General features: G+C 38.4%; 1 protein-coding gene and 1 non-coding gene across 2 annotated transcripts; both read left to right on the top strand.

Moving 5' to 3' along the window:
• The first annotated feature begins 47,135 nt into the window (after positions 1-47,135).
• On the top strand, positions 47,136-48,368 carry LOC141649313 (uncharacterized). The gene has a single exon (XM_074458007.1). It carries the CDS (start codon positions 47,136-47,138, stop codon positions 48,366-48,368), a length of 1,233 nt encoding a protein of 410 aa, XP_074314108.1.
• Positions 48,369-55,404: 7,036 nt separating this feature from the next.
• LOC141650548 (small nucleolar RNA R71) lies at positions 55,405-55,511 on the top strand. Its single transcript, XR_012546573.1, has one exon. It is a non-coding gene; the product is annotated as a small nucleolar RNA R71 (small nucleolar RNA).
• Positions 55,512-72,089: the final 16,578 nt, after the last annotated feature.

The raw sequence follows: 72,089 nt of genomic DNA, 5'->3' as shown, positions 1-72,089 counted from the left end.
ACCTCCATGGTGATCCTAAGAGTCGATTCTTTTGACTATCGACTGTCTCTTGAGATTAAGGCAGATTTTGGGTTACTTTGGTTTCTTTCTCACGGTCATCCGTAACAGGGGGCCGAGTAGATTTTTTCTGGGTCATTTCATGCTGTGCTTAGATCGGCAGGGGTCGAGTTGAAGGAAATATTCAGCCTTAATCAGGTACTCGATATTTCTCAGGGCCACTCAAGGAGCTGTAACTGAAATGCATGGCCATGCTCGAATACGGATTCGTTTTATCTGTTAAGTTACTCTCTAGTCGGGGAAACCACTCTTGATACAGATCGATTGTAAAATACGACCTTTGCGGATACGGATCTAAAAATTGTTTTACATTGAGTGGGAGAAATTTTAAATGGATATGAGAATCGGTTATTGCACATACACTTGTACGGACAAGTGGGAGTTTGTTGGAGCCGGTGTCCTCCAGTTAGTGCGGATAACGTTATTGCACGTACACTTGTACGGACAAGTGGGAGTTTGTTGGGGCTGGTGTCCTCCACAGTTAGTGCAATGACATATAAATCTCTAAAAGGATCAAAGGGTATACTTTTGTATTATTATCAATTGGTCCACGTTTATCAATAACGGTTGGCTTGCTAGATAAGTTTGACGTTATTGTCATACTGATGGCGGTGATCAACTGGTCCCTAAAAGTCACACCTATAGGATACGTTTGAGAGATGTGACGGTAAGAAAATACAGTCATGTTGATGCCTTATATGACTAAGCAGTTAGTCGGAGTTATTGACTAATAATTAGTCAAACGCGATGTTGAGATAATTATTTAATACGGATTAAATAATACTGGCTAATGTGAATTAAGCAGTTAATTCGTAAATTGAATATAAACGATTATATTTAATTAATGTATGTTGAATTAATTAATTATACAATATTGTCATTGTCGGACAAGTATTAATATATCGACTGAGTCATGTTACTAGTTGATATTTTAATATCCGATGACGGATGACGATTTATAATTAAAATCCGTCATATACATTTTAGCGAAACGAGTCGGACCACGAGTTAAAATAAGGAGAAAGTGGAAAGCCCACTCCCCCCTTTGAGCTCACGGTTTGGACGAAATGAACAAAAGGAGAGTGCTTCTCTCCTTTTGACCTAATTCATTTCATTTGCACAAAAATTAGGTTTTTGGAGCATTTCTCTCTGAAAACCTAGATCTCACATCAGAAAAACTCACAAAACTCTCTCAATATTGCAAGGCAATTAGAGGGTAATTTCTAGCACAAGGGGCATAGTCTCAGACGGTCTTAGGTGCAACGATTAGGAGGAAATCTATATTGATTTCTGTTCATTAGGCCGAATTGCACAAGGACCCGAGGTTGATTCTTGTTCTTTTATCGTTTCTCTTGTTTTTCGTTTATGACAATTAATCACATGTTAAAATTGCATTATAGTCCTTAATTTTAAGGGGTTTTATACGGATATTACCCTACAATGTTCCATTATATGGCGCAGCAGGTGATCTACTGCGGGAAATGTGGTGCTGCTGAGCACAATGCAGCCTTTTGCATGGCAGAAAATGACGAGGTCTACGAGTTCAAGCAGCATAGACGAGCTAGTCAACCCTCTGTAGTTGTGCCGCCACATCTACCCTATCAGCGAGGCTTTCAAAAGCCTCCATTTATCTGGCCACCGCAACAACAAGTTCCTCCTGATATACGGAAAGAAGAGATTGCGGAGCTGAAATCTTTGTTGAAGACACTTGCATCCAAAAGGTAAGAGTATGATAAACGTATATAAGCTCAACTCATTGAGCTGGAGTCTCAAATAGCTCAGCTAGTCGCTGAGTCGAATAGTAGGCAACCAGAGGAGGTGCACTTTACCGAGAGTAGTCTTTCCCATGAAAGACTCGAGTTGCCTAGCGCTATAAATGATTTGGATGACTCGGATTACGAAGATCTATCCGAAAATGAAGCGAGTTATGAAGATTTCTGCGCTGCACTAGAGAAATCACTCGATCAAGCTAACAATTCTACTCGATCGAGTGAATTACCAGAGAAACCGTTCGATCGAACAGATGTTTCCACTCGATCGAATAGTTTTGTTGAGGAAGTCCTCGATCGAGCAGTTCATTGTACTCGATCGAGTGAATATCATGAGGAAAGCTTTCGATCGAGTAACAATTCTACTCGATCACTGATTTGGCCAGTGAGAGCATTGATTCGTCATGTGGGTTTGTTCTAGATGACGATTTTGATGATGATAATGGATACGGTGAATCCCCCCTTTTCAAGGCCGAGCTGGATGCACTTGAGGCTGCGATTTACGGGACGATATCCACAGAGGAGGGTGACGAGAAGACAGCTGAGTCGGTAATTGCTCCTAGCACGGATGAGGTAATATATTCTTTTGTCAATGATTCCGACATTGAGAGCAACCCACCTGAGGTAGTTAACGATAATTTTATTATTGTTTGTTTGAGTAGTACATTGCCTCATTTGACTTATGCTTCGCATTTTAATGTTATACCTGTTGGGAAATGTGTCCTCAACAATAGTGCGATCACATGATTTAAATATCATTATTAAATCTCATTTTAAGAATACATGTGGGATGTAATATTTTACAGTCAACTGGTCCACACATATCGGTAATGATTGGCTGACTAGAGTTTGACATTACTGTCGTGCGACGGTGGTGATCAGTTGATCCCCTTAGGTCATACCTATAGGGAAATACTCTTAATTGATTATTTAATTAATCGTATACCGATACGAGTTAATTAAATTGCTTAAAATTGACGGATGATTTTGTGAGTATAATTTACGTATCTTATTGTAAATATGATTAAATAAGACACGGTCGAAGTAATTGAATTATTTTATTACTTAGATGAAATCATTGTTTACTGAAACAATTGAAACGGAATGAATAAATTATTATAAATACAGAATGTTGTAATTTATAATTTGGAAACATTTTTGGTACGAGTAATTACGAATTACTAGTCGATTTTGTAAATGACATATTTTATGAGTATGTTGATTTTTAATAAGTTAAAAATGCATTACATTGTGACATGTCATGTAACATGTTACATGTGACAAATTGACAAATGACAAAATAAAATGGACCATCCATTTTATTATGAAAGTGCCGAAATTATGGAGGGAGTTAGTGGAGAAATTGTGTTAATTGTTTAAGTGGAAAACACAATGATGAAAGATAACAAGTAGCCATGCAAACCTAAGCTTTTGAGAAGAGCAAAAATAAAAGGCATTGGGCATACTACCCAAGGCCATTTTTTCGGCCAACCATAGAAGAAAAGAAAAGAGTTTTTCTTTTCAATTATTCATTCATTCTTATAATTTATTTTCTAGTGTAAGAAAATCTATAAAGAAACCTCTCTACAATTTATGATAATTCTAGAGAAATAAACTCACAAAAATACTCCCTCTTGACCGAGATTTTCAAGAGTAAAAACACAATTTATTTTGTGTCAATTTTATAGTAAAACTAATATTATTACTAGATCTAAATAATATTGGTTATTATGAGTTTCCTTGGGTATATGCTTTTGGGAGAGGTTCTAATTTGAACCTTGTTCATACAATATTTGGAAGCTCAAGAACAAGTGAGTAGGTGAACTCACTTGTGCCCATAAATCCGAAAATCACAATGTAAGATGATGGTTTCTTCTTTATATTGTTTATTAGTTTGCATGCATAAGATCCAATCATTAATTTTATGACAAATTAAATTATGACATATATGAATATGTAAGTATATAGATCTACTTTTCCTTCAATCGGTATCAAGAGCCATGGTTGTTTGCATGCAAATCGGTTAAAAGTTTTTCCGAGTTATAAAGATTAACATATAAAACTTGTATAATTTGTGTTATTATGATATATCATGAAATTAATTCATGCATGTTAAAATTTCTGGTCCTAAAATGTTTTAGGATAATTTGGTTAAATTTACGGATTTTTATTGTTCGTATTATACAATAATGGCATTAAAATATGATTTTATGAGTAAAAATGTCATTTTCGGTCTAAAATTAGCTATACTTCGAATTTTCCAGTGATTTTTGGATATGTTGTCACATATATTATTTTGAGATAACCTGTAAATTTGCATAATTTTTGGACTTCTTATGCTCGAAAAATGGATTTTTCATTATTAAATTCGGATTTAGGTGAAAAATAGGTTAATATGAGATAAATTTCGAATATGGTCATAGAAATTTAGTATGTTGTCACATGCAATTTTACAAGATGTGTGTAAAATAATGGGCTATAATGAAGTCTTTTTGCATGATATATGGATTTTTGAAGAAAAATAGCATAAATAGTGACATTATTAGTGAAAAATTAATATAACATAATCTATGACTAAGGAAAAGCGTTATATGTTGCATTTTATTATCTTTTTCAGATCTAAAATTGAAAAGTTGATGAATATAATTTTTCTCATGTTTTTATGATTATTTTGTTAAAAACCGATAAACCGCAACATTGTTTTTCCGGAAAAATTTCGAAATTTTTAACCTAAGTTTTTGAACATTATTAGTGTCATGGTATTTTTACAGAATGTTCATAAGTTTAAATTTTGAATTTTGAATTTATTTGAAATTTTGTGATTTTATTTGAAGTTTATAGCTTATTTTTGTAATTTTTAGTCCATTAATGAACAATTTTAGAAATATGAGTTAATTATGGTCAAATTATTAGTGAAGACTAAATTTTGAGTCCTAAGAGGTTGGGGTAATTAACTTATGCATAAATATGAATTTATGTAATTTTTGTGATTGTAAAATGTTGAAATCACGCAAATCCGTAAAAACCGAGTAATATACGATATTGGCTAATTAAAGGCGATTTAGCATAAAATTGGGCATGTTCATACATATTATAATGCTGCTTTTTCTTTATGATTGTCATAATTTAATTTATGTAATTTTTGAATTATGTAATTTTACTTAGTATGGCCTTAGATTTTAATTGGTATTTCCCGAAATGTATGGGAATATCGATTCGGTTGTAATTTTATTGTGATCTCGTATCACCGTTTTGTAATTTAATAGATTTATTTTATTTTAGTTACAAATGTATAATAGGAAATTATGTAATTTGCTATGTAATTTAATTTATCTCGGAGTTCCCAAAGACGGATTTCTTCAAGATGGCGATACATAAAGACGGTGTTACCTCGAGATGCGTGCCACAACCGAAGTTCAAGGGACCAATGGAGTTGGTTTCCGAATATGTAATAGTTAAATAGTTTTTCTATTCTAGGAGGGCCATACTAGGATTTATTTATTTTATGCTTGCATTTTATTTTATGTCACATGCATTGCTAAATCGCCATAACTAAAACATGCATTGTCATCTTCATCGAGTTTATCGACCGTGTCAATTAGAATTATCGTAGTTCACCGCTTTAGTTCACTTAAAACGTGATAGATAATAAATTGACATGACCTCTCGCTAAAACAATTAATTGAGACATAGCCTTACCAAATAGTAGAAACCATGAAAACCTATTTCGCGAGGGAGTGCACTCGGCCATCCCGTGGTACAAACCTTGTTACGTAGGGGAAGTGGGTGATGAATGTCTATCCACCGAATTCGTGTTGATGAGGGTTTCATCGGCTATCCCGTGCCCAAGTTGATGTGGATTTGGATCATGGACACATTTATTCGAAATTTGGATTGAGCTCAACGGAAGTATTCGCGACCGTAGCCGCATGTGTTCCGGGCTATAGATAAATATTAGAGTAATTTTATCGACCGAGAGTTCTAAAAGTAGAATCGATTAAAGAGTTAGTCCACCGAGTTATATTGATAAGGGTTCCATCGGCTATCCCGTGCCCAAGTTAATATGAATTTGGATCTCGAAATCATTTATCAGAGTTGGGTAGAGGTCACTATGTAAATGCTTCACTTGCTATTTACAAGTATTAATAAAACGATAAATGTTAAGTTTTCCACTATTCCGTTTTTATATTGTTCTATTTCTTTTCCACAATTCATATATGATATCATTTCGATTTTGATACAAATCTCCATTAAAACATCGTAACTAAAGACAAAATTTAATTTGCTTCTAAAACCTCAAACGAACCATTGCTAAGGATCTCTTGTAAAGAGTATAGATTAAAGTTATTCATTATCAAACAGGTTTTTGATTCTTGACTAACACTTCTACTTACAATGGATTATGTTTCATATACTTAATTGAATTAAGTACCTTGAAGCGATAAATTGTTTTGGTGATTAGATTTTCAGAATTCGTAATTGACCAAAATAAACGCAACCACTTCAATGAAAGTTTTAAGACTAAAACGAACAAATGAAGAGTAATCTTCATGAATTCAATTTTGCTTCTCAAAGCAAAGACTCATTGAAATGAGTGGGAGCATTCTCTTAAACCGTTAAGATGAGGACGAGGTTCAAAAAGTAAAGATTATAATGGAATTGATACAAGGTAATGTTGAAAGTAAAGTTGTTGAGAATAGCGATACTAAACCTATCAATCCCGACCGATAAAGTTTCCATTGTCTTAAATGTTGGACACAAGAAAGGAAACTACCCCAAATTATTGAAGAATCAACAAGTTAGTTGTGGGACATCTAATGGGATCTTCTTCTTTAAATGTTTATTTGATTAAACATAAATTTTGCTAGTACCACTTCGTCAATATTAGAAACCAGTGGAGGTTTTCATCATTGTATTCGACACATAAGATGATTAGAATATGACGACTAGCAACAATAATGTCAAGAGATAGAGTAATTGTGTACTCAATCTAGTTTTTGGATTTAAAGTTGTACTTAATTGTGACTATTATGTGCATAAACTCTAAATAAGAATATAAACTTGTTAAGATACAAAAGAGGTTTTCACTTTTGTGACCCTATACACCACGATTTGATGTATGGCTAGCCCATTATCAAGGTGATTATATATTCTAAACCAAACTAGAATGATATATCATGTAGATGATATAAGATTCAAATTGGTAACCCAAGACTAAACCTTAAAATTTTGGAATGATGAACGCAAAGAGTTAACGAGTACTCTTGAAACCATTAGATTGTTAATGGTATATGCGTATCTTGTATTCAAAGCAAGATGTCTCGTACCTTTTGGTTGAAAAGGAGATCGAGGTTGTAAATCATTGATCCAAAATAGGTTGATCATTTTTCTTTTACCAACGATTTAAGTTGATGCTAATGTGTTCACTTAATACGGTAAATAGAGAAAACTTTGAAGAAGTTCAAAGAGTTAAAGAAATCACGATTTAGTCGTGATGGGATTATCAAAGTGAAGACTTTGATATAAGCCAATGGAAATGTGATCTAATATCACAAGTTAATCTCTCTTAGCACGCATTATGAAATAATGTGTGATTGGATAAGAAATCAAACGCTATTCGATATGGTTTGGACTTCAATCAAGTTACTTTGAGTTACTTGATCCTTTTGGGGATTTTATCATTTTTGTCTAAATTATTTTTCCACTAAATCGAATCATATGAGATATGAAATGGTAAGGGTACCATGGTTGTAAGTTTTCACAAGAAACAAATGCTCATTTTTTCCTTTTCAATTATGACGAGCACGACGGGTTTGCGGCTCATGAAGCTGTCTTTCTAAAATACAAGTTTATTTCTAGAAGACAGAGTGGGATTAATTATTCAAAGAGCCACAAAGAACGCCACAGAGAATATTATGTCGCAAGAAACTGGTCTTTCTTGGCTACATGAGACGTTTTGTGTAAGACATTGTTTCTTCAAAACCTAGGAGGTTAAATTCGTCACTTATTAAAAATGATGAATTCATGCTACTTTTAAGAAAGTAAAGAGCTTATAACTTACAAAAGAAATTGTTTGATTCAAGTTGATTACTTCTAGAAAGTAATGAACATATGACTTACATAAGAGTGTTTAAGTCACAACTCAATACAAGGCTTAGAGCCATGAAAATCCGAAACAAAAAGGCTTGATTAGTGACAGAGTGTTTTGCACTAATAAAGAGATATTTCAAAGCAAGATTGGTTGCAAAGGGTTTTGCACTAATTGAAATGCTTAAGTCTATTTGGATCTTCTTAGGGATTGTGTTTCATTATGAGGTTATGAAATACATAGCAAGTGAATCTAAAACCCACTTCTTCAATAGAAGGAATGTATTCAATACATGTCTTGAGTTTAGTAGATTCTTGCAATCCTAAGATAATGTGAAACTTAAGAGAGGGTCTTAAGTAGGACATCAATGAGTTAGAATCAACATTTTGATCATGTGATAAAACATTTCTCGATAAGTCGAGAAGTTGTGTTTATACATGAAGTTTAGTGGGAGTTACGAAAATTTTAATAGTCTTATATGTGGATGACATATTGATCATTGCGAATGATTTAAGACTTTTGGAGTAATATAATACATCTTGAATATCCGAATTTATGAAGATAAATCCACATGATATTAGCGTCAATAAGAAGTCGTATGTTGATAAGATTCATGACTAATTCAATTAAATTGAACATATTTGATTGATTCCATTTGCTTCCGCTGCCGGATCAATTAAATAAGTAATGATGTATAACACTTCATATACTTTGAGTATGATGAATTGTTTTCAAAATCGAATTTAAGTAATCTTTACTAAGTAAGCTATAAAGATTACCCTTAAGTGCTTGCAGAAGCATTAAGGAAGTAAAGCAAAGTGTTTATGATGCAATTTTGTGTAAGGGTGTTACACAAGTGACAATTGACAATTGAGATTGCGCATGGTTTCCGACAAAACCATAATCAAAACACATTAGGATGGTTAAGAAACCATTGTGGCTATGTTTATTAAGAAGTAGATTTTCTAGAATCGTTCTAGGCAATAAAGAACAATGAGAGAAATTTATAACGGAAATTGAGTACACTTGCAATCATGAGATGTGCAAGAGGATGAGTCCCGCACACTGTGAAAACAGTGGGAGCTATTCTTAGGCTAGAGGACCTATGTCTTGATTGGATCTCGACACGTACTCAGAAAGTTTTGTGATGCAAATGTATACATTACAAAGGAAAACAAGTATGTAGTAAGGTTGAGTAAGGTACAAGAAATTGATAAAACCTACTAACCAAAGCCTTCTCAAAGGCTAAACATGATGAGTCATGTCATTTCAATTGAATTGAAATGAACAACTACATACAAGATCAAATTAGATTATAGAACATGAAATAGTAATCAGGAATTGACTATTCATGTGTGATAATCGCATTTGTCGTTCGAGTTTTACTTTAAAACTCTTTTATTATACTTTCTTACATCCAAACGGGTTGTAGAGACAACGTTGAACCCCGTTAAAGTGAACCCGGATTAACATAGTATTAGCCCATAGTCGCTTGTATGAGGTGACGTCTCGAAGTGACTAGAGTGTGATGCGATTGATGGCAAGTTCAAGTGCCATAGAGTCATGTGAGATGACTAGTCGATCACATAGGCAGACTGTTAGGAACACTTTGTCGGGCCTTATGACCGCTTATAGAGTTCTGGCAATTTATATAGCCTGGTCGTGGCGAGAGCTACTATAGTATTCTAATGAGTCGATTCTTTTGACTAAAGACTGTTCGCCTAAGATGGCACAGTTTCAGATTAACTTTGATTTGTGTTACTACGACCTTCGTAAATGAAGTCAAATGGGCATATTTTGGGTTATGATGGCTGTGGCTAGTCGAAGGGAATAAGTGCGATAGGAATTGTCCACCCCCTTGTCAGGGTTAAAACAATATCTCAGGGCCACTCGAGGAGTAATGAACTGGAAATGCGTGGCCACGCTCGGAAGGTATCTATGATAGATAAATCCGGTCAATCAGTTATTCTCCAGATCGAGGAAACCACTCTCGATATGATCACTTGCAAGTACGACCTGAAAGACACCTTGCATTGAGTGGGAGATAGTAATAGGACAAGAGAATTGGTGACGCACACTTGTCGAGGACAAGTGGGAGATTGTTGGGAAATGTGTCCTCAACAATAGTGCGATCACATGATTTAAATATCATTATTAAATCTCATTTTAAGAATACATGTGGGATGTAATATTTTACAGTCAACTGGTCCACACATATCGGTAATGATTGGCTGACTAGAGTTTGACATTACTGTCGTGCGACGGTGGTGATCAGTTGATCCCCTTAGGTCATACCTATAGGGAAATACTCTTAATTGATTATTTAATTAATCGTATACCGATACGAGTTAATTAAATTGCTTAAAATTGACGGATGATTTTGTGAGTATAATTTACGTATCTTATTGTAAATATGATTAAATAAGACACGGTCTAAGTAATCGAATTATTTTATTACTTAGATGAAATCATTGTTTACTGAAACAATTGAAACGGAATGAATAAATTATTATAAATACAGAATGTTGTAATTTATAATTTGGAAACATTTTTGGTACGAGTAATTACGAATTACTAGTCGATTTTGTAAATGACATATTTTATGAGTATGTTGATTTTTAATAAGTTAAAAATACATTACATTGTGACATGTCATGTAACATGTTACATGTGACAAATTGACAAATGAGAAAATAAAATGGACCATCCATTTTATTATGAAAGTGCCGAAATTATGGAGGGAGTTAGTGGAGAAATTGTGTTAATTGTTTAAGTGGAAAACACAATGATGAAAGCTAACAAGTAGCCATGCAAACCTAAGCTTTTGAGAAGAGCAAAAATAAAAGGCATTGGGCATACTACCCAAGGCCATTTTTTCGGCCAACCATAGAAGAAAAGAAAAGAGTTTTTCTTTTCAATTATTCATTCATTCTTATAATTTATTTTCTAGTGTAAGAAAATCTATAAAAAAAACTCTCTACAATTTATGATAATTCTAGAGAAATAAACTCACAAAAATACTCCCTCTTGACCGAGATTTTCAAGAGTAAAAACACAATTTATTTTGTGTCAATTTTTTAGTAAAACTAATATTATTACTAGATCTAAATAATATTGGTTATTATGAGTTTCCTTGGGTATATGCTTTTGGGAGAGGTTCTAATTTGAACCTTGTTCATCCAATATTTGGAAGCTCAAGAACAAGTGAGTAGGTGAACTCACTTGTGCCCATAAATCCGAAAATCACAATGTAAGATGATGGTTTCTTCTTTATATTGTTTATTAGTTTGCATGCATAAGATCCAATCATTAATTTTATGACAAATTAAATTATGACATATATGAATATGTAAGTATATAGATCTACTTTTCCTTCAATACCCCCTCCCAGTTGGTCAATTAATTTAACGATCTTTCACCGTTCTTGTCATCATAATTTTGTTAATCTGAAACGGTACCCTAATTTATTGTTAATTGCTCCTCAGCTCCTTTATTTTGTTGATAAATTTAGGAGCTGTCATAGGAAATTTGTTAGGCTCAAACGTTTATACATTTCATTTTCCTATGCTACTATTCTACCTTGGTGCTACTTACAGTTTGGTGTAGCACATGCGCAACTGTTTGATAGGTTGCTGCGCGCTTTGAGCTGTTTTGACAAGGCTAATTAAATAGAGGCTCGAAGAAAAGAAGGTTGGGCTGGGACCTGTCTGAAACTAGCGCTACCCGGGAGGCAACCCAGAGATTTTATTTTTAGTTGTTTTTCAAACATTTCAGTTTTTATTTTGTTTAATAATCGGTTCTCTCGATCGAGTTTTCTTGCTTTGATTCGCTTTCTATGACGCCAGTATGAAGCTGTTTGCGACCTCCCATGTTGCTGGCTGGTTTGGGGAGGTCCCTTCTTCACGTTATCTTGTAAGTTTTCCGCATCTTCACTCTCCATTTTTTAGTTTGCATTTCCTTTTCCTATTTTTGGGTACAATGAGGGCATTGTACGGTTTGGTTTGGGGAGGTTATGCATCCATATTTGTGTCTGCATTCAGCTTTTATTGCATTCCTGTTATCACGTTTAATTTTCATATTTCATATGCATTGTTCTTAAAAAAAAAACGAAAATCAAAAAAAATCACGTTTATTTTTGGATATAGGTTGAGTCGGAACGGTAGATTTCCGTGATGAAATTGCACTTTTGGTCGGACTCCCTTGGGAGGTTTAGTTTTCGGTACTTGTCGTTAGGAGCACCTAGACCAAAACACAATTTATAACTCTACCAACAACTCTGCAATTAGTAAAGAGGCAAGTAAAGGTCGGATCCCAAGGGACGGGAATTGAGATGAGATTTTCTATTGTAACTAGTGGTGTCTAAGGGTGTCACAATTTGGGGTTTGAAGTAGAAGATCACTAAACTAAATAGCAATACAAGTAAATAAGCAAGATGATTAAAAAGGGATGTAAACAATTGATAAAAAGCACTAGGGTGTCATGTGGTCATAGGGGATTCATGGGAATTGATCATACAAACATATTCTCAAATTATAAGCAAGCAATTATTGTTGTGATGGATCGAGTTGGTTTATATCTTACAATCCTAGGAAAGTTTGGGTCCCGGAGCCGAATCGATTAGATTGTACAACACCTACAAGTCGACTTAATCTTCCCTACTCAACAATATACATGGTCTAATGAGACTCGAGTTGGTTTATGTCTTACAAGTCTCATTGAAAAGATAGGTGATGGGTAAAAAATGCAAGGATTCATAGGCTCACATTTCATCAAACATAACATGTGCATAAGTTGAGATCACAACAAGCAAGCAAATAAACTATGAAAACATATTAAATTAAGCATGAATCATTCCCCATGTTGGTTTTCCTTAATTACCCATTAACCCTGGCTAAGGAAACTACTCACTCATTATCATGTTGAACATGCTAGCAAGGTTGTCAATCATACCAACAAAGTGAAACATGATGAATAAATGAAGATAATTAACAATAATTAAAAAGGGATTAAGAGAATTATACCTACTAATGATTCCAATAATAAAGCAAAGAATAATAGAAGTACTTGATGCTTGATTGGAAGGTTGTCAATCTCCCAATAATAACCCAAATAATCTTCAATTACCCAAAATAAAGGATGAACAAAAGAGAGTTTAAGGAAATGAAACTTGTATTAAAACTTGATTAAATGTTGATTACAAGATTAAAGAGAGATTTGATTGATATTAACTACACTAAAGATTGCTAAGAAGAACATGCTCTTCTAATTAGACTAATGGGGTATTTATAGTGGGGATTAGGTACATAAATTAGGGTTAACTAAGGGCTTAAATGACGATTAAGTCCTTGAGGAATCGCCGGTATCTAGGGAGACTCCGGTCTCCTTTTCGTCGGTCTTATAAAAATATGCGCATCCTTCCATGAAGCTTGTAGAAGACGAAGTGGCTGACTCACAATCCGAGCGTCCAGGGCACGGGACGGGCGGATTCTGGTGATTCTGGACGGGCGTCTAGCTGGGGAAGACGGGCGGATTTGGGGTGTTTTGGACGGGCGTCCAAAGGGGGAAGACGCTCGGATTCTACCTCTTGGACGGGCGTCTTGTAGACAATCCGCTTGGATTGTCTTACAGCTTCTTTCCTTCTTCTTTTCTTCATTTTTCTTCATAGAATCCTTGAGGATTTCCTCGGGGATGCAAGGATCTTTTCTCATCATTGCCCATCTACTATAGTATGTACAAAGGCCTTCTAATCTTGTCTCTCCTTGATGCTTGGTCATTGAATTCAATCAATTTAGCTTCATTTTGCCATGAAAATGCAAGGTTTACATTCCTTTCCTACCAAGGACACAAAACCTCAAAGAATATGCAAAACAAAGGACTAGAGACAATAAATGACCCAAATATGCACTAAAAAGCATGGGAACAAGGCTAATTCGGGGACTAAATGTGCTTAAATTATGGTCACATCAAATATCCCCAAACCGTACCTTTGCTCGTCCCGAGTAAAGAGGTGACAAAGACTAGGACCGTTATTTAAACTAACCTAATAGCATAGCCGATATGAGATAATTAGCGGGTCTCACTCTGCCCCTTCAACTCACAACAAGACAACCATGAGGTAGGATGCCTTCTTGCAAGGCAAGGTGGGTCTTGCCAAAATGGCGACACATCCAAACATTAAGCACATAAAATCAAGTAATGGATGCATCTACAAAAGAATAGCCACTTTCCTCATCTAAGTGGCGGAAATTATCTACAAGGGAAGCAATTCAAGGGTACACACTCCTTCATAGATGCAATTTCTTTAAACTACTAAGCCTAGAAAGATACCAATAAATCACCTCCAAGTTGTGTCAAGCTAGGGTACCTTTGTCCTCAATCGTTAAATGCTTTTGTCAAGAGTAGACTCCCTATGGTGTTAGAAACACTGGAGGATCGCGGAATTCCCCCTCTTGCCTAGACAAGAAGAAGGATCGTCCCCTCTCTACCATGCACAAAAATGGATACGATGGATAAAGGGATCAATAGATATTTGAGTTTCATTTTGGGAGTTTGCTTTGTTGTTGTTTTTCCCCCCAATTTCTTGTGGCATATAACATTTGAGAACACTTTCTTTGCCATTTCTTTTGGTTTTTTGGCTTTTCAACACTTGACAACTTTTTGCATTTCTTTTTGAACATTTTCAAAGTCACCCCATATGTAGTGAGAGTGCCTTATATTTGAAGCTTTAGGAGTTCCATTTTTGCTCCTCTTTTGACTTGATGCAATTTTGCAAACTTTGTTTCACTTTTCATTTCATTGAACTCAAATCAATTTCTTTTTGTGCCCATTCCCTTTGATGACAAAAATGTGGTAGAACATAGATGATGGATGCGTGGTTTTAAGGGTCACCTTGGAATAAACGGTAGCCAAGGAGTTATCACACCACAAGGTACTCTTGACTAGGCCTTAATCCATGGGTCAAAGGATACTAGCATGACACATCCTAGGGTGTATTACAAGTATTCTAACAAGCAAAGTCTTAAGAAGAAAAAGCATCTACTAGGGCTTATATACACTTGTCAAGCTTCCCAAGTAGACGGTTTCACAAAATTTTTCTACCATGCAAACTACATGCCATGATGCAACTAACATATATACATCCTAATGCATATGATTCTACCAACTAATTGTTAGAAATCTATATCTCATTACTTAACATATTCATATATGTGATGATTTAATTTAGTCATAAAATTAAACATTGATCTTATGCATGCAAACAATAATAAAAATAAGGAAGAAATCATCCTTACATTGAAATTTCGGATTTTTGGGCACAAGTGAGTTCTCCTACTCACTTGTTCTTGAGCTCTCCAAATATTGGATGAACAAGGATTCAAGTGTAGAATCCCTCCCAAGGATTAATACCCAAGGTAATCTCTTAATAAAATTAATATTATTATTACAAGAACAATATTAATTTAAATAAAAATGACCCAAAAATATTTATTTGGTTCTCTTTATTTCGGTTAAGAGAAGGGAGAAAGAGGAAGAATTTTATCTCTCTAAAACTCTTATTTTAGATGTGTGTATGAATAAAATAAATACATTAATATTCAAGTAGTGTATATTAGGTAAAAATTAGAGAAAAACCCATGGTTTTTCATTTCACAAAACCGGGTAGAGGGAGGGGTTTTTAGGGCCAATGCATGAGCAAGGTGCTCTTCACAAGAGGCACTAGGTTTGCATGGCTAGGTTTAAGCAAAAATGATTATGTTTACCACTAAGTTAATTAACATAATATTTTCCTAATACTCCCACTAATTTTGGTCCATATTAAGATAAAATGGATTCCATTTTATCTTTGTCAATTTGTCACATGTCACATGTCATGTAAAATTGTTATGTATTTTTAACATATTAAAAATTAACGCATTAATAAAAATACGTCATATACAAAATTGATTTAGTAATTCATAATTACTTGTACCAAAATATTTTACCAATTATAAATCACAACATCTTGTATTTATAATAAATTATTCATTCAAATGCAATTGTTTCCTTAAACAATAATTTCATCTAAGTAATAAAACAATTCGATCACTTAGACCGTATCTTATTTAATCAAATTATAATGAGATACGTAAATATTACTTCCAAAATCGTCCGTCAGTTTTAAGTAATTTAATCAACCCGTATCGTCATACGATCAATTAAATAATTAATTAAGAGTGTTACCTTTAAGGTATGACCTAAGGGGATCAACTGATCACCACCGTCGCACGACAGTAATGTCAAACTCTAGTCAGCCAATCATTACCGATATGTGTGGACCAGTTGACAGTAAAATATTACTTCCCAATTGTATTCTTTAAAATGAGACTTAAACATGTGATCATCATGATCGGCAGTTGTGATCGCATTATTGTCGGAGGACACATATTCCAACAATCTCCCACTTGTCCTCGACAAGTGTGCGTCACCAATTCTCTTGTCCTATTACTATCTCCCACTCAATGCAAGGTGTCTTTCAGGTCGTACTTGCAAGTGATCATATCGAGAGTGGTTTCCTCGATCTGGAGAATAACTGATTGACCGGATTTATCTACCATAGATATCTTTCGAGCGTGGTCATGCATTTCCAGTTCATTACTCCTCGAGTGGCCCTGAGATATTGTTATAACCCTGACTAGGGGTGGACAATTCCTATCGCACTCATTCCCTTCGACTAGCCACAGCCATCATAACCCAAAATATGCCCATTTGACCCCATTTACGAAGGTCGTAGTAACACGATCAAAGTTAATCAAAACTCGTGCCATCTTAGGCGAATAGTCTTTAGTCAAAAGAATCGACTCATTAGAATACTATAGTAGCTCTCGCCACGACCAGGCTATATAAATTTGCCAGAACTCTATAAGCGGTCATAAGGCCCGACAAAGTGTTCCTAACAGTCTGCCTATGTGATCGACTAGTCATTCTGATATGACTCCATGGCACTTGAACTTGCCATCAATCGCATCACATTCTAGTCACTTCGAGACGTCACCTCATGTAAGTATCTGTGGGCGAATACAATGCTAATCCGTGTTCACTTTAACGGGGTTCAATTGTCTCTACAACCCGTTTGGATGTAACAAAGTATAAGGTGAGTTAATAATAACTCAAACGACAAATGTCGACATCACATTCAGGTAGTCAATACCGTATTACAACCTTGTGATGCATATCGTAAGTGTATTAACACTAGTCGATTGCAATAGAAGTTTTAACATACCATTTGTCCATGTGTTCAAACTTCTTTTATCGCATTTTCCTTTACATTCATGTTATCTCTCATAGCATGAACCTTACCAAGCACACATATAGGTTCCCAACCTCGGTTTGGGTTCTTTATCTTGGAATAACTTCCTGGTTGTTTATCACACAACCAATGAATTTTTGTGGTGGATGATTTGACTTGCACTGGTCAAGTACTCCACCCACTCACAATGCACTAGGTATATGTTTTGTAGAGTCTTGCAACAATTGTCAAGATGATTAGCCTAGCACTTCTCACGAGTCCTAGCATATTAGGAGATATTAGTTTTGAGTAACTTCTTACTTCAACTAAGTATCTTTCCAAACTTCTTATTTCTACTTTTAGCTTGAAAAGCTTAGGATTTTCATAAATCCTTACGCGTGTTCGAAATTTAATATGTGCAACCTCTTGACACATATCAGAGTGTTCTGTCCAACACTGAAATCGCTCATCGGTTCTCCTCGAGAATTCATGACGATTCTTCTATAGCTCGCCAATGAATCATCATGCTCTTATGCATATGATTCATTATTGGACTTGTGCATGATTATTCTAATGGCGGAAACATTAGTAACTTTTTAATCATGTCATCAACCATTCTTAGGTTCAATGAATGACCATGACTGCTAATGGCAATTCCATTTTCATTAACATGAATAACCTACGTTTCTCGTTGATTCGATGTGTATATCTCAATACCTATCCAACATCTCATGATGTGATTGGATTCAACATAGTCCATTTTCATCCAGAATTGAAAACTCAAATACTTCTTTGTGAAAGAAGGTATTAGCTCGTCATTCTCAATGAGTAATGAGTTATAAACTTTTACAAGATGATTGCTCCCACTAAATTCCATGTCTTCACATGATAATTTCCAACTCCCACTTAATTCCACATGTTTCGCAATTGACTACTCAATCGAAACATTTCAAGAATTGAGATATATTTTGCTTTGCCAAGTTATTAAGATAAAACCATATATGTTCCCATCATATCCTTTCAAAATACCTATTTTGAAGAGGTTTCATCTTAACCTTATGGAAAGAGATTTTATTCTCTAACTCATTCATTTTATAATGATGCGTAGCAATGTCATTATTTAAATGTGAATTATATCTAATACACGTCTTTCTCGAAATACCCTTTTCGGAAGGAGGTTTAACCATTTCATTTTCGTATTAAGGTTAAGTAATGACATTAGCGTGGTTAATACTTAACTTGGCTCTTGAGGATATCGGCATATCATTCTTTGCAACTTTTAGTCATAAATCTCATTTATTTTCGAGGATGCAACTTTGATTCATTTAGGCTCTTAAGTAAACATCAATATTTAAACTATTGGTCAAATGTTGTTCATAAACTAGTCAAAACTCTTGTTAAGACTTTACATTAGTCATTCTTATTCCAAAACTTTCTTTTGGTCTCCTCGTGTAGTTATCTTTGAGAACATATTCTTTTGATTACTTCACTTGGTCTCTTTTGTCATGTAGATTTTATCTATTCGAGACCATAGATCTCATCTATTCGAGTACACTATATAAATAGGTATACTTTTATTCAAATCATTCTCCCTTGTGTAGATCTCATTTACACAAGTACACAATTTTTTTTTTGGGTGTTCTTTGTGTCTTCATTTTTCTCCCACTCTATCATTAGAATAAATACACTAGAGATTCAAAGATAGTTTATGAGACACAAATAATGATTTTGAAGTATAAGGAGGACTATCTCATAGGTTGACTAATTGTTTTAAATTTGATAAGTGTACTTGGTGATTGACATTCCTTTAGGAGAGTTCATCAACTCAATATCACTTTATAATTGATCATACACAAGCCTTAAGCTTGTGGACATATAATGAATCCCATCATTTATAGTTGTCCATTAGATCACTTTAAGTGAATGATCATATGTTTCTATGAGCAAGCGGATAAAGAAGAATTTTAGAACAAGGATAAAATACGATAAAACGGGTGACTTGGGTTGCAAACCAAGCCACTATTATCCAAAATATAACCATTATCCAAAATACATTTCCATGTCGAACACGGAAATCAAAAGGTTCTAAAATCCGAAACATAAATTAAAATAAGACAATAAAAAACCAAGCTTCATGGAAGCTACTCCTAGCTTCTTGATGGTTTCTCAAGCTTGCTTTTCTTTCCCCTTGTCCTTGCTTGGTGGAGGCCTTATTTACAATAAAAGGGGATACATTATCACAACTTTGTATCACAATACCATAGTTGAATTAGAAACATAAAAGAAAGGATAGTCATTTAGCTACTGGAGTGATCTTTCCAGCTTTAATGTCACCAAGATATTTGGAACAATTTCTTTTCCAATGTCCAACACCATTACAATAATGGCATTTATCAAGAGGACCCTTCTTGATTTTGGAAGTGCTAGCTTCATAAGTCTTAGCTTTGGTGAAAGTGGGAGCTTGCTTCTTACCCTTCTTCCCATTCTTCTTGAACTTCCCCTTGCTTTTGGTGCTTATGTTAAGCACATCCTTAGGTGGGTTAACATTTAACCCCATGTCTCTTTCGGCTTGCACAAGTAACTTGTGCAACTCTTCAAGAGACACGTCCTTGTCTTGCATGTTAAAATTCACCCGGAATTGAACATACGCTTTGACTTTGGATAAGGAGTGTAGAATCCTATCTACAATGAGCTCTTTGGGGATTTCAACCTTTTGAATCTTCAAAGTCTCGACTAGCTCCATTAATTTGAGCACGTGAGGGCTAACCTTTTGGCCCTCATTGAAGTCGAGATCAAAGAATGCCGCGGCCGCCTCATATTGGACGATCCGCGGAGTTTGTGAAAACATTGTCACAAGCTTCGAATAGATTTCATTAGCGGCGCCCATCTTAAAGGCTCTCCTTTGGAGATCCGCCTCCATCGCAAAGATCAACACATTTTTCATTGCGGCGGACTCCTTGTGGTAAGCCTCATATGCTTCCCTAGTAGCGGCGGTCGACCTAGTATTAGGTTCGGGTGGAGAGGCCTCGGTGAGGTAACGAAGCTTGTCGTCACCTTGGGCGGCTAATTTGAGTTGGGCATCCCAATCGGAGAAATTTGACCCATTCTTTTCAAGTTTACAACGATCCATAAAGGATCGGAGCCATGAAGTATTAGTGAGAGGCGTGGCGTTGGTGTTTGGAGTGGCCATTTGTTATGAGAAATAAAAGCGGTCTACAAAACAAAATAGAAGGAATAAAACATATGTCGTTTTCATAATAATACTCGTAAAAATTTAATTTAAACAAGTTTTATTGCATTTATCTAGTGACCTCTACCCAACTTGATAAATGATTCCAAGACCCAAATTCATATTAATTTAGGCATCGGTAAAGCCGAAAAACAACCCTTATCAATATAACTCGGTGGATTAACATTTTAATCGATTCTACTTTTAGAACTCTTGGTCGATAAATTTACATTAAAATTTATCTTTAGCCCGAAACACATCCGGCAACCGTCGAGAATACTTTCGTTGAGTTCAACCCAAATTTCGAATAAATATGTCCATGATCCAAATTTACATCAACTTGGGCATCGGTAAAGCCGAAAACAACCCTCATCTTTATAAACTCGGTGGGTAGACATTTATCACCCACTTCCCCTACGTAACAAGGTTTGTACCCCGGTAAAGCCGAGTGCACTCCCTCGCGAAATAGGTTTTCATGGTTTCTACTATTTGGTAAGGCTATGTCTTAATTGATTATTTTAGCGAGAGGTCATGTGAATTTATTATCTATCACGTTTTAAGTGAACTAAAGCGGTGAACTACGATAATTATAATTGACACGGTCGATAAACTCGATTAAAATGATGATGCATGTTTTAGTTATGGCGATTTAGCGATGCATGCAACATATAAATAAAATGCAAAGCATAAAATAAATCCTAGTATGGCCTTCCTAAAATAGAAAATCTAATTAACTATTACATATTCGGAAACCAACTCCATTGGTCCCTTGAACTTCGGTTTTGGCACGCATCTCGAGGTAACACCGTCTTTATGTATCGCCTTCTTGAGAGACACCGTCTTCAAGGAACTCCGGAATAAATAAATTACATAACAAATTACATAATTTCCTATTATATATTTGTAATTAAAATAAAATAAATCTATTAAATTACAAAACGGTGATACGAGATCACAATAAATTACAACCGAATCGATATTCCCATACATTTCGGGTAATACCAATTAAAAACTAAGGCCATACTAAGTAAAAAATTACATAATTCAAAAATTACATAAAATAAAAGTATGACAATCATAAATAAAATGCAGCATCATAATATGTATAAACATGCCAATTTTATGCTAAATCGCCTTTAAGGAGCCAATATCATATATTAATCGGTTTTTACGGATTTGCGTGATTCAACATTTTAAAATCACAATAAATTACATAAAATCATGTTTATGCACAAGTTAATTACCCTAACCAACTTAGGACTCAAAATTAGTCTCCACTCACTTATGACAATAATTAACTTATATTTCTTAAAATTGTTCATTAATGGACTCAAAATTACAATAAAATGCCATAAACTCCAAATAAATCATAAAAATTCAAATAAATTTGAAATTTGAAATTTAAACTCATGAACATTCTGGAAAAATACCATGACACTCATAATGTTCAAAAACTTAGGTTAAAATTTCGAAAATTTATCGGAAAAACTATGTTGCGGTTTATCGGATTTATCAAATATAATCATAAAACATGAGAAAAATTATATTTATCAACTTTTAAATTTTATATCTGAAAAAGATAATAAAATCCAACATGTGACGTTTTTCCTTAGTCATGAAGTATGTTTTAGCAATTATTCACTAATTAAAGTCACTATTTATGCTATTTTTCATCAAAAATTCATAAATCATGCATAAAGACTTCATTATAGCCTATTATTTTACACACATCTTGTAAAATTTCATGTGACAACATACTAAATTTATATGAACAGATTCGAAATATATCTCATATTAACCCATTTTTCATCTATATCCGATTTTTATCATGAAAAATCCATATTTCGAGCATAAGAACTCCAAAAATTATGAAACTTTACAGGTCATCTAAAAATAATATATGTGAAAACATATCCAAAAACCACTTAAAAATTCGAAGTTTAGCTAATTTTAGTCCGAAAATGACATTTTTATCATAAAATCACATTTTTAATGCCATTATTATATAAGATGAACAATAAAAATCCATAAATTAACCTAAATATCCTAAATACATTTTAGGATCAGAAACTTTAACATGCATAATTGATTTCATGATATATCATAATAAACACAAATTTATAAGTTTTATATGTTAATCGTATAACTCGGAAAAACTATAACCGATTTGCATGCAAACAACCAAAGGCTCTTGATACCGCTTGTTAGAAATCTATATCTCATTACTTAACATATTCATATATGTGATGATTTAATTTAGTCATGAAATTAAACATTGATCTTATGCATGCAAACAATAATAAAAATAAGGAAGAAATCATCAACCCTTACATTGAAATTTCAGATTTTAGGGCACAAGTGAGTTCTCCTACTCACTTGTTCTTGAGCTCTCCAAATATTAGATGAACAAGGATTCAAGTGTAGAATCCCTCCCAAGGATTAATACCCAAGGTAATCTCTTAATAAAATTAATATTATTATTACTAGAACAATATAATTTAAATAAAAATGAGCCAAAAATATTTATTTGGTTCTCTTTATTTCGGTTAAGAGAAGGGATAAAGAGGAAGAATTTTATCTCTCTAAAACTCTTATTTTAGATGTGTGTGTGAATAAAATAAATACACTAATATTCAAGTAGTGTATATTAGGTAAAAATTAGATAAAAACCCATGGTTTTTCATTTCACAAAACCGGGTAGAGGGAGGGGTTTTTAGGGCCAATGCATGAGCAAGGTGCTCTTCACAAGAGGCACTAGGTTTGCTTTGCTAGGTTTAGGCAAAAATGATTATGTTTACCACTAAGTTAATTAACATAATAGTTTCCTAATACTCCCACTAATTTCGGTCCATATTAAGATAAAATGGATTCCATTTTATCTTCGTCAATTTGTCAATTTGTCACATGTCACATGTCATGTAAAATTGTTATGTATTTTTAACATATTAAAAATCAACGCATTAATAAAAATACGTCATATACAAAATTGACTTAGTAATTCATAATTACTTGTACCAAAATATTTTACCAATTATAAATCACAACATCTTGTATTTATAATAAATTATTCATTCAAATGCAATTGTTTCCTTAAACAATAATTTCATCTAAGTAATAAAACAATTCGATCACTTAGACCGTATCTTATTTAATCAAATTATAATGAGATACGTAATATTACTTCCAAAATCATCCGTCAGTTTTAAGTAATTTAATCAACCCGTATCGTCATACGATCAATTAAATAATTAATTAAGAGTGTTACCCTTTAGGTATGACCTAAGGGGATCAACTGATCACCACCGTCGCACGACAGTAATGTCAAACTTTAGTCAGCCAATCATTACCGATATGTGTGGACCAAATTGACAAGAAATATTACTTCCCAATTGTATTCTTTAAAATGAGACTTAAACATGTGATTATCATGATCGGCAGTTGTGATCGCATTATTGTCGGAGGACACATATTCCAACACTAATATGCCATATAAACTAAATACAAGTCCTAAATTCACATTGTTATACCGCATCAATCAAAATAAAGCCACATAGTCATTAACATAGAGAGGAAAAAGGAGATTGGAAAGATCATACCATGCGGTCTTCAATATCCTCATGTCTCGGATGTGGCGTAGTCGATCAATGTGAACAAGGGATAGAACAAATACAATATATACAACAATATATACATGACTACACTACAAAGGAAATGAACATGTTTTTGGATTTTCAATTTTCAATTTTTTTTGGTTTTTCAAAATTTTTTGATTTTGTGGGTTTTTGAATAAAATTTAAGTTAGAATTCCCCATCCCCACACTAATATGGGCATTGTCCTCAATGGCCAAAATGATGGGAAATTATGCAAGCATGATGCATGAATTCTATGCTAAATGCAAGCTATACTATACTAAACTACATGATGCATGGGTTTTTGTTTATGACGGAGAGCGTAATTTAGATTACCTCCCGTTGCGTATGCATGTACTTCCCCAAACCGAGATAGACATTATTTCTAATGTCCTAAAGTTAGGGGTAGTTCATGCACACAAGATGCAATGCATGAAACTAAATTGTCATTTTGGATTTTCAAAAGTGGGAACGATAAAATAAGAACACCTCAATGGGGTCGAGGTGTTAGTCCTCTATGTTGCTAGGACTCTCCAACCAAAGACAAAGTCAAATATTGTACAGGTTAACAAAACATAAACTTCTTTCATGAAAATTGAAATTAAAGAGAGGAGATGAGGAAACTTCACTTAAGCTTGAGATGGGTGCCTCACGCCCGCTCCATCTAGCTTATGAAGAGATCTTCTAGAGATCGCCATCATCTCCCTCTAGATCGCTATCCCATATTTCCTTGGATGCATCACTTGTATTCGGGTCCATGAACTCGTCCTCTTCACTACCAAGCTCCACCGTGTCCCCTCCGCAAGAATTGTTGCTCCCTTCCTCTTGTCGCCCGTTTGCCCCTTCATTTGCCCTCTCCGAATTGGGGAAGAGTAAATCCATTTGTGCCCAAGAGGGAAATGCTCCCTCCTCACTAATATTCCCCCTTTGAATCATATCGTGGTATTGAGGGTAAAGTGCATAATAATTGTCCACGGTAGCTTCATATTGTCGGAAGTGCAAATCTTCTAGAATTCCCGTTACAAAGTCATCACGGGGAAGGATAAAGGGGTTGGGGTGGTTGTACGGTTGATAAGGAAATGGGTATGGAGGCACTTTGATTTTCTCATCTTGAGGTTGTTGCTCTTGTTGTTGTTGTTGTTGTTGTTGTTGTTGTTGGGGATTTGGAGGTGGTGGTGCTTGCCTTGCTTGGGTTGGGTTTGTAGGGATGAGGTAGGATGGGATTGGTGATAAAGGTCCCCTTCTTGGTGAGATTCTTGGTAGGCTGGTCATTGGTAGGTAGATTGGATCACTTCCTTTCGTTATCCACTTGATCCTTTTATCAACCCTCTCAAGGGTTATCCAATGATGATGGATGAGAAGGAGGTCTTCATTTATCCTTGTATTTCCGGAAAGAGGAGCATACTCATTATTCTCATTGAATTTTGGATTGAAATGCTTTGCAATCTTCGTAATGAGCCCTCCATTAACAATGTGTTTCATCCCGTCATCATCACCGTTCCTAAACTTTGCCCATTTTTCGAGTAGCACAAGAGGCGCATTAAAGTGGTACCCACCCCTTCCTTGGATATTGAGATAAGACTCCATGAACACAAGGTCAAGTTCGTTCACTATGGCCGGGTCTTGGCGAGCAAGTAGTGTGCCGGAAAGGAACCGGTAAGCAAGTCTCAAAATAGGATTTTGAATGTGGAAAGCTAGACACTCCTTGATGTACATGAAATCTCGGCCGGTCATGGCCCTCCATAGGGGTGCAACACTATATCTCTTTGGTTTTGATGTCCGGGTAGGCGAGACATCGAGACCAAGCACATTAGCATATTCCACTAGAGTCATCATTCTTGAAACACTTTCCAACCTAAATTCTATGCATATTGTTCTATTCAAGGTTGTAATTTTCAAGAAGCTCAAAAATTCAAGCATAAGGGATTGGTAAGTTTGCTCGTGCATGTGGAATAGGGTCGAGAGACCAAACACTTCAAAAAGAGCTTCCATTTGATGATAAATCCCAAGTTTCTTTAAAGTTTTATGACATAAAAACTTAGTAGGGAGAATGTTCTTACGAAGAAGCCGGTGGAAAACGAGCCTTTGCACATCATTGACGAATTCAACATTTGAGAAGTCATCAAGCCTTGTAAGATCCACAATTTCTTCATGCTCCCTCCTTAAGGTGTTGATGTGGGAGGTAGAAGAGCTTCCCCTTACTCTTGGTCTTCTCCTATCCCTAAAGGAAGATCCTTTTGGTGCCATTCTTTGATTGTTGAGTTGGAATTTTTGATATATTAAAGTATGAAGATGCTCTTTCTAGATTGAATGTTGCCTTTGAAACCCTAGAAATTTGGGGCTTTTTGATTTTATGGGGTAAAAGAGTGTTTGAGATATGCTTTGGAGTCATAAGGAGGTGGGTTTTTATAATACAAGTGGAAGGAAGGGTGATGTGTCACAAATTGTGTGGTGGGGTGTAATAAAATTAGGAAAATCGGGAGTGAAGAACGCAGGAAGACGAGCGGGCTCGGGCACAAGACGCTCGGATTCTGTCATTTTTGGACGAGCGGATTCCAGGGAAGACGCTCGGATTCTCTTACAGCTAATTTTTACAAAAATTTGACGCAGTCAAGACGAGCGGATCGAGCCCAAGACGAACGTCTTTTCTGGAGCAGGACGAGCGTCTTTTCCCAAAGACGGGCGGATTCTGTGACTGGAACTTTTCTTAAAATGCACTGGCAAAAAGACAAGCGGATTCGTCTTCAGATGCTCGGATTCCAGCAGGACGAGCGGATTCCAGGGAAGACGCTCGGGTTCCTTGCTGCGGAATTCTTAAGCTTCCCCACACTTGAAAATTGGTTCCTTCCTTCATTCAAAACTCATTAGTGACCCTCCCTCACTTACTCTCATGGAAAGAATTTATGTTTATGATAAAAGGAATGCAACAAAATTATAAATACAAGTTAGAGGGTTAGTATATTTACAAGTGGTGGTTTAGGGAGGACTCCACCAAACTCTCCCTTTGATGATTCTTTCAAGGATGAGGAGGCCCGAGGTAGGTGACCTCGACCTCTCCAATAAATGCTCCCTCATAGTATGGCTTCAATATTTGACCATTGACCTTGAATTTGCTTCCATCTTCCGCCTTGATTTCAAAATCCCCATATTTTCCAACTTCGGTGATCACATAGGGACCCATCCATCTAGAGTTCAACTTTCCCGGAAAGAGTCGATAGCGGGAATTGAATAGAAGGACCTTATCCCCTTTGTGCAAGGCTTTTTGCTTAATCCTCTTGTCATGGAGCAATCTTGTCCTTTCCTTGTAGATCTTGTCATTCTCATAAGATTGTAGTCGGAATTCTTCCAACTCTTGAATTTGAATCATCCTCGTTTGACCACTTAATTTGAGATCAAGATTAAGGGCTCGAATTGCCCAAAAAGCTTTGTACTCCAATTCGATTGGCAAGTGGCATGCTTTTCCATAGACAAGCTTGTAAGGGGAGGTGCCTATGTGTTGGGGCTGGTGTCCTTTACAGTTAGTGCAAGGACTTATAAATCTCTAAAAGGATCAAAGGGCATACTTTTGGTATTATTATCAGTTGATCCACGTTTATCAATAACGGTTGGCTTGCTAGATAAGTTTGACGTTATTGTCATACAGATGGCGGTGATCAACTGGTCCCTAAAAGTCACACCTATAGGATACGTTTGAGAGATGTGACAGTATGAAAATACAGTCATATAGATGCCAATTTTGACTAACCAGTTAGTCCGAGTTATTTGACTAATAATTAGTCAAAATGTGATGTTGAGATATTTTATTTAATACGGATTAAATAAAAATGGCTAAGACGAATTAAGCGGTTAATTCGTAAATTAAATATAAGCAATTTATATTTGATTAATGTATATTGGATAAATTAATTATACGATATTGTCTTTGTCGGACATGTATTAATAATTCAACTAATCCGTATTATTAGTTGATGCTTTAATATCCGATAACCGATGACAGTTTATTATGAAACCGCGTCATATACATTTAGCGAATTGGATGTCGGACTACGAGTTAAAATGAAGAGGAAATGGAAAAGCCCATTTCCTCCCCTTGGACTCGGTTTGGCCGAATCAAGTGAACAAAAGAGAGGCTCACTCTCTTTTGTAACGATATGATTCATTTGCAAAATTTTTAGGGTTTTGAAGAGTGCTTTCCTCTGAAAAACCTAGATCTCTCATCTAAGAAAAACTCACACAAATTCTCTCAATATTGCAAGGCAATTAGAGAATTCTATTCTAGCACAAGGGCATAATCTCAGACGGTCTTGGGTGTTTCAATTAGGAGGAAATCTCTGTTGATTTCTGATCTTAGGCCAAATTCTCAAGGACCCGAGGTTGTTTCTTTATTCCTTATCGTTTCTATTGTTATTTCGTTTATGACTATAATTTGCATATTAAATTTACGTTATAGTCCTATAATTTAAGGGTATTATACGGATATTACCCCACACTATGGGAGTCTTATAGGCCGTCCTATAAGCCCAAAGAGCATCGTCAAGCTTTGTGCTCCAATCCTTTCGGGTCTTATTCACCACTTTCTCAAGAATTTGCTTGATCTCTCTATTCGAAACATCAACTTGACCGCTTGTTTGAGGATGGTATCCCAAGCCGGTTCTATGTTTAACACCATACTTGGTCAAAAGGGATGCGAGCTTCTTTTCATGAAAATGCGTTCCTCCATCACTTATGATTGCTCTAGGAACCCCAAACCTTGGGAAGATTATTTTCTTGAAGAGCTTGGTGACCGTTTTGGCATCATCGTTTGGGGTGGCAATTGCCTTCACCTACTTTCAGACGTAGTCTACGGCCACAAGGATATACTTATTCCCATTGGATGTCACGAACGGACCTTGTTAGTCGATCGCCCAAACATCGAAGATCTCCACCTCTAGAATGCCCCTTTGTGGCATTTCGTTCCTCCACGAGATATTCCCCGTTCTTTGACAAGCATCACAATGAATGATGAATTCCCTTGTGTCTTGAAACATTGTAGGCCAATAGAAGCCCGATTGAAGAATTTTGGCAATGGTTCTCCTTGCTCCATGGTGCCCACCGTAGGGTGATGAGTGGCATCTTTCCAAGATTCCTTGGACTTCCCATAGAGGGATGCATCTCCGGTAGAGCCCATCACTACACTCTTTGTAGAGGTTTGGGTCATCCCAAAAGTACCTCTTTACTTCGAATAAGAACCTCTTCCTTTGGTTGTAGTTCAAATTTGAAGGGAGTACTCTTCCAACGATATAGTTGGCATAATCGGCAAACCATGGGGTGATGTGCCTTTCAAGTTGTGTTTGAATGGCCATCAAGATATCGTCGGGAAATGAGTCATTGATCGGCGTTTCTCCTTGTTCATCATGAAACCGAATTCTTGACAAGTGATCCGCCACTACATTTTCGGCTCTTTTCTTGTCTCTTATTTCCAAGTCAAATTCTTGAAGAAGCAAAATCCATCTCAACAACCTTGGTTTTGCCTCCTTCTTTATCAAGAGATGTCGGAGAGCACGGTGATCCAAAAAGACAATACTTTGGATCCAAGTAAATAGGAACGAAATTTGTCCAAAGCATAGACAATAGAAAGAAGCTCTTTCTCGGTGGTATCATAGTTCACTTGGGAGGGATCAAGAGTCTTGCTTATATAATAGATGGCATGAAGAGCTCTTCCTACCCGTTGGCCAAGAACCGCTCCAACGGCGTAGTTACTAGCATCACACATAATCTCGAATGGTAGTTCCCAATTTGGAGGTTGAATGATCGGTGCCGAGATTAGTGCTTCCTTGATTCTATTAAAGGCTTCAACACACTCATCAGTAAAATGGAATTGGGCATCATTAAGTAAGAGTTGAGTGAGGGGTTTCGCTATTTTTGAAAAATCTTTTATGAAACGGCGATAGAAACCCGCGTGACCGAGAAAACTTCTCACCCCTCTAACATTCACGGGAGGTGGGAGTTTCTCTATCACCTCAACCATAGCTTTATCGACCTCGATGCCCTTTTCCGAGATTAAATGACCCAAAACAATTCCTTCATTGACCATGAAGTGACACTTTTCCCAATTTAAAACAAGACTAACATCTTCACATTTTTGCAATACAAGAGAAAGATTATGCAAACATGAGTCAAAGTCCTTTCCATAAACGCTAAAATCATCCATAAAAACTTCCATTATGGTCTCTAGGTAGTCGGAGAAGACACTCATCATGCATCTTTGGAAAGTGGCGGGGGCATTACATAAGCCAAAAGGCATCCTCCTATATGCAAAAGTACCATAAGGACATGTGAAGGTGGTCTTATGTTGGTCATCCGGGTGTATAGGGATTTGAAAGAATCCCGAATACCCGTCAAGGTAACAAAAGAATTTGTTGGAGGCTAACCTCTCAAGCATTTGGTCAATGAATGGTAGGGGGAAATGATCCTTTCTTGTTGCGGAATTCAATTTTCGATAGACAATGCACATACGCCAACCGGTGATCTTCCTTGTGGGTATTAACTCATTCTTTTCGTTTGTCACCACCGTGGTACCTCCTTTCTTAGGTACCACTTGAACGAGCTAACCCACAAAGAATCCGATATGGGATATATGATTCCCGCATCAAGTAATTTCATAACCTCTCCTTTGACAACTTCTTGCATGTGGGGGTTTAATCTCCTTTGAGGTTGAATGGTAGGTGTATGGTCCTCCTCTAGATGAATTATATGCATGCAAAAGTTGGGACTTATCCCCTTAAGGTCATCTAGACTATAACCTATAGCCTTTTCATGTTGTTTCAACACATCAAGAAATTTTCCCAATTGGTTTTCATCAAGTCTATCATTAACAATCACGGGTTTGGTCTTTAATTCATCAAGGTAAGCATATTTCAAATTTGGGGGAAGGGGTTTTAAAGTAGGGGTTTGTACCTCACTTTCCTCCTTTGAAGGTTCATTGAGAATTTGCTCCATCTCCATTAGACATTCCATTCTCATGGCATATTCCACTTGTTCTTCATTCTCATCAATCTCATTACATTCGAATTCCATGACGAATTCCTCTTGCTCTTGAGCTTGTAAGATGTCTTCTAGGATGGATTGCTCATCTTCTATAGGTCGACATGCTTCCACAAGGATGTTATGTAATAATTCGGATTGTGCATGAGTAAGTTCTTTGTTAGCTAGAGCGGCCTCAAAAAGATCTACCTCCAATTCCCAATACATATTTTTAGCCTCAGTTGCTTCCAAGGCTTCCAATGCTTGCATGGGATCTTTGAAGAAAGGTATACTTAAGTGGTCCTCTACAAAACAATCTATAAGGTCCATCTTGCAAAATATCGAACAACTTGAAAATAATTAGAACAAACCTTGAGGAGTTTTACTTCCCTAAGGCAAAGAAAGACACAACTAAAAACAATTTAAGAAAATCTAAATCAAGTTAACACCGTCCCCGGCAACGGCGCCATTTTTGGTCAGACTCCCTTGGGAGGTTTAGTTTTTGGTACTTGTCGTTAGGAGCACCTAGACCAAAACACAATTTATAACTCTACCAACAACTCTACAATAAGTAAAGAGGCAAGTAAAGGTCGGATCCCAAGGGACGGGAATTGAGATGAGATTTTCTATTGTAACTAGTGGTGTCTAAGGGTGTCACAATTTGGGGTTTGAAGTAGAAGATCACTAAACTAAATAGCAATACAAGTAAACAAGCAAGATGATTAAAAAAGGATGTAAAAAATTGATAAAAAGCACTAGGGTGTCATGGGGTCATAGGGGATTCATGGGAATTGATCATACAAACATATTCTCAAATTATAAGCAAGCAATTATTGTTGTGATGGATCGAGTTGGTTTATATCTTACAATCCTAGGAAAGTTTGGGTCCCGGAGCCGAATCGATTAGATTTTACAACACCTACAAGTCGACTTAATCTTCCCTACTCAACAATATGCATGGTCTAATGAGACTCGAGTTGGTTTATGTCTTACAAGTCTCATCGAAAAGATAGGTGATGGGTAAAAAATGCAAGGATTCATAGGCTCACATTTCATCAAACATAACATGTGCATAAGTTGAGATTACAACAAGCAAGCAAATAAACTATGAAAACATATTAAATTAAGCATGAATCATTCCCCATGTTGGTTTCCCTTAATTACCCATTAACCCTAGCTAAGGAAACTACTCACTCATTATCATGTTGAACATGCTAGCAAGGTTGTCAATCATACCAACAAAGTGAAACATGATGAATAAATGAAGATAATGAACAATAATTAAAAAGGGATTAAGAGAATTATACCTACTAATGATTCCAATAATAAAGCAAAGAATAATAGAAGTACTTGATGCTTGATTGGAAGGTTGTCAATCTCCCAATAATAACCCAAATAATCTTCAATTACCCAAAATAAAGGATGAACAAAAGAGAGATTAAGGAAATGAAACTTGTATTAAAACTTGATTAAATGTTGATTACAAGATTAAAGAGAGATTTGATTGATATTAACTACACTAAAGATTGCTAAGAAGAACATGCCCTTCTAATTATACTAATGGGGTATTTATAGTGGGGATTAGGTACATAAATTATGGTTAACTAAGGGCTTAAATGACGATTAAGTCCTTGAGGAATCGCCGGTCTCTAGGGAGACTCCGGTCTCCTTTTCGCCGGTCTTAGAAAAATATGCGCATCCTTCCATGAAGCTTGTAGAAGACGAAGTGGCTGACTCACAATCCGAGCGTCCAGGGCACGGGACGGGCGGATTCTGGTGATTCTGGACGGGCGTCCAGCTGGGGAAGACGGGCGGATTTGGGGTGTTTTGGACAGGCGTCCACAGGGGGAAGACGCTCGGATTCTACCTCTTGGACGGGCGTCTTGCAGACAATCCGCTCGGATTGTCTTACAGCTTCTTTCCTTCTTGTTTTCTTCATTTTTCTTCATAGAATCCTTGAGGATTTCCTCGAGGATGCAAGGATCTTTTCTCATCATTGCCCATCTTTTATAGTATGTACAAAGGCCTTCTAATCTTGTCTCTCCTTGATGCTTGGTCATTGAATTCAATCAATTTGGCTTCATTTTGCCATGAAAATGCAAGGTTTGCACTCCTTTCCTACCAAGGACACAAAACCTCAAAGAATATGCAAAACAAAGGACTAAAGACAATAAATGACCCAAATATGCACTAAAAAGCATGGGAACAAGGCTAATTCGGGGACTAAATGTGCTTAAATTATGGTCACATCAACTTTAACTTGTCATTTTTTTTACTTGAGCCTTGCACTTTATTGACAATTATTAGCTGAGTCTTGCGCATATCTACGAGTTTTTGTTCAAATTTAGCTGACTGTTTAGACTTGACCTGATAAATTGGCAACCTACTCTATAAATTCTGAGTTTTAGAGCCTTATAACTGGTGACATTCATGACCGGTTTACATAGGAATTGAGAGTAGTACTCCTTGCATAACATGTTTATTACTTTTGCACATTTATGAAATTCGATTTCTTGTCAATTGCATACGTTCGGGTTTGTGGTCGGTGTCACATGCAGGGAGGTGCTTGCAAATTTTCTTTTTCTTATATTTTTCACCCATTTAGCTCCACTTAAGCCAAATCTTGCCTTTTTGACCCATTAGCTACATCCAAAACTGAGCCTGCCTAGTCAAGCTAGTCTAGTATGTCTTTTGTGGTATGCTTTTTCCGTCTGCAGTTTGGCCCGTATCATTTTGATTGGAGTTGGTGTAAATAACGGAAGGAGAAAAGAAAAAAAGAATTGAAAAAAAAAAGAGAAATTTACGAAAAAAAGGAAGAAAAAAAAATGAAAAAAAAATGAAAAAAAAATCAGTGAAAATCACGTATACAGGAAGAACCAGGGAAGAATGAAAAGTTTGGAAAATTTTTGAGCTGGTTTGATTTTTGAGTCCGTCTGTGCCTATTTCTATCTTGTGACGGTCTCACTCCTCCGTTTTATTCATATCATTTTGAGGAGATTGTGTATTGGGTAGTGAGTTTTGTGCCAAAGAAGGGCACTTGTGTTTATTCTACAGTCAGTTAAGATTCGGATGGTCTTATATGACCTTGTTTAGGAACTAGCTTGACGCTTTACCTTCACATTTCCATAATTTGTTTTGCCTTTTCTCACCTGAACCTCACCTTCCCATATCATTTGTAAGCCCTCAGCTGTGACAGACATTGTTGGTTGGAATGTATGTGTAGTACTTGAATCGTCTATCATTTTTGTTGCATGCATGTTATGTAGGTCGCAGTCTAGGTGAGTGACTGTTTTCTCTTTCTCTTTTATACATATACTTTCACCCTTTGCTTCAGGAGAGAAGAGTGACCACGTGAGAGTCCGATTTTGTTGGTCTTGCAGGGTCGATAGGTCAGCTTTATTTATGGACATCTTATAATTCGTTTGCGTAATGACCATTGTAGCTGTAACTGTTGATCTTAGTTTGCATTAAACTGGTTTAAGTAGACAAGTAATAGCTAGCTCTGAGTTATCTTTTCCGTTCCGTTAGTTTGCATTTAGTTTACTCTAGGACGAGTAAAGGTTTGGTTTGGGGAGATTTGATACGTGCATTTTATATAGTCCTTTTAGGCCTTTTTATGCACGTATTTCGATGTTATTATCGTAGTTTTATGCTACGAAATGCCCCGAATATGCTACTTTGGTTTATTTTGTCTTATTTGCAGGAATGAACCAGAAAGTAGTGAATTCAAGCCTTTTACCATCCGTTTAGCATGCATTTGGAGGAAGAGTGAATTTGGAGCGGGAATGTAGCTATTTTGAGATGCGCAAAGAAGAAAGATAGCTAGGCGAGCAAAGGAAGAACTTCAAATTACTAGTGCCTACTTTGAAGAGCCATATCTCGAGTTCTACAACTGATATTCAGGTGATTTAAATTAGAGATGAAAGCTTGTCCTCTTAGCTTTCCAACGCCACTGGAATCGCCCTATTTGCCCAAGTAACGAAGAAATGGCAACCATTTGAAGTTCAGTACGCAAAGCAGGAAATTGTGCGCTGGAAAGTACTCGATCGAGTACAATTATGTTCGGTCGAGTCCTTTTTCTACTCGATCGAGTAGTTGCATTTTAGGATTTACTCGATCGAGTAGATTTTCTATTCGATCGAGTGGTTTAACCTTTATTTTACTCGATCGAGTAGTTTAAAAGTGTTCGATCGAGTGGTTTATATTGGGCTCGGACCTTTTTAGCTTTAATCCGTCATTAGATTAAATAAAATCCTATTTTTCTTATAAATAAGAAGGGGAGACGTCATTGAGAACTCTGTTCTCTCTCTTGTCAACTGTTTTACTGCTGGATATTATTTTCTCTCTATTTTCTGGATCTCTTCCACTGTAACATTCTCTTTCCCTTTTCTCTCATTTTATTTAATGTTTATTTCTTTCCCCTTTGCTTTTGTTCTTACTTTTATTATGTCTAGCTAATTTCTCTGCTAGGATTAGGTGATTCAATGGATGAATATTAATTGCTAATTAGTTTATAGATTGGTCGTTGTTGTTTTAGTCTTTGTTGTTAATCACTGCCCTTAATTGTATCTAGCTGATTGAATCGATGCAATTAGCCTTTTAATTTTGGTAAGCCTTGACCTAGACCGAAAGGTTGGAAGGGGTGAGGCCTACAATGAACAATAGGATGCTTTAGTGAGGGCGAAAGTTAAGCTAATAGCATTTTAGGGCGAATTGAGACCGAAAAGAGATATTTATTGCCCCTTAGACCGACACATCGACTGATCTGTGACCTTAACTGCGATTGACTGACGTTCATTGATGACCCGAAATCCTAGTCCTCTCTCCCTTGCTTGTTAATTCCCCTCATTTCTATTTCTCTTGCTTTATCTTATTTAGTTTAGTCAAACAACTCAAAACCCCCAACTTGTGACTTAGACAGACCGAATAGACAAGTAGATAGTGACCGCCTCCCTGTGGAGATCGACCCTACTTACCGCTGACTTTTGTTAGTAGTAGCTAGGTATTTATTTTTGGTACTGAAACGACGGTATCAGTGATTGTCACCACTTTGCCATCCAGTGGGATCTTGATTTTCTGATGGAGGGTGGATGTTACCGCTTTTGAAGCTTGAATCCAAGGTCTTCCCAGAAGTATGTTGAAGGATGCTTCAATGTCCACTATCTGAAAGTTAACCTTTCGCTCAATCGGCCCTGTGGCTATGGTAAGGTTGACTAGTCCTACAACTTTTCGTCGTGTACCATCATATGCGCGAACACCTTGACTGGTAGGGGTCCAATCTGACTCTTTTATGCCTAACTTGTATGTCGTTTTCAATGGTATGACGTTGACCGCAGAGCCGTCATCTACTGAAGTCATTGGCATATTCTTCTTTAAGCAAATGACAGTAATGTATAGAGCCAAGTTGTTACTAGCGCCGAAAGGTGGTAAATCTTCATCCGAGAAAGTAACTGGGTTACTTAGCTTAGTTGAATCTTGGAAGACCAAGTTGACTACGTCATCAGGTGTAGAGTTATGTGCCACGTTTAATTTAGCCAATGCTTACAGTAATGCTTGGCGATGAGGGAATGAACTTGCAACTAGTTGCCAGACTGAAAGATCAGCCTTTGTCTTTTGTAGTTGCTTTAGTAAATGGTAAGTAGAGGTATCCTCGCCATCATTTGGTGTGACAACGTTGGTGTTGGTAATTGGACCATTAGCTATGGGACCATTTTGAGAGGTGTTTTGATATGGACGCCCTGATCGAGTAAGGTGGTCTATATCTTGGTCCTCACTATTTTTAACTATTTCTTCACTGATTTTGACTAGGTAGTGTTCAGTGAGGTATTCATCTTCATCGTCATCGGCCCATACTCCATTGATAGTAGCAAGCTCTCTTAACCTTATGATTTCGGCTTCTAAGTGGATGATTTGGTCGATTAGCTCATCAACCACAGCTACTACTTCTTGCATTGTAGGATTTTGAGAGAGATTTAGTGGCGCGCGTTCCTTAGGTATTGTACTTGGATTACGTAGGGATGCCACTACACTTTCTAGTTCTGAGACTTGCCTATTCACACTCTTTGCCCATGCGATAAAGTTGGTGATAGTAGGGGAAATGGTGGAATAACTCCCTTCACTTTCTATTGCATGGATCTCTTCTTCGACTGGAGAAATGAGGTGTGAACAATCTAAGTTAGATTCTTCACTTGTGATCATCAGAACTCCAAGAAGATTCTGAGTATTGTTAGGCTTACCTCCACGCGGTATGGGTAGGCGACCGTCTTCAATCATGTCCTGAAGGACGTGCTTTAGCTTGTAACATTTCTCTGTATCGTGTCCCTTACCTCTATGATACTCGCGGTATGAATTTTCGTCCCAGAACATGGATTTCTTTTCTGGATCAGGTGTAGGCCCTATGGGTTGGAGCTTACCCTATTTCATCAATCTATTCAATGCATTGGAGTACGTATCGCCAATGTTCGTGAATATCCTTTGTGGGTTATTCTTCTTTGATGAGTTAAGGAGGTTAACCTCATCAATCTTGCTAGTAGAGCCGTAGGAACGACTTGTGGAGCCTTGATATCCACGACCTACCGTTTTGGACAAGAGTCCTTTACGGATGTCATCTTCAATTCTTGTCAAGTGACTTGCGTAAATGGGCTTCAGGTTGTCCACGAATTTTTCCACGAGGGTAGCTTCATCTGGACGTTCGACAAGTTGGGTACTAGTCTTCCTCCACTTACTTAGGAACTCAGTGAAACCTTCTTTCTCATTTTGGGTAAGAACCTCTAAAGTGCGTATGTTGACTTGGATCTCGGCATTGTCAGCGTATTGTTTAGCGAACTCAATTGCGGCGTCATCCCAGGTGGCAATCTTCTTATGTTCTAGGGAGTAGAACCATTGATTAGGGATGGTGTCAAGAGATGAAGGAAAGATCTTTAAGAACATCTCGAGTTTGATGCCTTTGATAGACATGTAGTCCTTGAAAGCACGGATATGGTTTAAAGGGTTTTCATGCCCCTTGAATTTCGGGATATCCTTCATGTTGAAGTTGGTTGGCAATTTGGCACTCACGGCCTCATACTTCCGATTGTTTTCCCTATAAATATCATCCCCTTTGACGTAAATCAATTGCTCCTCCAAGTATTGGAGTCGCTTCTCAGCTTCAGTAAGACCTACTAGAGGGTTGGCTTAGCTTCTTATGGTCCCACATAAGGTGGAGGGTTGTCATTCACAAATTAATTCACAAATTCATTTAGACACTTCATTTTCTGCAGGAGGTAGCCTAGTTTCTACAGCAACAATCCGGCCCTCGATTGTGTTGAAGCGATCATACACTTGGTCTTGGCTAGTTTGGAGACGAGCGAGCGCAGCTAGGATTTGATCATTACCATTCCTGGGTCGACTGTCGCTTGTGGTGCTAGTTTCAGGCATCTTGGAAACTGGACAAGAGATCGATGACGAATCAAAACATGGTCGACCATTCTAGCACACTTACTCAAAGAAAAAACTCGACTCGTGAAGTCGGAGTGTGCCACTTGTGTCAAGTGAGGTTTGAAAAATGGCAAAGTTTTGAAATGTTGGTCCTAGTCAACTATAGTGTAGTTGTAGGAGTGGACTTGAAGTGAGGCTTTGAAATGGGCTTCGAGGCCCGAATTTTGACTCGATTTTCGGACAGAGTTTCGACTGGTTTTGTGCAAATTTAGGCCATTTTCGAAAATATTTACATTTTAAAAGAGCTTTTGAACTTTACAAAATTCGTCATGGTTTTGTTTAAAAAAAATGGTGATCACATATGATACAAGCATTTATACAGGCATTATAATGGTATGCTGAGTGCATTTAAAGGGTTTTGGTTTGAAGGGTGGGTTGCCATACCGAGCAATCAAACCCGGGGTCTGTGGAGAGGCTCATACCAAATAGGAGTAAGGCCGATTCCTAGTCCATTCCCTCGAGTAGTGAAAGCCCTTGATACAAACAGGAGTAAGCATCATGGTATGGTTGACGTCCATCGCTATCCATCCTTAGGCCCAGATAAGAATTTGGACCGTCCAGGCGGGACGATTGGTCGAATGGGTTGGGTTGGGCCTAGGAAGGCCGAATAAAACGATCTAGGAAGACCGAGTTATGAAAACCGACAACTGTCTCGTATAAACTATTCCCTAACCTTGTTCAAGTTTCACCCTTGGCAACACGTAAGTGTATTACTCCCCAGCGGAGTCGCCAAACTGTGGACGCGGGCCCACGGGGTCGCTTAGGAAGCGTTTGTATTTGTGAAGTCGCCACCAATTTATTGTGGAAAATTGGAAACCGTTCGAATACTTCGTGTCATGTCAAGATGCAAAGTAATGACATGAACACCAAGAACTCGTTACCCTTAGCATTCTATGTCTAGAATGAATCTCGTGGATGCCAATGAACACGGATGTTCACAGAGATCTGGAGTAAGGGGTGAGAGTACATATTAGGAAGCTCTTTTGATCAAACACCTAATCCCGCCCGCCTCGATAGCGGCCTCTACTAATGATTAGGGAAAATCATCTATACTTGATATGTTGTCGATTATATGCATGCAATGCAACATACAATAAATTAATCCTAACATGTGAGAATTAATTAAGTCGGTGAACATGTAATTTAGCATACATTAGGTCGAAAGTAGGATTTAAGGTTGATTACATGTGAAAACATACAAACAAACGATAATAGAGAATACGATAAAAAAATACAATAATTGAAATTACAATAATTACATTGGTTTAATTGATTTACGTCGAAAATACATTTAAAACGGATAATTTTAGAAAAGAAGGGAAAATAAATTAAAGAACAGATTAGCGGTGATAATACGAATAATAATTGATTAATACGTAAACTAATAAGCTAGGTCAAAGCTACAACGGAAGTTCAGAGGCAGAACTCAACCCGGAACAGGCGCAGCAGAGCTGCGTCCCTTGGAAGAGGCGCAGTGGTCACTGCGTCTGTTCCTGAGGTGAGTTCTGGCTGTGAAGCCGGAACTGGATATCGTTAATGTTCATTGGTGAATTTAATGATCGATTAATAATATTTGACTCGGATGGAAGTGATTTAACATGTTATTTACATATGAACGGGTCATAAAAACAGTAAAAGACGGACTCAAATTAATTAGAACGAATTAAGGACTAATTACAAGATTAATTATGAATTAAATTTATTAAAACTAACTAATTAGGTTTAATTAATGTTAAACTATTGATGATGATGACAATAAACAGATGAAAAAATATACCAAAGGTCGAATTCCAGACACTTGATATTGATGAATCGAACCTCCAAAACCCGGATTTGATTTAATGACGAAAACCCGCAAATATTGATTACTTGGGATTTAAGTCGGGTTTAAAGAGATGAATTACTATGAATTACGTATTAAAATTATTATACTAACGAAATAAGGGAAAAAAATAAGAAAAGACGAAAGAAAGTAGACGAGTTAACAAATGACGAAGGAAGAAGAAGAAAAGCAGGAACTGCGGCAGCCTCAGGAAGAGGCACAGCAGATGATGCGGCTCTTCGAAGAGGCGCAGCAGTTGCTGCGTTTCTTCTCGACATTTGTCTCTCGTTAATCCGTAGAAAGGTTGAATAAAAGGTTTTATAAATCGGTTTTAAACGTGCTTTCGACGTAAATCTTACAATGATTAGTACAAAAATAAAATACAATAATAAAAGATGGGATTTACACCCTCGGACTTACATGTTTGACGAAACGTGATTAACTAAGTTAACGATTAGTGATTGCTCGACTCGAATGTACGACGAAAGTGACCTCGTAGGAGGAATTTAAACTATATTGATTAAGTTGATTGAGTGGAGTTGGTCAAATTGGTCGGTCATGCAAAACGAGGCTGGTACTCAGAAGGATCCGAGCTTACGTGGTCGAAAGTTCAAGAACGTAGACGCCAATAAGCAAAGAGCGCGGTCTTAGAATGCAAAGGGATAAGAGAAGGGTTGACACTCGCGTGAGAAATATGAGGAACGAAGGTCCCTATTTATACTAATCACACGGAGGAATTAGGGTTTCGGTAAAACTTTGGAAGTAAATCTCGAAAAGATCTTAAAATACGCAGAAAGGAGCTGGGGAAGAGGCGCAACAACCACTGCGGCTCTTGGAAGAGGCGCAGTAGGTTCTGCGTCCTTTCCCCAAGGGTTTCCTCCTGCGAAAGAAAGATTTTCCGCGTTTCTATTATGGAATTGCGGTTGATCTCAATTTCCTTATTATTTAAAATATAATTTCGGAAAATACCTTGCCAAAAGATTAAAAGATTAAATTATGGAATAGAAATATCCGGAACATTCCAGAATATTCTGACTCGGCATTTTAAACGGTTATTAGAAAATGAAGACGGTTTTCGACCCGGACTCCAAATGTACTCTAATTACTGTCAAAACAACCGTAACGGCGCGTAGATGACCACCAAGGGGTAGACACAATTATTTGAGCTATCACTTGACGATAAACTTACGAATTACCATAAATCGTTCCGTGCACCAAACATGCGGCCCAATCATCACCGGGTGGTTTGCGGGAGGTGCAGAAATGAGGTATCTACACACCCCCTTCTACCTAGCATATGGTATGGAGGCGGTTCAGCTGATAAAGTTAGAGGTCCCATCTCTATGCATCCTACTAGAGAGTCAGGTTCCTGAGGCAGAATGGACCCGTCGAAGGTACGAACAACTCACGCTCCTAGACGAGCGATGACTCAATGCCTTTCACAACGTCTAGCTATACCAACGATGTATACAACGGGCATTCAACAAAAGGGTTAAACCCAGGAACATCAAGGAAGGCGACTTGGTCCTCAAGTCGGTTCGAGCACCGTTACCCGTCGATCCGAGGGGGAAATTCAAACCCAACTGGGCCGGGCCATACCTGGTCAAGAAAATACTTTCGGGGGGCGCAGTGAGACTGAGTGACCTAGACGGGGAGGATTTTACAAACCCGACCAACCTAGACCAACTCAAGAAATACTACCCTTGAACCGTAGCAACCAGCAACCTCACCCTAGTTTTACAACTAGCAACCACCTTAATCCTTTCAAGTCAAGTTACTCAACGCGTTCTGATTTGAAATTGCATGTTTTATCGAGTCTAAGTTGCGGCACCTTGCCCGTTTCGAATTCCCTTTGATCTGTCAAAGGCAATATCCATTTACACTAACAAAACAACCCTGAACTACGAGCATGGTTTGATTTTACCTCTTCAGGTGGATACGTAGGCAGTCCTTCTTATACGAGAGAGATACAACCACAAAACCCAATCAACATTTACAAAACATTTCGAACTACGATCATGGTTTGATTTCACCCCTTAGGGTGGATACGTAGGCAGTCCTTTCTTAAACAAGAAGGATACAACCATCCCCATAATAAAAAAAAAACATCCCCATAATAAAAAAAACATCCCCATAATCAAGAAAAACAACATTCCCTTATGTTTACCCACATACAAAACATCACCCATATCAACCTTTCCAAAAAGAAAGGGAAAAACATTCCCTTTCCCACAAAAATACAAAGAAAGAAGCCTTTCTCCCTTCCCACAAAAATACCATTTCCCAAGTGCAAATGTTTAGGATAATTCAAGCCGAATTGCCTTTACAAAATGGATGGAAGAAACAAGCGTTCACAATTTTGACACGAACAATCCTCTTATTTAATTAATAACGAGAAGGATTACAAATTCAACAACAAATAAAGCTCGGCAAGTCTACAACTTGTCAAAGCTAAGGTGTCAACTAAGATACCTCACATAATAAAACTAGCACAAAACACACAAAACATAGCTAGTACAACATAATAAAAACTCACAACACTAATACAACATAATAATAAAGTGGGTAATGGAGGTCTTCATTCTTCCATTCTACCCTTGCCTTTTTCCCTCGGGGTACATCTTCCCCTTGTTCTTCTTGCCATCCCACCTAACATGGACTTCCCCTTCGGAACGGATCCTCAATGGATCTACAACGGCGACGGCCTCCGGTCTCTTGCAAGATCCCATGCTCGGTCCAAAACGAGCCCATAAATGGCCCACTACATATTTGGGACCCGAGCTTCTCCTCTTTGGTGGCCTCATCACATCCGAGCTAGCTCCATCAACATAGTCCTCAAAGAAGGCACAGTTGGCCCTTGCCAACCTCTCGATACTTCAAGTCAACAACCTCGTCCTTACGAGATTTGGACCTTTCCTCCAAGGTTTGAGCTCTGGACCACTTGACATAGGCGGGAGTCACCCAGGTCATGGCAACGGGGTTTGGTACCTCCCAAAGTGGCCGAGTGGCCCACCATCTTTCGAAAACCTCCACGAGCTCGGAGTTTCGAAAAACATTCTCTTGGACAAGGGTATCTTGAGCGGGCACCTTTTGTTGACGCCCCATTTGCCTCATGAGCCTTTCGAGATAGATGAAGGAAGCAACCTTCAAGTCCACCACCATCAAAGAACGAGGACTAACACCCGAAGCGGGCAACCCCGTGAAGGACCTCAAGTGCCACCATGGCACCAACCAACGGACGTGAGGACCCCCCTCATCCGCCAATAATGCGGCCCAATAGGCCTCGGTGGATGTGAAGCTATCCGAGTACAACTTCTTCCTCATAGTAAGATGACGGAAGGAATAAGAAGAAGAATCAACCGGACGCTCTACATAACTTAGCCTCTCCAATAGCCACACTTGGAGGATCCTTGGAGATCCAAATGAGGCAGCTTCTCCACAAGAGCACTTCTTGTCCAAGGCTTGGATGATCTCGCCAAGCACCAACCATGATGGATCTCTATCATGCTCCATTTTCTCGACTACGTGCACAAGGGTCATGCTACCATAGCATTTTGGACCCTCCTTCTTCAAAGCATCAACAAAGAGGTATGCATGGATGATCGGTCCATTTCGTGTTCACAATTGAATAAGTGTGGTCGTTGGGTCACGTCCGAATCAAAACACAATTTATAGCTTCACAAACAACTCTACAATTAGTAAAGAGGCAAGTAAAGGTCGGATCCCAAGGGACGGGAATTGAGATGAGATTTCTATTGAAACTAGTGGTGTCTTAGGGGTGTCACAATTTGGGTTGATGTAGAAGGCCACTAACTAAAATAGCAATGAAAATAAACAAGCAAGATGAATTAAAAGGGTTGTAAACAATTGATAAAAAGCACTAGGGTGTCATGGGATCATAGGGGAATCATGGGAATTGATCATACAAACATGTTCTCAAATTATAAGCAAGCAATTATTGTTGTGATGGATTGAGTTGGGTTATATCTTACAATCCTAGGAAAGTTTGGGTCCCGGAGCCGAATCGATTAGATTGTACAACACCTACAAGTCGACTTAATCTTCCCTACTCAACAACATGCATGGTCTAATGAGACTCGAGTTGGTTTATGTCTTACAAGTCTCATTGAAAAGATAGGTGATGGGTAAAAAATGCAAGGATTCATAGGCTCGCATTTCATCAAACATAACATGTGCATGAGTTGAGATCAAAACAAGCAAGCAAATAAAACATGAAAGCATATTAATTTAAGCATGAATCATTCCCCATGTTGGTTTCCCCTAATCACCCATTAACCCTAGCTAAGAGACTACTCACTCATTATCATGTTGATCATGCTAGCAAGGTTGTCAATCATACCAACAAAATGAAACATGATGAATAAATGAAAGTAATTAACAATAATTAAAAAGGGATTAAGAGGATTATACCTACTAGTGATTCCAATAATAAAGCAAAGATAAAAGAAGTACTTGATGCTTGATTGAGAGGTTGTCAATCTCCCAATAATAACCCAAATAATCTTCAATTACCCAAAATAAAGGATGAACAAAAGAGAGATTAAGGAAATAAAACTTGTATTAAAACTTGATTAATTGTTGATTACAAAACTAAAGAGAGATTTGATTGATATTAACTACTCTAAGAATTGATAAGAAGAACATACTCTTCTAATTAGACTAATGGGGTATTTATAGTGGAAATTAGGGGGATGCATTAGGGTTAACTAAGGGCTAAACTAGTAATTACACTTTTTAGATTGAGCAGGGAGGAGCCGGTATTTTTCGAAGGAAGGGCTTCTTTCTTTGTAGCTTGGAGAAGACGAAATTGCGCTGTACAGGAATCCGTGCGTTTTGGAGTCGGGACGGGCGGATTCTGGCGGTGGAACACGGGCGGCTTCTGGTGAATCCGGGCGGATTGTGGTGGCTGCAAACCCGAGCGTCTTGGGATGAAACCGCACGGATTGTGCATGTGGAGGACGGCCGGATTGTAGACAATCCGCACGGATTGTGCCTCAGCAACATTTCTTCTTCTTTTCTTCCCTTTTCTTCATAAAATCCTTGGGGATTTCCTTGGGGACTCAAGGTTCCTTTCTCAACATTGCTCTTCTACTATAATATGTACAAAGGCCTTCTAAATCTTGTCTCTCCTTGATGCTTGGTCATTGGATTCGATCAATTTAGTCTCGTTTTGCCATGAAAATGCAAGATTCTTACTCCTTTCCTACCAAGGGATCAAAATCTCAAAGATCAAATAGCAAGATAGATAGATTCCTGATCAATAACGAATGGTTAGATGTTTTTCCTGACATGAATGCTCACTTCCACCCTGAGGGAATTATGGATCACACCCCATGTGTTGTCAGAAATACCAAACTGGATAGTAAACGTAATACGAGCTTCAAGTATCTAAATATGTGAGTACTCGCCCCGATTTCCTTGATATTGTCAAGCACAATTGGAGTCGACAAATCCATGGCTCAAAAATGTTTGCCTTGGTAAAGAAAAACCGAAATCCCTAAAGGGAGAACTCGGGAATTTGAACAGGATTTGTTTTTCGATGTGGAACCGAGAGCTAGTCAAGCAATAAAAGAGCTGGAGGATATCCAACTGCAGATAGAGGATAAGTATGATAACAAGGAGCTCGTTACTCTTGAATTACAGGGCCCGCAGAGGTGAACTACTGGACAAAAGCAAGGGATAGCTTTCTACAGCAGAAAGCAAAAATTCAGATGGATTAATGAAGGTGACAAAGAACACTTTGCTTTCTTTCATTCTGCCATTAAAACACGCTGCTTGAGGAATAAGATTGTGCAAATTGAGGACCGAGAAGGCACTCTCTGTACTGATACAACCAGTATTCAGAGAGCATTCCTGAATTTTTATCAGGGACTTCTGGGCAGTCAAAAGAGGTCTGAACAAGTGAGGAGTGAGGTCCTGCAGACAGGTCCTTTGTGTACTGAGAATCACACTACTGCATTACTAGCTCCTATAACTAAAGATGAAATCAAAAGGGTGGTTTTTACTATCCCAAAAGACAAAGCCCCAGGCCCAGATGGGTACACTAGTGGGTTTTTCAGAGACTCCTGGGATGTTGTGGGGGAGGATGTCTGTAGTGCTATCATGGAATTCTTCAACTCTGGAAGAATGCTTACACAAGTTAATGCTACTAATATCACCCTCATTCCAAAGAGTGATAGACCCACAAATGTGAGCCATTTTCGACCAATAGCTTGTTGTAATATGAACTATAAGATAATCTCAAAACTTCTCTGCAACAGATTAGCAGTGGTCCTTCCTGATATTATCCATGAGAATCAAGGAGCTTTCGTCAAGGGCAGGTCTATCATTGAAAATGTTCTCATATGTCAAGATATTGTCCATCTGTATGCAAGGAAAGCAGTCACCCCACGGTGCCTATTCAAAATTGACCTACAAAAAGCATACGATACCATTGAATGGGATTTTGTAGAACAAATGCTCCATGGGCTAAAGTTTCCAAATCATTTCACTCAATTGGTGATGCAATGTGTCAGAACTCCTACCTACACTCTGTCCTTAAATGGGAGTAATTTTGGGTACTTCAAAGGTCAGAGGGGACTGAGGCAAGGGGACCCTATCTCCCCACTTCTTTTCACTATGTGTATGGAATACCTAACCAGACTGATAAACTTTGCCACTAACAGATGGCCATTCCAATACCACCCCCTTTGCAAGAAGTTAAAGCTAACCCATCTCATGTTTGCAGACGACCTACTTCTATTTTGTAAAGGAAAGCCTCGATCAATCTGTTACTCATGAGAGCCTTCTCCTCCTTCTCTAAGGCATCTGGACTAGCATTGAACAATGCTAAATCAGAAATTTTCTTTAATGGAGTTGAGGAAGACATTAAGGAAGGGATAAAAATGGTCACTGGATTCAAGGAAGGCACAATGCCGTTCAACTACTTGGGAGTGCCCATTAAAGCAGGACGCCTTACTAAGCTAGAATGCAATGCAATCACTGAAAAAATGGTAGCTAGAATTCGAAGTCTGGGAGCAAAGAAGCTATCCTATGCTGGAAGGGTGACTCTTATCAACTCAGTTCTGAACACCCTCCAGAACTATTGGGCGCAGATGTTCATCATTCCAAAAAGCATCATACATCACATAATGGCCATTTGCAGGAACTACTTATGGGATGGCTCAACTGTCTACCATAGAGTCCCTTTGGTTGCCTGGGATAAGGTAACCTTGCCTAAGAAGGAAGGTGGGTTGGGAATAAGAAGAGCAGACACCTGGAATCTAGCCACTGTGGGCAAGCTAGTTGACTGGATATATTGCAAGGCAGATCGACTATGGATCAAATGGGTTAGTGATGTCTACATCAAAGACCAAGACTGGCACGGCTATTCTCCACCTGCTGATGCCACCTGGGTATGGAAGTCCATATGTAAAGTAAAAGAAAAATTAAAGAATGGCTATGAAGATGGCACCTGGACTGTGAATCCTAAAGGATATACTATCAGGAACGGGTATGATTGGCTATCACCTGATCACACCCCTCTTGATTGGCCTGCAATTGTATGGAATAATTGGAATGTGCCAAAACATTCTATGACTACTTGGCTTAGAATGCATGAAGGCATGAACGTGAAGAGCAAACTAGTGAAATTCGGATGCTGTGATGATGCCCTCTGCCTGCTATGTCAGCTACAACCTGAAACAGTAGACCACTTGTTTAATACCTGTGTGTATACAGTCAATATTCAATCCTGCTTAGCCCAATGGTGTGGCGGATGTTTTCCTACAGTGAATAGCCTGATTGCAACCAAAAGCGATAATCCTCGATGGAAGGTAAAGGTGGCTATGTTCAATGCGTTTACTTATTCAATCTGGTATCAAAGGAATAATGCGAGAGTCAATGACTGCTTGGTACGACCGGAAATAGTAGCAGCACGAATAGAGGAGGATGTAAGGAATAGAGTTAAGATGAAATGCGGAATTGATGTTGATGGGATTCGATCCCTGATCAATAGAGTAGCACCTTGATTTTGTTTGTTATGGGACTCGATCCCTGGATCTTCATGTAACCTTTAAAAATTTGATTTATTGATATAATATATACTCACATTACACCAAAAAAAAAAAAAAAAATCTCAAAGAATATGCAAAACAAAGAACTAAAGATAATAAATGACCCAAATATGCACTAAAAAGCATGGGAACAAGGCTAATTCAGGGGCTAAATATGCGCTAACTATGGTCACATCAAATATCCCCAAACCGAACCTTTGCTCGTCCCGAGTAAAGAGGTGACAAAGACTAGGACCATTATTTAAACTAACCTAATAACATAGCCGATATGAGACAATTAGCGGGTCTCACTCCGCCCCTTCAACTCACAACAAGACAACCATGAGGTAGGATGCCTTCTTGCAAGGCAAAGTGGGTCTTGCCAAAATGGCGACACATCCAAACATTAAGCACACAAAATCACATAATGGATGCATCTACAAAAGGAATAGCCACTTCCTCATCAAGCGGCGGAGGCACTAAAGAGGAACAAATTTAAGAGCATGTAATCCTTCACAAATACTAGTTTAACAAATTACTAAGGCTAAGAGGATGGCATTAAATCACCTCCAAATGGTGTTAAACTAGACTACTTTCGTCCTCAATTTCCAAATGCTTTCGTCAAGGGCGATCGGATGGTGGTGGAATGATGATCCCTATGATGCTAGTAGCATATGACATGACAAGTCTCGAATTCTCTACAAAAGTAAAGGTCATGGATCGTCCCAAGCTCGACAAAGTGGCTTGACAAAAAGGCTTTTTGGGAATGAAATGCTCAAATCTTTATACACAACGGGTGGATATGACTAGTATTCAAAAATTGACCTCATTTGACTTTCACATTTCAAAAATTTAAGATGGGGTTTGTCCCTTCCGGGCTAGTGTCCTTTGCTTTCGCCAATCGCTTATTAGGCAACCGGTTAACCTCTAGACAATAGCTTTTCGGGGTGATAGTCACTCTGTCTTTGGGCGGCCGAATTCACAACCGTGTGGGGGCCCAATTCAATGGATCCCGCTCCAAAGCACATCGAAGTGGTACGCCTCCATCAAAACAATTTAATTTCTCAGCATTAAACAATTCATAACATTTGAGGTTTCCTTGGCATTAAATTACTTCCACATGACAAAATTTTCGAAATGAGCACTTCAAACTTATTGATAGAAAATATTTTTGGGTTGCCTTACCACAAGGTCAATCAAGGTCACCTAGACAAGTTAACCAAGTCCACATCGCATCACGGGGTTGGATAGGTGACTCACATGCAAACCCTTGACTAGGCTTTGGGTCATGGGTCAAAAGACACTAGTATGACACTATCTAGGGTGTTTTACAACCATTCTAGTAGGCAAAGTCTTAAGTTGAAAAAGTATTTGTAATGGCTTAGTTGCTCTTGTCAAAGTTCCTAATTAGGCATTTTCAAAAAATTTATCTAAATGCAACTACATGCTATGATGCAACTAATATATACATCCTAATGCAAGTGATTCTACTACTAATATGACATATAAACTAAATGCAAGTCCTAAGTTCACATTGTTATACCGCATCAATCAAAATAGAGCCACATAGTCATTAACATAAAGAGGAAAAAGGAGATTGGAAAGATCATACCATGTGGTTTTCAATATCCTCATGTCTCGGATGTGGCGTAGTCGATCAATGTGAACAAGGATAGAACAGTATATACAAGACAATATATACAAGACTACACTACAATAGGAAATAAACATGTTTTTGGGTTTTCAATTTTGAAATTTTTATGATTTTCGAAATTTTTCAATTTTTTGGGTTTTTGAATAAGAGTTAAGTGTTAGAATTCCCATCCCCACACTAATATGGGCATTGTCCTCAATGGCCAAAATGATGGGAAACTATGCAAAGATAATGCATGATTTTTATACTAAATGCAATCTACACTAATCTACACTACATGATGCATGGTTTTTTTGTTATGACGGAGAGGATAATTTAGATTACCTCCCGTTGTGTATGCATTAACTTCCCCAAACCGAGTTAGACACTATGGCTAATGTCTTAAGGAAGGGTGTAGTTCATGCACACACTATGCAATGCATGAAACTAATTTGTCATTTTGGATTTTGAAAGTGGGAACAATGAAATGAGAACACCTCAATGGTACCAAGGTGTGAGTCCTCTATGGTGCTAGGACTACTCCAACAATGATCAAGAAAAATAATTAAAACAAAGAGAGAAATAGACAAACCATGAGAGGGTAGGAGCCTCTAAAGCTTGCTAATCTTCCATCATATCATTACTATCATCACTCTCCTCATTAGAAGTGGTCTCATTGCCACTTCCCTCTTCATTTGCTTCTTCACTTTCTTCTTCACCTTGCTCACCATCCTCTTCTCCTTCTTCACTTGCTTCCTCATCAATGTTATCATCAACCTCTTCATTATCGACAACCTCATTGTCACCCGGAACAACCCTAGATGCACTCGGAAATAGGACTTCTCTATCCGCCCAACTAGGCAAAGGACATGATGGATCAAGTAGTTCTTGCCTAGCTAAGTGTAGGAGGGGTGGATATTGAGCCAAGTAAGCATTTTTCCGATCCTCAAAGGCTTGCTTGTGCATTGCTTGCATGAGAAGAGTCAAATAATCATTTCTTGCTTCAACTCCATCGGGCTTGAACTCTTGGTACTCGAAAGGGTAAGGTGGTGTGACAATGGAAGAGGAGGGCATTTCAAGTTCACCCTTTTGTTGTCGGATAATATACTCGGCCTCTTTTGAAAGGGGAAGTAGATAATTGGTCCGGTTGACGCTTAGACGACAAATCTTTGAAGGCAAAGTAAACGATCTAGCCTCACTAGTGAGCCATCCATACTTGGTGTCAAGAGGGTTATGGGCAACCCACTTGTACTTGTGTATCATAGTATGCATATCAACAAGATGACCACCCTCCTTCGCCTCATACTTGTTATCTTTGTTGAAGTTAGGATCAAAGTATTTAGCTAGGGTAGTGACTAGGCCGCCATTCACAATAACGGTAGTGCCTTTCTTCCCACAATCAATGTTGAGCCATCTATCTACCAAAAGCCTTAAAGAATTGAAAGGCTTGGTGTGTACACTTCCAATGTTCAAAGCCGATTCAAGAAGAACAAAATCAAGTTTGGTGAAATGGTTGGTATCTTTTCTTGCAATGATGGTGTTTCCTATGACCTTGTGCCATACTCTTATGCCCGGATGGTGGACTAAAAGAGCACGACTCGCATGAAAGTCCTCAAATTTCCTTCCGGAAATTGCCTCCCAAAGAGGGTCGGGGTCATACTTTCCATAATTCTTAAAATAACTCGGTTCATCACTAAGACCCAAAATTTCACCCATTTCCCTAAAGGAGATGCATCTACTAACATTAGCTAGACGAAACTCGAGGTTCTCTCTAGTCTCAACATTGTTGACTTTCAAAGAACTCAAAAATTCCAAGGTAAGGGAGGGGTATGTCAATTCTTTTGATTCAAACAATTTCTTCAACCCCATTGCTTTAAAGAAGGCTCTAGTTTGCTCAAGGACACCCAACTTATCTAAGGTATCTTCACAAATAAACTTGGTGGATTGAAATGATTTTCTAGCAAACTTGGCAAAAGTTTCTCTATGGGTTTTGGAAATAAAAGTTACCTCCGGATAATGCAAAAGTTGATCAATTTCCGGAGTAGTAGATGTTGTTGCTCCCATAGAAGGTTGTTGTTGTTGTTGCACTTCCAAGTTTGGGTTTGCTACCACCATAGCCAATGCTTTCTTTGCTTGAAGAGGCTTTTGCCTTGATGAAAGTGTCTTTGCCTTTGGTGCCTTTGTTGCCTTTGTTGCTCCCTTAGTCCTTGCCATTGATGAATTAACCAAGAAAAGAATGAAAAATCTTCAATTTGTAGTGTACCCAAATCGATTTAAAGGTGAAAGGCTTTCCCTTTATGAATTCAAAAATCGACTCAAAGGTTGAAGATTTTGTGCTTGGTTTTGATTTTTATTGAAAAAGGAGTGATTGATTTGTTGTTAAAAGGATGATTTGATTTGATTTTGGTGAATGTAGTTGAGGGATTTTGTTTTTGTGATGGAGAGGATGAGGGTTTTGATGTTTTTGAGTAGTGTTATGAATGAAGGGATGAAGAAATGAAGGTGGGAGGGGTTTTATAAAGCCCGAAAAATTCGAACTGCAGGGGCAATCCGTGCGGTTTCTGCTCGAGACGGGCGGATTCTGCCTTTTCTGGGTTGGAAAAAAAACTCGCCTAAAGACGGGCGTCTTTCAGCGAAGACGCTCGGATTCGCAGACACGGGACGGGCGGATTCTTCAGAAGGCGGACGGATTCCTTCACAGGGATTTTTCTTGTTTTCCTCAGCTAAGAAGACGGGCGTCTTCCCTTCAAGACGGGCGGATTTTCAAAGACGGGCGGATTTGTATTCAGGACGCCCGGATTCTCTTACAGTCAAAAATATTTCAAAAGTTCAGCTCAGAGGGACGTGCGTCTTCTACCCAACACGTCCGTATTGCCCGAAGACGGGTGGATTCTCCTGAATCCGCTCGGATTCGACCCCTTTGTACCCGGATTCAGTTCCATCCGTGTACAATGCGTATCCCTTGTCATTCTTCCATTCTTCTTCATATCTAGTGTTCTTCATTGTGGGGGCACTACTAAGGCATGGATAGCCTAGGCAATTACTATCCCCACACTAAGCTAAAGCACTACACATCAATTGAAATCATTAGTCCCTCCCTCACTTCTCTCAAACATGACAATTATCTTGATCAAAGTAAATAAAAATCCAAAGATGACAAAAATGCAATACAAGAATTGAAATGCGAGTTAGGGAGTTAGAAATATTTACAAATGGTGGTTTAGGGAGGACTCCACCAAACTCTCATTCTTGATGAGATGTCAAGGGGGTATGTCCAAGGTGTTGTTGATGTTGCTCAACACCTTGAAGAAATAATCAAAAGCTTGTTCATTATCGTTATAAAGTTCTTCAATAGACCTTGGCCCTTGTTGTCGGTCTTGATCGATGGCATTACCAATTTAGGGATTAAAAATCCCTTCAAATTCGTCGTCCCAAAGACCACAAACTTCATTAAGTTGATCATTGAGAATCTCTTGATTTGATGGAGACAACTCTCCCAATTTATTCTCTTGGCCAATGAGGCCATCCTCTTCTTCTTTGCTTGATTTTGATGTGCTTTGCAAGCTCTCCTTGTCATAATTCACTTGCTCTTTGAATGGAGCATCTTCAATTTTCTTCTTCCATTGGAGTTCCGACTTCTTCCTTTCATCCTTCCGGCTATAATGATCAATCATGAAACACGGTTCTTGCAAACGAGGAGCTCTCATAGTCTTGTCAAGATTAAAGGTTATGCTTTCATCTCCCACTTCTAGAGTGAGCTCACCATGTTTCACATCAATCACCGCACCCGCGGTGTGTAGGAAAGGTCTTCCTAGAATGATTGGAATGTTGGAGTCTTCCTCCATATCAACAATGACAAAGTCCACCGGGATGAAAAACTTCCCAATTCGCACGGGAACATCTTCCCATATCCCTAATGGTGTCTTCATCGATCTATCGGCAATTTGGAGTGTGATATTGGTGCATTTATGCTCTCCCATCCCCAACCTTTTACTCACCGAGTACGGCATAACACTCACACTAGCCCCTAGATCACATAAGGCTTTGTTGATCGTGGTGTCGCCAATGGTACACGGTATTTAGAAGCTTCCCGGATCCTTTAGTTTTGGAGGTGAACTCCCTTGAAGTATTGCACTACTCACCTTAGTGAAGGCGATAGTCTCAAGTTTCCGGATCGACTTCTTCTTTGTGAGGATGTCTTTCATGTATTTCGCATAAGCCGGCACGTGATTGATTAATTCCGTGAAAGGAATCGAGACTTCCAAATTCTTCACAATTTCCATAAACTTTCCAAGTTGGTCATCAAATTTGGGCTTGGCTTGACGACTTGGAAAAGGAAGTCTAATCACAATGGGCTCTTTCTCCTTGACCTTGTCTTCATTTTTCTTTGAACTTTCTTCTTTTGATGATTCTCCATCTTTGGAGTTTTGCACAATTTCTTCCTTATCACTAGCTTCCACAACTTCATCCTCAACTTGCTTCTTCGGTGCTTCATACCTTGTACCACTTCTCAAGTGAATGGCACTAACCGTTTCATGTCTTGGGGGATTACTTTGAGGTGGTAATTGCCCCTTTTGTCTTTGGGAGCTTGAAGATGCTAGTTGAGTCAATTGGGTTTCCAACATCTTGGTGTGAGCTAGGATGTTGTTGATGGTGGTTTCCTTTGCTTGACTATCTTTTTGCATTTGAGTGAAAAATTCTTGTTGATTCTTTTGCATTTGGAGGACCGCTTTTTGGACATCAAAACCTTGGTCATTTTGGTGATTGTATGGATTTTGATTTTGGAAACCTTGGTTTTGGTTGTAAAAGGGTCTTTGATTTTGGTTTCTCATGGGAGGTGGGGTGTATGTTGTTTGAGGGTTTTGAACATTTTGGCTTTTGTATGAGAGATTTGGATGAAATTTGGTGTTTTCATTGTAATAGTTGGAATAAGGGGTACCACTCTTGTATGCTTGGAAAGCATTCACTTGTTCATTTGTTCCCCTACATTCACTTTGGTCATGTCCCAAAGTTCCACAATTCTCACATATCCCACTTGGGATTGATGAAGATGCCGTCATGGCATTCACATGATGCTTTGGTGATTTTGAGACTTCATCAAGTCTAGCCATAGCTTTTTCAAACTTTAAATTGATTGTATCAATGTGAGCACTAAGTTGAGCACCCAATTGAGTAACGGAGTCCACTTCATGCTTTCCTCCTCTAGTAGCCTTGCGAGGTATACTATATTGTGAGTTATGGACCGCCATTTCCTCAATTTTGTTCCATGTTTGATTGTCATCAACTTCGGTGAACATTCTATTTGATCCCATGTTGAGAATGTTCCTTGAATCTTCATATAAACCGTTCCAAAATTTTTGTACCAAGAACCATTCGCTAAGTCCATGGTGAGGACATGAGCGACAAATTCCCTTGAACCGCTCCCAAGCTTCATACAAAGATTCTTCATCCCTTTGCTTAAAACCCGTAATTTGAGATCTTAGCATGTTAGTCTTTTCCGGTGGGTAGAATTTTTTGTAGAAAGCTAGAGCCAACTTCTTCCAAGAATCAATTCCGAGAGTGGCCTTATCAAGGCCCTTCAACCATTGTTTCGCGGTGCCAATTAGAGAAAAAGGAAATAAGACCCATCGAATTTGGTCTTGAGTTACACCGGTTTGAGAAATCGCATCACAATAGTCACAAAAGGTTTCCATATGAGAATGAGTGTCTTCACTAGGCATCCCCCCAAATTGGCTCCTTTCGACTAATTGGATAAAGGCGGATTTGGCAATAAAATTTCCGGTTAGATGTTGTGGTGTGGGAGTACCATTGGGTAGGTTCTCCTCGGTGGGTACGGAATGTGATGAAAATTTAGGCATTGTAGGTTGATTTTGGGTGGTATTTTGTAATGGGTTCTCCTCACCTTCTCTTGCAAAAGGGTTGATGAACTCAATAGTTGGTTGAATATCTACAACCTCACTAATACCTCTCAAATTCCTCCTAGCAAGTCTCCTATTGGTTGTCAAAGTTCTTTCAATATCACGATCAAAAGGTAACAAATCACCTTGTGATCTTCTAGACATGCAAAATATCAAACAACTTGAAAACAATTAGAACAAACCTTGAGGAGTTTTACTTCCCCAAGGCAAAGAAAGACACAACTAATAACAATATAAGGAAATCTAAATCAAGCTAACACCGTCTCCGGCAACGGCGCCATTTTTGATCGGTCCGTTTCGTGTTCACAATTGAATAAGTGTGGTCGTTGGGTCACGCCCGAATCAAAACACAGTTTATAGCTTCACAAACAACTCTACAATTAGTAAAGAGGCAAGTAAAGGTCGGATCCCAAGGGACGGGAATTGAGATGAGATTTCTATTGAAACTAGTGGTGTCTTAGGGGTGTCACAATTTGGGTTAATGTAGAAGGTCACTAACTAAAATAGCAATGAAAATAAACAAGCAAGATGAATTAAAAGGGTTGTAAACAATTGATAAAAAGCACTAGGGTGTCATGGGATCATAGGGGAATCATGGGAATTGATCATACAAACATGTTCTCAAATTATAAGCAAGCAATTATTGTTGTGATGGATTGAGTTGGGTTATATCTTACAATCCTAAGAAAGTTTGGGTCCCGGAGCCGAATCGATTAGATTGTACAACACCTACAAGTCGACTTAATCTTCCCTACTCAACAACATGCATGGTCTAATGAGACTCAAGTTGGTTTATGTCTTACAAGTCTCATTGAAAAGATAGGTGATGGGTAAAAAATGCAAGGATTCATAGGCTCGCATTTCATCAAACATAACATGTGCATGAGTTGAGATCAAAACAAGCAAGCAAATAAAACATGAAAGCATATTAATTTAAGCATGAATCATTCCCCATGTTGGTTTCCCCTAATCACCCATTAACCCTAGCTAAGAGACTACTCACTCATTATCATGTTGATCATGCTAGCAAGGTTGTCAATAATCATACCAACAAAATGAAACATGATGAATAAATGAAAGTAATTAACAATAATTAAAAAGGGATTAAGAGGATTATACCTACTAGTGATTGCAATAATAAAGTAAAGATAAAAGAAGTACTTGATGCTTGATTGAGAGGTTGTCAATCTCCCAATAATAACCCAAATAATCTTCAATTACCCAAAATAAAGGATGAACAAAAGAGAGATTAAGGAAATAAAACTTGTATTAAAACTTGATTAATTGTTGATTACAAAACTAAAGAGAGATTTGATTGATATTAACTACTCTAAGAATTGATAAGAAGAACATGCTCTTCTAATTAGACTAATGGGGTATTTATAGTGGAAATTAGGGGGATGCATTAGGGTTAACTAAGGGCTAAACTAGTAATTAAACTTTTTAGATTGAGCAGGGAGGAGCCGGTATTTTTCGAAGGAAGGGCTTCTTTCTTTGTAGCTTGGAGAAGACGAAATTGCGCTGTACAGGAATCCGTGCGTTTTGGAGTCGGGACGGGCGGATTCTGGCGGTGGAACACGGGCGGCTTCTGGTGAATCCGGGCGGATTGTGGTGGCTGCAAACCCGAGCGTCTTGGGATGAAACCGCACGGATTGTGCATGTGGAGGACGGTCGGATTGTAGACAATCCGCACGGATTGTGGCTCGGCAACATTTCTTCTTCTTTTCTTCCCTTTTCTTCATAAAATCCTTGGAGATTTCCTTGGGGACTCAAGGATCCTTTCTCAACATTGCTCTTCTACTATAATATGTACAAAGGCCTTCTAATCTTGTCTCTCCTTGATGCTTGGTCATTGGATTCGATCAATTTAGTCTCGTTTTGCCATGAAAATGCAAGATTCTTACTCTTTTCCTACCAAGGGATCAAAATCTCAAAGAATATGCAAAACAAAGAACTAAAGATAATAAATGACCCAAATATGCACTAAAAATCATGGGAACAAGGCTAATTCGGGGGCTAAATATGCGCTAATTATGGTCACATCAATGGACAAGGCAAAAGGCAAGAGCCCTTCTCCTAGCCACCTCCGAAACATTGGCATCCAATCGGTTTGAAAAGATGTTGATAAGAGTCAACATATCCACACCATGAGGAGCAAGGAGAAAGTTGACTTGACTAGTTGACAAGCCCAACATCGAACGGAATTTCTCCTTATAACACAACCGAGTCGGAGGAAGCACCGGAACACAACCCGGCCATCCACTGATGGCTCCTACTTCTTCGGCAAGAGGACAAATTTCGCCTTTCGGGAAAACGAAAACATGATGTTTCGAATCCCAAAACCGAGAGCATGCTTCAAGAAATGAGGATTTAACCTTGACTTGACGAAGCACCAATAATTGACCAACTCCCATACAAACGAGTTGATAGTTCTCGGGAGGCAACAAATCCCGACACCATTGTCGCAACACATTTTCAAAAGCATCCATGAATAATTTTGTGGAAGAAGAAGAAGGTTTTTTTTTTGTAGAGATGTTTTTTTTGTGTTTCGGATGATGAAACAATGAAGCACAAATATCCCTATTTATACAAAATAATCAGCGCGTTTTTCCGAAAAAAGGGGAGAGCTGGCTTCTATCGCCAATTGGCTCGCGCCTCTTTGGGGCTGTTCTCAGGATCCCCACCTTAAATTGTCCCTTTCAAGTTGTGTTTCTTCCTGACACCTCAAACCTCTCGCCGTAGGGCTCGCGCCTCTTCGGGCCTATCCAAGATGTTTTGTGTTTTCTCATACTCACATTTCCTCGTTTTCGTGTTTTGCGAAATCCGACACGGTTACCATGATGCAGCTTTAAACATACGGGTTATTCTCTATTTTTAAAAAAGGGGGAAGGGCTAGTCGTCGGGATCCGCGACGGATTGTTTTCATGTCAGTCGAAATTCCGAAAATTTTTCGCTTTTTTTTTCATTTTTCAAAAATCGAAAATTGATAACACGACGTCAGTTTTCTTCAAAATTTCAAGCTCTCACAAATCCGAGTCTTGATCTCACAAAAATCAAAAACCAAATACACTCACAAAAATCTACTTTAAATTCACCCCTGACGGTTCGAGTTTGAATTTTTTTTGACAATTTCGATACAATTTAATTCAAGACACGAGTTAATTGTTCGATTTTCAAATCAATACCTTTTCAGGAATCCAAACGTGACGACTTGTCGTGGAATTTTCAAAATATCGTTTTAAATTTCAATTTTCAATTTTTAACTTCGAGTCATCGTGGTTAATTTTGTTTTCAATCAAATGCTTTTTACGTGTTCACGTTTATGCGCATGTGCTACCTGTTGCCTGTTTTCTACACTAACGATGCAGGAACTAGTGCGACATAGAAGGGAACTGACAGCCAACAACGCTTCTCCGAAACACAACACAAAAAAGCCAAAAATCACAAATAAACCACAATCCAAAAACACATATATACAAACCCCCTCACGCAAAATACATCGACACACGTTTGATACAAACGACTGACCATACAAATAGAAGCTAGTACAGACATCTATCATACAGACACTGGCCTAAAACAACGAACTGGGGGCAATCTGCCACCTACCGAACTAAGCACTCTCTGTCCTCCCAATCGGAAAAGAAAAGGAGCAACACGGGAAACAAGGGAGTAACAACGGAAGCATAGGTGGTTACCATGACGGTAAAACCTCGCTCCTACTCCACGACAAAAATGAATACAGTGTCTGGCGGACTTTGGATGATAAGGAGGCCAAGAGCCATGCCACCGGACGCTACCCCGATGTTAAACCCAATCATCGGAATTCAACAACGATCGAAGGCGGCAACGTAGAACAGTGCACCCGTCTTAACCCCCAATCATCGGCCATCCTGCCTATGAGTCACAATGAAAAGGAGAAGTCGGCCGCGTCAGCCGCCTCTCCTCCTCTGCGGAAGCATCCTCTACCACCATCTCGGCTCTGGCGGCCTCCCCGGTCGCTTCTGCTCCTCCAGGATCATCCTTCTCCTCCAAGGCCTCAACGACAGACCCCGTAGATCCCGGACGCTCCCCTACAACCAAAGGCAATCAAAGAACGTCAGCCGAAATTTCGTTATTTCGACGGCATAAAATGGACAAATCCAAAAAAAAAAATCCAAAAAAAAACCTGCAAAGCAAAACAAGCGCAATCCTGCCCAAACCCAACCAAACAAAACAATCTACAAAAAAAACGCACAAAAAAAATGACTCGCCCTTCTTTTCAAACAAAAGACGAGTCAAAACAACAACAACAACAACAACAACAACAACAACAACAACAACAACAACAACAACAACAACAACAACAACAAAAACGGCACCTCAAGACCCACACAAGGTCCGCCAACAACCCCAAAAGACGTTCCCGATACAATGGGGTATTTTCCTACGGCTCAAAAAGGCAATTTTGCGCCAATCTGAGCACAAACAGGTCAAAATTTCAAAATACGACCACAACGAGGCAACGTGATTTTACCACGTCTCAAAGCGACCTAAATTACCAATAAGGTCCATTTAAAAGCAAACTGGCTTAATTTGAGCTCAAACAGACGCTTTTTTTGTCAGACATAAGACCGTCGCAAAAGGCAAAAATTCCGATTTTGCCCACAATACCCGACGAAGGTTCAAAATGGCAAACACGGTCTTTCCCGACTACAATACAACCTAGTGGGGCACACAACTCAAGCAAATAAACTTGACATTGTGAAATGAGACGGTTTCCTCGTCTCATTCACGTTTTTCAAGCATAGGGAGCGGGAACGGGGACCAAAATTCAAACTAAAAGCAGCCCTATACTCCAAAACGGGTTTCTAACCTAATGCAATCATCAATTTCACTCGAAATTGGCTTAATAAAAAACGCCCAATTCGATTTTTAAGGGCATAAAAATTCAGCCTAATTCAATCAACAAAAAGACCAACAAACTCAAATGGATTCAAGAGGAATTACATACCTTAAGATGACATATTGATAATGGCACGGACTCAAGCAAGCTAGAAGTCCAACAATGGCGATTTAGTTTGCTTTGTCGAAGAGTTGGAGAAGACGAAGTATGAATGACGAGTAGCCTGATCTCGCGTCTTTTCTACAAAAATAGGGAAGCCCCCTTCTATCGCCAAAGGGCTCGCATCTCAATGAGGCTTCCCCTTGCTTTTCCAGCGAAATTTTGGGCTTTGGCCCAATTTCCCTACACAAACTATCAAATTTCAAACAAAGGCGATTAAAACCGCCCTTTCATTTCAAAAATAATAGTGAAAATTCAAAATTCACTATTTCTTCAAATTTCAAAACGGCGGCAATTAAAACTGTCATATCAAAAATAATAGTGAAAATTCAAAATTCACTATTTCTTCAAATTTTAAAACGACGGCAATTAAAACCGTCATTTCAAAAATAATTGTGAAAATTCAAAATTCACTATTTCTTCAAATTACAAACGACGGCGATTAAAACCGTCATTTCACTTCAAAAAACAACAATAGTGAGAATTCAAAATCCACTATTCCTTTAAATGTCAACGACGGCAACAAAAACCGTCACTTCAAAAACAACAATAGTGAAATTCAAAATTCGTTATTTCCACGGCGGTGTCAAAAGCCCCATTTGTCAAAAAACAAGCAGGTAGCAGGATTCAAACCCGTTATCCCCACAAACATTCAATACAAGCACCGAGATTCCCCAACAGGATGTCGGGGGCTTCCTCGCGAAGACCGCTATTTCAAAACAAGCCCATTCAACGCGGCTATTTCCATGATCGATCAATCGACCCTTCTTCATGGCTGGCGGGCCTTACAATCGCATATGGCTGGCGAGCCTTACAATTACATATGGCTGGCGAGCCTTACAACGCATCATGGCTGGCGGGCCTTACAATCGCATATGGCTGGCGAGCCTTACAACGCATCATGGCTGGCGAGCCTTACAACGCATCATGGCTGGCGAGCCTTATAACCCATCATAGCTGGCGAGCCTTACAATCACATATAGCTGGCGAGCCCTACAACGTATCATGGCTGGCGAGCCTTATAACGCACCGCGGCTAGCGAGCCCCTTTTCATATACGCGCAACGGCTGGCGAGCCCCTTCATATACGCCCAGCGGCTGGCGAGCCCTTTATATCCGCAGCATGGCTGGCGGGCCTTACAAACGCACATTCAATGCAGCTGGCGAGTCTTTATCTGTAAAAAAACAATACAAATCAAGGACGTATCCCCAAGATGCCTCAGGTACAACTCCTCCCCACAGCTGATGAGCCTTTGTCCGCAAACAAGATACGACTCAAGGACATATCTCGAAGATGCCTCAGGTATGACTCCTTCTTATGGCTGGCGAGCCTTTGTACGTAGTCTAACGGACTTTAAACGACCCGCACGGATAGTCGACAGACTCTAAACTGTTCCCGATAACAGGTCCTTGGCTCGTACCCTCGAGTCGCCTTGGCGTCACCCTTCCCGATAGCAGGTCCTTGGCCCGAATCCTTTCGAGCCGCCTCGACGTCACTTGGGTCTCCAAGTTGTAATCTTCGATTGACCTGGGGGCTCTACTTTGACTTTCGCCCTGTCCAAGCCTCAGTCAAAGTGGGAGCTCTATAGATACCCAGTATCTGCTGAGACTCCAACAAACACCCGATGATTATCAGACTACAACATGCTTAGGAATCGCAGCGTTTGATCGACAGTTTGTGTACAACTTTACGTCGGAAAACTTAAAACGATTTCGAAAATAAAACATTTCAAAACTTTTCAAAAGAACCTGGAGTGTTTAATGCATGACGACGGGGTCGCAATGACACTAACTAGAGTCAAAACCGACACCGGACCAAAAACCGACTCAAAAATTCAAATCCCGACTCCAACAACGAGTCAAACCGAGTCAAACACAAGAAATAAACCATTCAAATGCTTCTATGTTAATATTTCCCGGAATCTTACATAGTCAAGTACCAAACATGTTCATCCAAATCCTAGGATAGCACAAATCATGATTGCATTCGTGTGATAGTGACAAGATACCTCGAAGACGTGCGACATGGCTCGCACCTCTTTGAGCAGCCCAGGTGGCCACGTCGCTCAAAACTCACACAACCACTCATTCTCCTATAAATACCCCTCAAATGCCACCATTTGAGAGTTGCGCGAGTGTCCGCCCCCTTTTTCTCCCTTAAAATTCTCGACTCGACTTCCTAAGTCACAATCCGACACGTTTTTGCGACCTACCGATCATAAACACAAGTCTTACACATTTTTTGGTACTGTCATCGTGCATTAAATCACTTGACCGACCATATTGACCACTACACCATCACTAAACTTAACAAAACACTCTTTTTACTTACCAAAACGGTTTTAAACCGAGTTTTCCGACAAAACGAGTTAATACACTTACGTCGATTTCTCGCCATAAGCCTAGCATGTAAGTATGAGGGTGTAAAAATCTTCTTTTATTATGTTTTCATATGTTTCATGACTATAACATGTTAAATCATGCATAACATGGTCCAAAACATGGGAAGAATGAGCCAAAACCGGATTTTTGGTTGAGGCAGAGGCTACTTACGTAGCACACAGGCTCGCGCCTAAAGCAGCCTGCCTCACCCTCAAATCCAAACCGTGTTTGGTCTCTTCATTTCCTTTATTTTCATTTCATATTTATAATCGGTTTTTACCATTTCAAGAATTTTCAAACCATTTTTATAAGTTTTTAACCATAAAATATTTTTCACCCTTGGTTCCTAATACCATGACGGTTTAATCCGTGTTTCGGTGATAATATTTGGTTAATTACATCATAAAAGGTATTTTAAAGCCTTTCATTTCACGTATTTACATTTTGAAGGGTATTTTAAAGCCTTTCATCATTTCTTTACATTTTCAAAACAAATGTATTAGTCACCTATACAAAGTTATCCTTGGTTCCACATACCATGTCGGATTTTAACCTAAGTACGATGATAAATATTACTAATTATATTCAAATAAACTTAAAACAATTAGTTCATAATTATTTTTCAAAACTATTTATGTCAAGCTCACAAAACCGAACCCGACATCGAATATTGTCAAAACAATGATGACTATTCAAGTCTCGTTCTTCAAATCAACACAAAAGCGGCCTAAACGGCCTTTTCAAACCAAAACGGGTTCAAATACCCATTTTTCAACACGATTTACAAACTTTTCCAATGATCAGAACACGTCTTCCATCGCTGACTGACCCGCGCCTAAACAGGCCACTCCTTTTTCTATTTTCAAACCAGGGGCGACCCTCTTGCATCGCCAATAGGCTCGCGCCTCTTCTGGCTGCCTGATGTAGGGTCTCTTCCCCTTCTACCACTTGTCTAGGACGATCCCGACTTCGGTTAACCCGAATATAGGACGGATCAGATGACTAATTGCCCATTCAACACCATATTGGCAAAATGCCTTATTAAGACAAATGGATCACGTTATGCACCATAAACCTAATTCGGTAAATGGATGTTTAATATCCGTCTTGCATGCAAATCAACGCTAAATCCAACTCGACATCTTATACTTGATACTTGGATTAAATCAACCGACTTAGAAAGCTCGCATGTTAGGTTTAAACTAGTGGATGCGCATTCATGCATTTAAACCGTTCTATCAATTTTTGCATTCAACCAACCAAGATCGATCAGTAGAGGCCGCTACCGTGGGCGGGATTGGGTGTCTGATTAAAGGGCTTCCCAATACGTACCTTCACATCTTACTCAGAAACTTTGGATAGTGAACGATCTTATCCAGGGCGTACGAGAGTCATCTTAGAGATAGGATGCTAAAGAGGGACGATTCCTTATCTTTAGTACCTATGTCAAACCCTGCTTTGTGCTTCGATTGACCGAGGTATAAAGTGGATTCGAACGGGTTCCAAGCATCCCACAAATGCTTGGTGGCGACTACGAACATCTCTAATCATTTCGAGACCCTTACCGAGACGAAACCGACCAATCTAAAGCGATCCGGTCGAAAGCATTCCTTACGCCGCCGAGTGTGGCTTTCAAAAGACTGTTGTATGTCCACAGATTGGCTGGGCATGCAGGAGGGCCATGTCAACAGATGGTGGTGGGTTTGAAGGTTGCTTCCTTCATTTATCCCGAAAGGCTCATGAGGCAAATGGGGCGTCAACAAAAGGTGCCCGCTCAAGATACTCTCATCCAAGAGAGTGTTTTTCGAAACTCCGAGCCTATGGAGGTCTTCGAAAGATGGTAGGCCACTCGGCCGCTTAAGGAGGCACCAAACCCCGTTGCCACGACATGGGTGACTCCCGCTTATGTCAAGTGGTCAAGAGCTCAAACCTTTGAGGAAAGGTCCAAGTCTCGTAAGGACGAGGTTGTTGATTTGAAGTATAGAGAGGTTGGCAAGGCCAACCGTGCCTTCTTTGATGACTTTGTTGATGGAGTTAGCCCGAATGTGATGAGGCCACCAAAGAGGAGAAGCTCGGGTCTAAAAGAGGTAGTGGGCCGCGTATGGGCTTGTCTTGGGCCGAGTATGGGGTCATGCAAGAGACCGGAGGCCGTCGCCGTTGTGGATTCGTTGAAGATTCGTTCCGAAGAGGAAGTTCATGCTAGGCGGGCCAACAAGAAGAACAAGGGGAAGATGTACCCCGAGGGAAAAGGCAAAGGTAGAATGGAAGAATGAAGACCTCCATTACCTACTTTATTATTATGTTGTATTAGTTTTGTGATTTTATTATGTTGTACTAGCTATGTATTGTGTGTTTTATGCTAGTTTTACTATGTGAGGTGTCTTAGTCGACACCTTAGCTTTGACAAGTTGTAGACTTGCCGAGCTTTATTTGTTGTTGAATTTGTAATCCTTCTCATTATTAACTAAATAAGAGGATTGCTTGTGTCAAAGGAGTCGTGAACGCTTGTTTCTTCCATCCATTTTGTAAAGGCAATTCGGCTTGAATTATCCTAAACGTTGTACTTGGGAAGTGGGATTTTTGTGGGAAGGAAGAAAGGCTTCTTTTTTGTATTTTTGTAGGGAGGGGAATGTTGTTCCCTCTCTATTTTTTTAGTTGGTATGGGTGATTGATTTTTGATCATGGGGATGTTTTTTTTTTATCATGGGGATGGTTGTATCCTTCTTATATAAGAAAGGACTGCCTACGTATCCACCTGAAAAGGTGAAATCAAACCATGCTCGTAGTTCAGGTGTTTTTGTTTGAGTGCAAATGGATGTTGCCTTTGACAGATCAAAGGGAATTCGAAACGGGCAAGGTGCCGCAACTTAGACTCGATAAAACATGCAATTTCAAATCAAAACTCGTTGAGGAACTTGACTTGAATGGGACAAGGTGGTCGCTAGTTGTAAACTAGGGCGAGGTTGTTGGTTGCTAAGGTTTAAGGGTAGTATTTCTTGAGTTGGTCTAGGTTGGTCGGGTTTGTAAAATCCTCCCCGTCTAGGTCACTCAGTCTCGCTTTGCCCCCTAAAAGTATTTTCTTGATCAGGTAGAGCCCGGCCCAATTGGGTTTGAATTTCCCCCTCGGATCGACGGGTAAGGGTGCTCGAACCGACTTGAGGACCAAGTCGCCTTCCTTGATGTTCCTTGGTTTGACCTTTTTGTTGAATGTCTGTTGTATACGTCGTTGGTATAGCTGGACGTTGTGCAGGACGTTGAGCCGTCGTTCTTCTAGAAGCGTGAGTTATTCGAACCTTTGACGGGTCCATTCCGCCTCAGGGACTTGACTTTCCAGTAGGATGCGTAGAGATGGGACCTCTAATTCTACCGGCTGAACTGCCTCCATACCGTATGCTAGGTAAAAGGGTGTGGCTCCTGTCGGTGTTCGAATGGAGGTTTGGTATCCCCAGAGCGCGAATGGGAGTTTGCTCGGCCAATCGCGGTAACTATCTTGCATTTTCTTGATAATGGTGACAAGAGTTTTATTTGCTGCCTTCACCGCTCCGTTGGTTTGGGGACGATAGGGGGATGATCGATGTCGTTTGATCTTATATTTGTCCAGCAAGGCCTGTGTTTCCGCCCGGAAGTGAGAGCCTTGATCGCTGATGATTTCATGGGGTACCCCATATCTGCAGATGATGTTGTCCTGGATGAACTTGTTCACTTGTTTGGCGGTCAGGATTGCATAGTACTGTGCTTCCACCCATTTGGTAAAGTAGTCGATGGCGACGAGGACAAAGCAATGTCCTTTAGTGCCTACCGGGTTGACTTTCCCGATGATGTCGATGCCCCAGGTTGAGAAAGACCAGGGTGATGTCATGGTGTATAAAAGGGATGGTGGTATGTGTTGTATGTTGGCAAATATTTGGCAATTGTGGCAATGTTTGACGTAGTTGCGGCAATCGGCTTCCATGGTGGTTAAGTAGTAACCTAACCGCATGATTTTTCGGGCCAACATCATTGCGCTCATGTGAGGGACGCATTCTCCATCGTGGACCTCTCCCATGACCTTTTTTACTTTGTGATGGTCAATGCAAAGGAGGAGAATCCCTTGGGGTGTTCTTTTGTATAATTGTTCTTCGTTCATCACGAATTGTGACGCAAGAAAACGGATGGATCTTTGTCCTCTTGTATCAGAGTTAGGAGGGAATTCGTTTTTGGTTTTGTAGTTGAGGATGGCTTGGTACCAAGGTTCGACATGGTTTTACTCGTCGTTGTTAATGGCGCATATATAAGCTGGCTCGCTCCTTCTCTTGACACATAGGGGCATCGATGTCATGTCGTCAGGTATATTGACGAGCACGGCAAGTTTTGCCAGGGCATCTGCAAATTGATTTTCCTCCCGTGGCAAGTGGAAGTAGTCGACTTGGTCGAAGAACTCGGCCTCTTGATTGATTTTTGCTCGGTAGGGTGTTAAACTGTCGCTTCGGATTTTCCATGATCCGGACACCTGATTGATGATGAGTGAGGAATCTCCGTGGACCCTTAGTCTCTTGATTCCAAGTGTTATGGCGGCTTGTAGGCCGATGAGGCATGCTTTATATTCGGCGGCATTGTTGGTGACGGCGAAGTCTAGCTTGACTGAGATCGGAACATGTTCTCCCTCTGGTGATATTAGAAGGATTCCTACCCCGAAGCCTCTTAGATTAGATGCACCATCTAAGTATAGATCCCATCCGTCGGAGTCAGCACAAAGGATGTCTTCGTCAGGAAGTGACCATGTGTCGGTCGTTGGGTCCTCGTTGACGGGATTTTCTGCTAAGAAATCAGCGACTGTCCTTCCCTTGATAACCTTGAGGGGCACGAACTTGAGGTCAAATTTGGATAGCATGTGTTGGAGCTAGTGTCCTCCACAGTTAGTGTGATAATGTGTATAAATCTCTTATAGGTTCACAGGGTATACTTAGTATTTTATCAGTTGATTAACGTTTATTAATAACGGTTGGCTTACTAGAAGTTTGACGTTATTATCATACTGATGGCGGTGATCAACTGGTCCCTAAAAGTCACACCTAAAGGATGTGTTTGAGAGATGTGATTATATGAAAATATAATCACATTGATGCCTTATATGACTAAAAGGTTAGTCAATGTGATGATGAGTCGATAATTTAATACAATTAAATAATATCAGCTGAGACGAATTAATTGTTAATTCTTAAATTGAATATAAACTGTTATATTTAATTAATGTATATAATGTTAGCTTAAACGAATTAAGACGTTAATTCGTAATTAAACATAAACGGTTATATTTAATTAGCAAATTATAAATATGCGATATTTATAGTTAATGTATATATTATACGAAATTGTCATAATAAATGATGAACAGACCGGTATTAATAAATCGACTACAAACTGTTGTGTGTGGACTTATTAAATGCGTGATGACATAAATGATAATTGATAATTATACACATTTTATACAATATGATAACTACCTAAAATAAGAAAATTTTCTCCTTATTTTTTGTGATTCACAGTTTAAAGAAAAAAAAGAAGAAAAATATCTTCCCCTCTTTTTCTCCGTTTACACGGTTATAATAGGAGAGAGAGAGGATCATTTTTCTCTCTAGTTTTTTACCTAATACTCTCATCACTCAAAACCCTAAAAATTATTAGGAATTAGGGTTCTCTTTCTAGCAAGAAAAAGGCATTTCTCGGAGCATCTTGGGTGCAACGATTAGGAGAATATCGATCTCGATATTTGTTCTTAGGCCAAATTGCTAGGACCGGAGGTTAATTCTAATCTCTATTCTTTTGTTTATACAATTTCGTTTATGACTCGTAATTTCATATTTCATAATTTCGTTATAATCCGAAATTTTCTTGATGAAATATACCGATATTTCTAACAAGTGGTATCAGAGCATAGGCCACGAAATTATTTTATATGATTTTCATAAATGGATTAAAACAAAAAAAATATAAAAAAAAATTCGGCCGCACCAATTTTTTTTGCCGAGAGGGTTTTTGTTTTTTTAATGCCTTGTTTCCATTTTGATTTATTGATATTGTTGTTTTAATATATTAAGATGATAATATGATAAATTTGTAGATGTTTTGATTTAATAAGGATTAAATTGAAATGTAAATGGAAATTGTTTTTTATTGATGATGTTCATTTGTTTTTGCTATATAGTTTTGGCATACATGGTGTAAATGTTTGTTTAAGAATCATGATTCATTAATTTAACAATGTTCAAATCAATTGTGATGAATCAAATATTCAGATAATCGATTTAATCATAATTTAGATATTCATTTTAAGAGGTTAAATTGAATCATCTAGTTTGGATCTATGTTTAAATTAAAAGTTGATGATTCTGCCAATCTTGTTATAGTAGCAACTTTAAACAAATTTGTTCTCATAAAAGGGGTTGTTTTTCGAGAAAAAAAAAAAAAAAAAAAAAAAAAAAAAAAAAAAAACTGTTTTTCGTTTTTTAGGGCAGAATGTCGTGAGCATTTTAAAAAAAAAATCTGTTTTTTTTTCTTTCTGTTGTTGTGTTTTGGCCAATTATTATTATGTATTATATCTATAATGTATGATTGGTTGTTGTGAAAAAGTTCACAAATTTTAGATACCCAATTATTTTAAAGTGGTTTAAAATGATGTTAGATTAATTCATATTACAAGTTAATGTGTATTAAGATTGGAATTATTGTGAGTAATTGAGGAATTGTCACAAAATTTTGATCATTTTAAAGTAGGTGGTTTGGATAAATTACTCTACATAATTAAGGAATTATGTCTTGAATGATTAATTTATTTGTTGATGCATTTTATTTAGTTGTATGAATTGTTGAATGGTTTATTTACGTATTTTTGCAATCGGTTGTAATTTTGTATTACCTAGTGTGGCCTTAGTTGATTATGTTTTCGTAATGATGGAAACATAATCTTGATGTAATTTTGAGATCTCGAATCTCCTTTGGTTTTCTTTAGTATTATGTTTTTGAAATTAGAATGTAAATAGGTTTATTTTGTAATTTATTAATTGTAATTTTGAGAAGACTAAAGATGGAGATTGGATTGCTCACTCCCGCTACATGGACCAAGATGGTACATCAAGACAAGCTTCTCGGGTCCTAGGAAGGATTCCAAAGTTGTATTTATGTTCATTTTGGTAGATAGGCCACACTAGGACTTTGTTTTTGTTTTACGTTTTTCCATTCTTGTTGCTTTTCTTCGCATGATAATTAGTGCATCATATTCCGCCTAAACCAAACCACCTACTTATATGCATAAAAATTGACTCATATAGTTTGGATGTTAGTTATCATGGACATAAAGATGTCACACTATTTTAAGCCATCATCTTAGTTTATACATTCTCGCATGCTAGATATTAGTTCACTTAAAATATATTAAAATAAAGTTGATGGGATCTTCCTCTAAAACTAAAATTGAGACTAGTCTTTATAGGCCAAACAACTATGAATCCCTTCTTTGTCGGTAGGCATATAGGACCTTACTCTCCATATGACCCCTTTTAGGTTGGGTAAGTAGTTTGTGTTGACTTATTTTACCTCAACATTATAATACGAAGAGTTTCTCGAGATTATGATGGACTATAGATAGAATTTACAGAAATTTATCAACCAAGAATTCTAAAAGTAGAATTAGTCAAGAGGTTGGCTCATCAATTTACATATAATTGAGTCTTGGGATCATTTATATAATTCTTGAGGGAGGTCAATTGTATAAATGCTTGAGTCTTCGCATTATAACAGTTTTGCATTAGACTTAAATCATAATGATGAGTATGCTTATTATGTTTTTCTTCTTCTTTTCGCAGTGTAGAATTCGTTTTATATTGATAATACTGCTTACAACAAATGGCTGGAAATAATGATATCCCTATGCCAAGTGCCACACTTGCACGCGAGTCCTGGCTCAAAACTTTCATGGACCACATGAATCGGTCCACACGACTGAAGAATGACGGGTCCAACTTTGCGGACTGGGAGGCATCATTACGGAATTCTGCCATGGCTGACGGTAAGCTCAAGTACTTGACTGAGCCAATACCGCCAAACCCAGGCCCCAATGCTAGAGCTAACGAGTCACTTGCTTATAGTGACTTCGTCATGGAAGCGGGTGCGATAAAGAACGTACTCATTTTTGCAATGGAAACCAATTTGCAAAGACGCTTCATTGCCCAAGGTGCAAATAAGATTTTCACCACGCTCACTAATGAGTTCTCAAAAGCACCGAGAATCGTTACTTATAAGCATACCTGTCGCTTCTTTGAGGCGAAACTCCAGAAGGGCCAACCGGTTAGCCCACACATTCTTGACATGATTGAGAATGTCGAGAAACTGGAGGCACTTGATTGCAAAATCAGTGAGAGCATAGTCATTGACTGTATGCTTCATTCACTTCATGATGGTTTTGCCCTTTTCAGGGCAAATTACTACATGAATGATATGAAGAAAAGTCCTCATGAGCTACACTCACTTCTCGTACAGACCGAGAAGGATATGAAATTGAGTGGGATCATGAAGCAAGATGTTCTAATGATTTCCAACAAGAATAAGGGTAAGGGAAAAGCTCACGGTGACCTAACTGTAGGAAAGCCAAAGTTTAAGAAGTCAGGAAACGGTAAGATCGAGTGGGCCTGATGAGACTAGTGGCTCACAAGGCAAGGCAAAGAGCAAGGGCGGTAACGTTGAGTG

This window comes from Silene latifolia, chromosome 3 (assembly GCF_048544455.1).
Source record: "Silene latifolia isolate original U9 population chromosome 3, ASM4854445v1, whole genome shotgun sequence".
NCBI classification, from domain to species: Eukaryota; Viridiplantae; Streptophyta; class Magnoliopsida; order Caryophyllales; family Caryophyllaceae; genus Silene; species Silene latifolia.
Note: the sequence above shows the minus strand (reverse complement) of the source record. Positions and strands in the feature narration are given on the sequence as shown.

What these genes read in the sequence shown, in the direction of transcription:
- LOC141649313 (XM_074458007.1), top strand. Translation starts at nt 47,136, where the DNA reads ATGAGAGCCTTCTCCTCCTTCTCTAAGGCATCTGGACTAGCATTGAAC.